Consider the following 71812-nt stretch of genomic DNA (forward strand, 5'->3'; position numbering starts at 1 on the left):
TTAGCTTCAATAGTGAATTGGAAGTAGGAAGGTGACCATCCTAAACACATTTAAGCAGAAGTGCCTGTTAGCAGAAATCGGTAGGAATGGGAACCAGAATGTGCACCAGATCGCAAGTTAAAATCCAGGCATACTCGGAGTGATGTTAACTGGAAGATGGTTGGAATGGCCAAGTGTGTTCAATGGGCTTAATTCCCAATGACTTCGCTGCAAGTGTGAAGTGGATTACCAACCAGCTTTTCAAGTCAAACGTCGTTGGCGGGTGATCAGCATTTACTAGAGTAGCTCGGAGCCCGATTCTTCTCCTGAATTAGCATTACCCTGTGAAGTCCCTGGGACAGGAAGCGGAAGTGGTCGCCCAAGGCCTGCTGCTGAAGCCTTTGGATGGTTGGAGTCGGACGTTGGCAGTTCTGCCTTGTGGATTTGATCTTTCTTTCTTTCTTTCTTTCTTCTCCTTCCCTCCCTCCCTTTCTAGCAAATGTCAGTAGCTTGCAACTTTAGTGCTCTGCAGTTCATATTTCTTGCCCGAGGTCTATCACTAGCATTAATTGTCCCAATAAATTGAGATATAGTGTGCATAATGCAATGTAACAATATGGTTATATTCCACGTGTAGACTTAATTAAGCTATTTGCAGCCTGATGCTGCAAGCCAACGGGTGTGCAAGTGGATTAACAATGTACTGTTCTCCTATCCTCAGGATGGTGCATAATTACTTTACTGGCGGTACATATCAATTTTTGATGATTGCAGAACACATGCTCACTTTACCAACAAGCGCTTTAATAACTCTCCATTGTGTTTTTAAAAACCGTTGTTTGGAAATATTTGGAAGTCTCTGCAAACAATTTTATAGCTTCTTAGCGTGTACTTTAATGGCTCCAGCTTCATTCCCGATGTATATTTTATAAAGTGCAAAGGCTAACGCGTCGTCCGCCTCCCAGGCTGGGGATTTGGAGTTCCCTCCTGCCACTAACCCCTCCACCTCTGTCCCTTGGCCTGCCCTGCAGAGCCATCAGTTCAACTGGCGCAAGCTGGGCTGCTCCAGCTCTCCGATATGACACAAACGATGGCCAGGCAAGAAATGATATTCGGCTCTTCCCACCCCCCACCCCGTCTCTTTTTCTCCCTCCCTCCCTCCCTTCCCCCCGCCCTTTCCACACCTTGAACTGGAATTAATAATTCAATGAGAAGAAGACAAAGAGCTTGCATCCACTCAGAGACTCTGCTGTCTCAGGTCACCTCGTTTTCCAAAGCCAAAAAAATACAATATATAGATATATTAAAAAATCGGCACGGATCTCCATAGTGTGTCCCAGAGCGCAAGGGATTGTGGGTGCCCTAGCTCGGCAGGGTTCCGGTGTCCCAGACCTCGCTTATGAAATTTACCAACAATTCAATTACTAAATTAACAAAACTCGATTACGCCACTGGGAGGAGGAAATATCCGACACCCCCAGAGTAGAGGACGGGCAGCCGAAGATTCTGCCTTGCCCACTGCTGTTTATCTGAGCACCGTACAATATGTGGTTGCATCTCAAAATCGCTGCATTCAGCGCTCTTGACTTGGGCTGCAACGAGCTGGGGCAGTCAAACGTCCTGAATTGAGGCTTGCGGTATCCTCTCCTAGTATCTGTTCATATCTCAACATGAAAGGGCCCTGGTTCAGGGTTATAGAATCTGATTTGCATGCAGAAGATACCAGGTTCAATATCCCGCATCTGCAGATAGGGCTTGGGGGGAAACACCATCAGTGTATTGACTGGGTTAGATAGAATAGATGAGTCAATGGTCAGACTCAGTAGAAGTCAACGTCATGTGTTCCTACAGAAAGTGAGAGAGAACCTGCAGGTCAGAGACTACACTAATATTGGGACCAACGATCTGATTCATTTCAACCTCCTTCCTTGGAGGCTTCTAAGCAGAGGTTGAATGACCATCTGTCATGGAATGGATGCTTCAGCTGAGTGTGGGATGTATTATTTATTATTAGAGCAGTCAAGTACAACGTTTTCCTGTTGCCTAGAATGGACACACAGGGGAATGTGGCTCCAGACAGGGAGGACTTCCTGTCATACCTGCTCTGGAGCTTCCTCCCCCTGTGTGTGACCAGGTAGATGGGCATGACTCTAGCTGACCAGATAAAATGGTTGGCTACACAACCATCTCTCTCTTGAACTCTTACTCTTACTCTTGGACTCTCGGTCTCCTGACTCTTAACCAGTTCATGGCTTAACCTTCACATAGAATGGAGCCCACAAGCAAAAAGCCTGAAACGTAGCTCAGACTTCTTTTCACTGTAACCACAAGATAAAGCCTTTAGTGCTGTGAACTAAATGTGAGTAAATGTGAGCAAAACTTTATAATTACTTTTAAAGAAGACTGTGTTGTTGTGTTGATATTAGTAAGAGGGAAATAAAGGGAAAACTTACCAGGAACAATCCAGACTGGACAATCCAGACTGGATTAATTAATTAAAGGATTCTAAGGAACCATCAACTTGCTTCCAATAAGCTGCAGTGGGAATCTGCTCTGCTGTTTACTCACTAGCGTGAGTGAGGAGGGATAATATCAAAACAATATATCCTCTCCTGCCTTCCTTAACATTCCCACACTAAGAATCCTGCATTTCAGGAGTTTGGACTTGATAACCCTTGGGTCGCTTCCAACTCTATGGTTCCTCCCAAGTCATCTTCCTATGTTTCCGCAGAACAGTTGCAGTAATGCCAAAGCCGTCTTGAGAACCTGCTGGTGAGCTGCAACGGTGCACACAGCTAGGTTGCCTGGACCCCACAGAACTTCTTAGAATGTAAGCTCCTAGGAGCAGGTTTACAACCTATGCCTTTGAAGCGTGGTTGGCTAAGGGCTTGGCCCGAAATCCTTCCTATCCTAGACGTTCAAGTGTACATGTTATGTGTTAATGAAGGTCCAACTCACAAGGGCGGAAGGGCCATTCCACCACTTTGGCTAAGCCGGATCATTAACATAAGGAGAAGAGCTTGCTGGATCAGGCCAGTGGCCCATCTAGTCCAACATCCTTTGCTCACAGCGGCCAACCAGATGCCCGTAGGAAACCCGCAAGCAGGTTTCGAGCACAAGTGTATTGTCTCCTCCTGCGGTTACCGGCTACTGATACTCACTAGATTCATTGTCTTGGTGACTTTTGGGTAATGCTGGGCATGCAGGAGGGCGGAGGCTAATAGTAGACAAGCTCATTGATCAAGGCCCGGGTGAATCAGAAACTTGGGTCCATGATAACAGGGCTGCAGTGGTGAGGGTAATTTTAGACACTGTGTTTAGCTGTTTTACGGGCGCCCCCACTTTAGGTGACAAAGTGCATGACTTCACTTACTTCAAAATATGCTATGTTTCTAAGCACCCACATCAGGAGGAGATTCAGTCAGACCAGGCGCCCTGCGGGTAAAATGGGCGTCGGCCTCCTATTGGCCAACGTGAAATGAATCAAGAGCTGCCTGCTCAATTTACCTTTACAACGCGGAGGTTCTTGAGATAAAATAAAATATTTCGGGTTATTGCTCCCCCCCAAAAAATTAAGGTTTCACTCCCCCCCCACCTCAGAATTTTATTTTTAAAAGAAAGCAGTAAAAAGAGTGCATTTGTTCTTGTACCTGAAGCAGGTGATGTTTATGTAGAGACATCTGAAATGACAGCAGGAGAGGAGGCCAAATCTAATCAAGCCTAATAAACCGTGCGAGTCGAAATGTCATTAAACCTGATCAAGATGAGTCTCTGAATCGCCGAAAAAGGTAAATGCCTTCATTAGGGTGATCTCTGAAGACTGTCGAACATTTCATTAATTTATAATTTATGATTGTTTGACAAATATTGAAAAGTATGTAAATATGAGCGGGGTAATGTCTTTTCTGCGGGAGATGAGGAAATGACCCAAACGGTGGATGTCTGCAAGATTACACACGAGGTCCCATCTATCTGCTCTCAAACTGTGCCTTCGCCTTTCCCCGCGACATATTGTGCGACTGACAAGTGAAATAGTGCAGATAAACCAATGGTTTAAAACGTAATAAAGACAACAGCTATTTGCATTTTTTACATTTTATTACAAAGGTAATTTACTATGACACATTTTCGGGATGTCATCTCTAGAAAACATTGCCAAGCAATTAGAGAAATGTATACAACACCGAGGAGCCCGGGGTGGGGTGGAGAGAAGTCAGATAAAGGAGAATATTATGGATCATCAGAGGTTTTCTTTTCATATCGTAACACTTGGATTGGGGGCGGGGGTTCGAGGAAGGGGACCAGTTCAGCGAGAACAGAGGCCAGACCTTAACACAGAGAGGGCATAATAAAGCAACTTGATTCCATGCGGAAGGAACGTGGAATAACTTTCTGGGTGGTTTAAGAAGCCTGTCTAGATGTCTCCAGGGAACTCTGACGAGGTGGTGGCCAGGTCTCTGGGTCGGGGTGAGCAACCTCCCGCCCAAGGACTCGCTCTGGCGCTGAGCCTATTCTCATGCAGGTGGCAAGGAAGAGAGTGGGGAGGGGAGAGAGAAAGGGGTGACAGAATGAGAGAGGGAAAAGAGGGCGCCTTCTCCACTCCTGGCTTTGGCCCTGCCCACTGCCCACTGCCCTGAAGAGACAGAAAAGGGTCGTGGGCCGGTTGGCAGTATGACTCAGGGACTCCATCACACGAGGAGAGGACCACGAGAGGGTGAGAGCGCAGCTGGAGTAAAAATTTAGAAAGCAGCCGATCTCAACAGCAACTTTTCTGCAAATGGGGCTGCGTCTTCTCCACTCCAAGCTCTTCGCGTGTATCTGTGGCGTTGGCTTCTGGAATTGCTGTTTGTTTTACAGGAACGGTTGCTACCCCCAGGATATGGTGTCTTTACTTCTGTGAAGCCCGAGACTGTGAATGATTACTCGGAAACAAATCCCATTGTATCCAATGAAGCTTCCTCCCAAGGAAGGGTCTATAGGATTACCCTGGAGTTGCTAGCATGTGCCACTCCAATAAGTGTCAAAGGATGAATTCTAGGGGTTCAGTTAAAGCGACCAGCGTTCAGCAACTAAATCTTAATATCCTTCATTTCTACCTCCGCCCACTTCGCATTTCCATTCTTTGCTTAGAATATATAGTAAAATCTCAGCCAGCCTATAAAAAGAGGTTTTATTACAGAATCTGTCCAGGTCTTTTAATCATGCATGATTTAGACAGGCGGGAAATCTTGGAGGCCGCCAGCAGATCTTGTTCCCTACTGAGAGACAGAGTGTCAGAACCCCCTTTCTTCACATCTATTAAATCCCTCTCTCCCTCTCCAAAATTTGTCACAAGTGGAATCCGATTTATTGGGGAGAGGGTGCGGTATGGGCTGCCTTGAACCTCAAATCTGGTCTCAAGAGTTTAAAGTATCAACTACCCTTTCCACCGAGGCTTTATAAACTAAAGGAACTCCTTTGACATGCCTCCAAGTTTATAAGGGCTTACTTCCAGGGAGGCGTGTGCGCATGTTAACACAACTGACGCCGTCTAAATTTAAGCTTTCGGAGAAAGATTACGGAAAATCCCGAGGAAATTGATCTTTCAAATATTTTGTTCAGCAAGAGTTTGGTTTCCTTGCGGCAAATTCAGAAGGAGTTGACCCCTCCGTGCTCCCTCGTTCTAAGGTTTTGTGGCTTTCAGCTAACATGCGAATCCAAACTATATATCCGGAGTAAAATCCCACTGATTTCAGCGGGTCCTGCTTCCCAGTGGAACCTGCTTAGGGTGGCAGGCCTCAGGCTGACCTTAACCCAGTGCCTTCGCCGCTTTCGGCTGCTACGTGTTTAGATATACACCTGAGATGCTAAAACACATAACGTATGGAAAGGACATCCATGGGTTTACAAGCAGCTGTGTCACACAGGTACGCACTACAGGGAGAAATGTTTGACTGAAGCTCTTTTTTTTTTTTTTTTAAAAAAAAAAGGCTATTTGTCGACAAACTCGGGTATCCTTTTGCGTAACGTGTGAAGCGGCTCTTAGGATGGAGATTGATTTTTCTCTCCGGTCTGGTCCTCAGGGAAGATTGCCTTATACATCTTATGTGCAGAGGTCAAGACCCAAGAGCTTTTGACCAGCAAGGAATAAAGGGCATCTTGGGAAATGTGTCTCTCCTTGAAATATCCCTATTCCGCACCACCGCTCCAATTGTTAGTTTGCGTTTATGGATGAGATTAGGGAGGCTGTGAGGTCCTTACTCCTCTTTCTGCAGCATCTCCTCAGCGAGTCTCCCTTTCCCCGCCTCGGTCCGCTTGCAGCGCAGGTCCACCACGTGCAGCCTAAGGTCAAGGGAAGGGCGTTTCCTGGCTGGTCGAGTCTGATGCACCGGCTGCAGGACTTGGAGACTGGACAACTGGGCGGTAATAAAGAAGAAACACTGTGACTCTGGGAGGGGGGAATCTGGACTGTGGACTGGCCAAAGAACTTGGGTAAATCCCAGGAAGAAATCCCCCACTCCTCTTGAACACCGCCCATCCATCCATCCATTTATTCACTCACTCACTCATTCATTCCTGGCCACCGAGCTTGCGCAAGAGAATTTCCCACTGGGCGGCCGGTACCTTCCTCGGCCAGCAGAGTCCAAGTTCGCCCCTTCGAAGTGGCCGGCGCCTTTGGAGGTTTACCGGACGTGTCAGCCCCGCCGGGCCGGCCAATCGCTGGGTAACAAATGGCCATGGTGAAAAGACCACATTGTCCTCTGGGCGCAGCAATCCATAAGTGGCCCCGCTTCTGGCTGAATGGCCGGTGTTTTGATGACTTATAGTATATGCAAAAACAAACTTTCCCGCGGTGGCCTTTTTAAAAGGGGGTGGGGAGAATCCGTCATGCTTTCCTTTCCCAAACAGCCCCGATTATTTTAAAAAGAAAAGGAGGGGGGCGAAAGAACACCCCGAAATGATAAATCGCGTGGCAAAGCTAATGGCTGGAGGGCGCGTTTACCAATTCATAATCATTTATTCTTGGTGATGTATGACCCTTACTCTTAAATCTCAAAAGCTTCTATTTGAAGGTGTAAATAGCTTTTTTTTTCCCCCTTGCAGTAAACCTTCCTGCATTAGCAGTGATTGATCTCCTGTACAATTCGTCCCAGAGTGCTATTTTAGAGGGGGAACACTGGCTTTTGGAGATTAACTGGGGAGTCTGTTACATATTAATGAAGTTCGCAGATATACTAACGTTTTGGTAATTTAGTTATTTGTGTCTATCGCTTTCGCCGTTATTTTCTCTTAGACCCCCGCGGTTGTTATACATCGAATTAAAAAGTGGTCTTTTAGCATCATTTTTTTTTCTTCCAGTGGCAACTAAACGCCATTTAATGGGAAAAACAAATGTTGACATGCCTCTTTGAAGGAAGTGTATTTCCTGGCAAGACATCAAAGTGTTTTAAACTGTATTGGCGGGCGGGGGCGGGAAGCGGGCTGGGCGAGATCTTAGCTTTCTATTAGTCCAAGCCTACGGTAATGTCAGAAAGAAACCGCTTGGTGTTCCTAGAGGGGAGGGGAGGGAAGACGAAAGAGAAAGGTGGAGAGAGGGGAAGCTGGCTGGAGGTTTTTGCTGGATCCACGTATACCTGGGGATTTGAGTCATGTTAGGTCACCACCAGGCAGCGATGGCTGCTCAAATTCTGAAACCGCGAGTGCATGCCCCGAATTAGTGCATAGCAAAGGAAAGCAGTGCATGCAACGCGAGAAAGTTTGCCAATGCAACTGGCACATGTCAGAAACCGGAAGGAGGGATTCCTGGGATGAGAGGGTCAAGGCCGCCCATTTCATTACCAACAGCATTTTGAATCCCCGTTGATTTCAATGGTCATGAAATCTGGTGCCGCGGCTCTGGCTCTGTAATCGGTGAGAGCTAGAAGACGCTGAAGCTGAACCGCCAAGACACCTAGAAGAGGACCGCCGAGACAGGAGGTCTGCAGGAAGGGGAAGGAGAGTTCATGCTAACTCCCAGCAGCTTCTGTTGGATATGTTAAGGATTTGAGCGGAGTTGCTGAGTTTGAAGACCATTTGTTGCGTTCCGGGAATGATGGTCCATTAATAGCCAAGGAATATAGTCCTCAGTCCATCTGAGATCTATAATACATTTGGGTGAGTGGGAGTTAACCCTCCTCACTGCCTATGGTACAGAACATACCTCATTCCTAAGCTTTTGCAGGAAAGTCGATTGAAATGACCGACTTAGGCCTGTTCACACGTGCAAAGTGTGAAGGCATTCATTTTGTTGGGAAATATTTGTCTCACACGACGACATTTGTATAGTTGACGTCAGGGAGGCTCCCTCCCAGCCGAACTTCGGGGTGCCTATTGGAGTCTTTAATAAAGAAAATCCAGCAGGCATTTTAATTGAAGTCTGATTTTATAGTTTTAACCGAGTTTTACATTTTCTGAATTGTAATTCATGCACACTGCTCACAGATGAACGTAGTTAAGCGGTATATAAATCATCTAATGAAACAAAATAAAGAGTCAAAGTGGCAGGACTGATTGCAGCTACGAGTTGAGCATCTCTACCGGTGAATCACCTGTGTTTGTTGCTGTCTAATGTGCGGGATGGCTCTTACCTGACGGGGGCGGTGTCATCTTGCAACAATCATAACCTGAGTTTATCTCAGCTGGAATGTCCAAGCCCTCTCATTTGAGAATGAGGACACGGTCGCAAGGAAGGCTCTGCTTCTGGAAGCTTATCCGTAGAGAATGTTGAGGAGGGGGCTGTAATAAGGACACCATGACTCCCTCTCCCACAAGAAGCTCAACCTCAGAGCACCCTTTTAAGATGGATCACTTAAAAGCGGAGAATGTCCCGTTTGTCTATCGAGAAATAAGAGAAGCATCTTTATATTAAGATTTTTCGGAATACAGACTTTTTTTTGGGGGGGGAAGCAACCAGTCTTCACTCCAAAAAACACATAATTGTTCCTCAGAGATGTTCAGAGAAAAATGTCCAGAGGTGCTGCTTCTTTTTAGATTCTATACATCCAGCCTGTTGTTGCTGTTATGGGATATGCCAACGACCTGTTTTGGCTTAATCCCATTAACTTCCACCTTAGAGAGCGATCTTACGCATGGCTCCTCGAAGGTAAACCCTGCTGTCTTCAATGGCGTTTACTCACGAGTGAGCGTGCTTAGAATGACAGCCTTAAGCAGGTCTTTTCTTATTCGCCTTTGACTATAGCTAATGTCCTCTCCTGATTTCCCACCCCACCCGCCTTGTCCCTCTGCTGTTTTATTGTTGGATTACGATTCTATTTGTATGGACAAATTTTAATTGTGCCCCGCTTCGGAAATCGATATGATTGAAAGGCGAGCTAAAAATAGAACTAAACAAACAAACAAGACAAACATGGCTACGTTAAAGAACCAGAGCAACAGCCACTGCCTGTTGCTGTCTGCTCAGATACCCAAACATAAACAAACAAACCTCGCCACTCCGATAGCGCTCACCCTGTTCAACCTAAGCTTCTGTATGTTTGTTTACTCCTTTCCGCTTGCTTCAAAGGGACTTACTTCCGGGTTAGTGTCCTTTGGGTTAGAGACTCGGAGTACAGTCCTGTCCATGTTTATTCAGAAGAACTAAGGCCCCTTGAATTCCATGGGATTTGCTCTCAAGTAAGTGCGATTAGGATTGCAAACCCAGTGACAAGGGTTGCGCCTGATTTGTGCTTTAAAAACAACAACAAGGTTTCGTGTTACACAGGATTCTTCAGCTACAGTTGATTGGATGATTAAAATAAAAAAGCAAATAAAGTAAATAAAATATATTCTCATTGTTGACCCCCAAGTTGCTTTTTAGAAAGTCAGGCACTTCTTCTTCTTCTTCTTATTATTATTATTATTATTATTATTGCTGTTGTTATTAGTAGTAGTGATAATAGTAGTAGTAATAATAAAATAGCAGTAGTATTCTTACCCACCCTTCATCATAAGATTCCACCGAGGGTGGCAGCAGTGTAAAAGCCCACTATTGTTTGTGGCTGTGTATTCTGCGTATGTGTGCATGTGTGTACATGTACGCCTACATACACACCATATGTATACCCATTCCTCTGAGTCCTCGCCCGTCTCTAAGCAGTTGACTTTAATGCTAAGGTTTTCTTCCTCCTGAAAAATGTGCGGGTCTTTTATTGTTTCTGTAGAACTATAGAAAAGGAACTGAGAGGAAATCCCCCCTCTCCTCAAAAACAAAACAAAACACTAAACAAAAACTCAACTTGACCAAGGGGAAATAGCTGGGGATTATTTGCCTGGGACTTCCAAACAGCCGGTGGAGGTGAATGACCTCCCATCACAACGTAACATATTTGCGTTTACTTTTTGTTTTTTGGTTTTTTCCCGCGGGCAGGGCAATGTATTCCCCCTTGAAGGAAAATGTGGTTTGGACACTTTTTCTTCTTTTATTTAAGAAGAGAGAGAGAGAGAGAATGAGACCTCAAAACGATGTTACAATGAAGAAGAAGAAAAAAAACCGGACAAATTAGGAGCCATTTTCCCTGATCAAAGGCAAGCAAGCGAAAACGAGTCTGGGCATTCAGCGAGCTTGACTTATTCAGACAACTTCTTTGGAGAGCAGGGCCAACAAGCGTGTCTTCCATTGAAAAGGAGCCTCTATTCAGGATGCAGGTGCGAAGTGGTGCGGCGCATCGGGCACATTATGCGGAGGTTGTTGGAGATTAGTGCACAGCCTTAATAACTAAAGCGCTTGATTTACATTGGGAGGCGGGGGGGGGGGGAGGAGAGAGAGAGAACTAAGACTCCTCATCCGTGAAAGCAAAATCATTGAACTCCGGATCATTTCGAGTGCTCCTGATATCCTAATACTTGGCATTGTTCTGTGGAAGAAGAAGAAGAAGAAGAAGAAGAAGAAGAAGAAGAAGAAGAAGAAGAAGAAGAAGAAGAAGAAGAAGAAGAAGAAAGTCTCAGAGCATTCCGGATTGATTCATTTACAGCCAATGAACTCTGCTCCGAACTGGGGCGGGAGGTGACGCGGGAGGTGGTTCTGGGACAGGAAATGAAAGGGAGAGAGGGAGGTTTTCCATTTGAATAAAGAAGCCAACTCCAAAAGATCCCTTCCCTAAAATAAAAAAAGGACTCTCCCCCTCCCCACTATATTTGCATACAGTGCACCAAAGTCCAGCCGGTCTCTCCCCCACCCAGCCCCTACCCCGCCTCTTTCTCCTCCTATTAATATTCCTTCCAAGAACCAAATAACAAACTTTGCCTTTCTTCTTGCAAATGCAATTAGTTGCAAAGACAAACTAGGCGAAGGAGGGAAAGAGAAATCGACCTCTGCCTACGCTGGATCGAGAAGCACGTGGGCTCGATTCAGTCACTCGCTCACGCGCACACACATTATGGAGTGAATCTGGATCTGACCCAGGGAATTCCAAAATCCTTCGTGGAGCGATCCAACTGTCACCGATGAAGTCAGCGTCAAGAGCCCCGCTGCCCTAGGCAGAGGAAGACACAAATCAGTTTGGGATGTGGGGCTTGGACTTTTTAGGTGGTGGGAGAGCAAATGAAATGGAACGACCCAAATCCTCTTGTTGGCAGCCCAAGTCTCGAATTGAAGGGCTTGGGATTTCAGCCTTTGACAGTTCATTTCTATAGCGGTCCCACCGATTTCAGCGGAATTTCTTACCTGCGAGGAACGAGTCCTAAGAATACCTACACATACTGGGTAGGTTTAGGTGACTTACTTCCAAATAAACATGTTGAGAATCGGGTTTAAGTTAAGCTGCACTTGGGTTTCTCCCACACTGAACTAAAAAGGGTTGACACCCACATTACACTAACATCCCACCTTTCTTCCAAGGAGCACGCGGTGGCGTAGATAGTTCTCCCTGCCCTCATTTGATCCCCGCAACAACCCTGTGAGGTAGGCTAGGCTGAGGGACAACGACTGGCCAGGGTCACCTAAAGAACTTCATGGCATGTGAGTGCCTTCCTCCTCTCCTCCAGACTCTTCGTAACCAGACTCGTCAGGAGTTAGAGGGCGGGGCTTCGGTCAGGGGGCGTGACCAGGTGTGACACGTGATGCAGCTCCTTTGATGAAGAGATATAGCAGTGCCTAGAATGGAGACGCCCTGGGAATGCTCTTTAGGCCGCCTTCAACCCAGTCGAGGTAATGCCAGTCGAGTATCTGAAAGCCTTTCAGTGCTTTCCAGCATATACCACCAGAACAACCCTCAGTTTCTTGCATTGGAGAAATAATGACCACTGCTTGAGGTCAGATTTGCTGATATTTTGGTGCGGCCCAAGCCTGCGCACAGTAGAGATGGGTTGAATTGGCTTTATTTCATTCCATGTTTATGCCACCCTTCCTTCAAGGATCTAGAGGAGAGAGGGGCGCACATATTTCTCCATTTGCCTCTTACTGTTTAACAACAACCCTGTGAGTTAGGCTAAGCCGAGAGGAGGTAACCAGCCCAAGATGGTGCAGGGAGCTTCACAACTGGGTATGGGTGGAGAATCTGAACCTGGGTTTTCTTGAGTTGTAGTCCAACAAGCAAAGAAGCTACACTATACTGACGGGAAGAGTGAAGTGGACATAGGATTGCAGCAGCGTCAGTGTGGTGCAATGGTTTACTAGTTTACTCCCAAGTAAACGCCGTTGGACACAGCGGGATTTACGTTTCACTAAAAGTAGTTAGGATCACACTCTTAGAGGAGAGTGTTTAACTACAACTGGGCTTAACAATGAAAAGCATCTGATAACTCTCCTTTTTTAGAACTGCAGTCCTAAATTAATAGGTTTAAATCCTATTTATTTAGCTTGTGGGCAACCTTCAGAGTAGACTTCAGGGGCGATCCTAGCCCCATTTACCTGGGAGCAAGTCCATTTGATTTAACTACTTATGAGTAGACGTGGCTACTTTTGTGCTGTTAATCTGCTAAGGGCCTGTTTCAGAAACTTTATGTTTGAAAGTTGGAACATATAACTAAACACCAGCGATGCTTATTCCACAGCACCTCTTCCATCCTTACGCCAGGATTCCATCCAAAGGAAACATTTTTCTCTTTTTTAAAAAAAAGACAAATAATTAATGTTAGTGGCCATCGCTGATATCCACGTTGGCCACCCATTTGAGAATGTTAAGAGAGGAAGTAATTTCTTATAAACTACCTATCTATTATAATGGAAATATCTACGGCTTCCCTGCCTCCCACCCCTCAATTTAAGTAAGAATCTTATTGGCATTTCCATAAGTTCTCCACGAGTATAAAAGCCATATAATGGGAACAAGGTGAGAAAGCTGTTCAGCCTTGTTTCACCAAGAAAAGGTCGTAAGTCAGGCAATTGGTGTCTGACCTGTCAGGAGAAGGTATAAAGGCTTCTTTCATTCAGTCGCTCACAATTTTCTCAGCTCTCACAAAAGTGTTTTTATTATTCTGTTTTCTTACCTCGTCCCTTAATTAAAAAGCTGAATGATTAGAATAGCACCTGCATAATGTCTGGACCACGGCTGCATACTAATTCGAGAGGCTTTACATCTCGTAATTATAACATAAAATCAGAGATTGAATAAAACAGAAGGATTGTGCCCCTAAAGCCCTGCTAATCCCCTTTAAAAGAGTCTGCTGAAATAATTCAGAACACTTTCCGGAAGTTGGATTACCGACTCCCTTTTTAACTTTGCACAATGAAATGATATTTCACACTTAAAGGAGTGTCTGAATTTTTACAACTGTTTCCCCCCCTCTTAAATTGGACCGTTTCCTGGACGATTAAAAAAATAATCTGAGGTACTCCCTATCCCCAATCAAACGTTGTTGTTTTTCTTTTGTGTGCTTGTGTAACACGCACCCACACCCACACACCACCAACAACATTTTCAAGTTTAGGAAAAATACAAGCAGTTGTAATAGAGACCAGATTTATCAGGATGTTTAGCAGCAAAGCTAAAGCTATTGCTAAGGGAGAGAATAAAATTGTCACGGGCTACCTGGAGATATATTGTTCTAGCCATATCAATAAATAAATATGCTAAAGAGTGCTGTAATATCTTCAAACTCGACACTTGTGAATAGATACGGAGTCAATAAAACAATAGCACTATGTTGCATGGCTACATTTCCCCCCTCTTAAGTAGTTCAGTTGAGATTAATGAGGTTGATTCAGATGAGGTGGGTTGTGGGGTTGTTTTCGACGTTTCAGTGAAGAACAACTTCACCTAAGCCTCGAGGTAGTCAGTTTTAAAGAGGAATAATATAAAGGGTTGGCTTATTATGTGAAAGCATCTGAGAATTCTGCCACCATTCAGTCAGACGAGAGTAAGTGTATTTAAACCGACTAAGCCACACCGGAGGCCAATGAAACAGGTAATAAATGAAGCCCCTCGCTTAACTGGGCTGTGGATCGAGGTCCCCAACACTGCAAAACATACAGAGAGAAAAGGGACAAAAATATTGGGAGAGAATGTAGAAAGTCCTCACGGTTAAATAGAAATCTTTTTTAAAAAATGTATATACGTAACTAAAAAGTGATCAGGTTTCTTTCAAGAAGGGAAGGAGACGTTGGATCATTCAACAATTTTCCAAATTTATGCATTGATCGAGAGGTTTCTTCCACTCCCATGTTTAGGAAACGTCACATGAAATATTTTGAATCCATATCCCCCCCCGAAGAACTTGCTAGAAATTTTGCACGTTCTGCAATCTTCATCGATTTATTTGCTCTTAAGAGGAAGAAAGATGTGCAGAAACAGTTTTGAAAAAGTAAACCTACCTTCTTCAAACTGCATTTTGAATGCTACTGACGTAGCAGTGGCGAAGGGATTCAGCCAAGGTTCAAAGGTTAGTTTGCAAAAGAAGGAACTGCTCTTTCAATATATCATTCAGGATATATCCGTGAAAATAAAACATTTATAATGATGCTGATCATTTTTACATTGTTTTCACACTCTCTCTCTGTGTGTTTTTTTTTAAAAGAACTAATTACCACATACTGTAGCTGCACAATTCTCAAACTTTCTTTAGTTCCTGAACATGCATAGAAAGAAAGGAAACATTTTGCCCCTTTGCAAAGGTTGCAGCAGTTCTTTTGAATAAACAAGTAAGAAGAAGGGAATAAAAAAATTCCGATGATGCATCATTTCTGCATCCTATCTCTATGGAATAGGGATTATATTATATCAAAATTCTTTTCTATCAAAAGAAGACTTACTCTTTGGTTAAGAGGTTGCATGAGGCTCAAAGGAAGAACGTGCTTTAAATAGGTGTGTGCATGCCTCCATGCATTTTCGCCTTCATTTGGAAATCACCATTCTCAGAAGCTAACCTAAAATAATGTGAGTGTAAGCAAATGAACATATGACCCAGATAACATGCTGAGATTTAAGTGAAACTGGGGATATTTCTGGTGCGCATGAGAAAAGTGGGGAGTGAAAGCAGGAGAGGACACTCGATCACCTTTAATTCCCTAATTTTACTCTGGTTTCTATTACTTCTTCCTTTGGTTATGACGCCAACAACAGGACTGATGTACGTGGGAACGCCACGATGCTAAGTTCACGCGACTGTGTGCACCAGTTGTAGCGTGTATCTATCTGACCTTTAATACCCAGTCATCTCATTGGACCCATCCTTTGAGCACATTACATGAAATCCAGCCTAGGCTTGCCTCCCAAATTCTTATGTGTGTGTGCTTAGCGGTCAGTACCACTTAGAAAGTTAAGCGTTAAGGTTTCGAATCTCTCTATTCTCATCGACATAATGGAATACTCTGGCTCTCAGAGTGCCTAGTCAGCATAGACGACATTGCCCCTCGTTTCCATTTGGTGTAGCTAGCTACTGGATGTGAATATACCGGGCTTGAAAATGTGTAAAACACAATCCATCGGAGGTGCCTCTTGTGCAAGCCCCATTGAATTGTATGGGAAGCAGGCAAGACGACGAGAGGGTACTCCTTCACTCCGTAGTGACACGACCATGGCCTGTGACCCATCAACCCCTGGTAGATTTCAAGAGTTGTTTCGAACAAAGATTTCAGGAGAGCAATTCATGGAAGTTATGTTGTATGCCTGCAAACGAACATGGCATTAATTTCTCTGGATCTCCACGTAACACACTATACATACATCGTTTCTTCGAACAGCGCAGAGAACATTTAGCACAAAGTCAACTTAAATCGTGGCTCGCAACCTCTAACCCAAAAGTGTCCATTGTGTTCCTCCTGGCAAAACTTTCATTTCTGAAATATTCCTGGTCCTTTACTCGGAAAGCGGAAATGTCTTTCCAGGAACTGGACCAAGACCCGAGGGCCAGCTTCCGCCTGACATTCCCTGACACTACCTTCGAATCTAACCGTCTCTACACGAGAAGCTGGGCGGCGAGAGCGGATCATCACCACCCCCCGGGTCATATACTTCTAGAGAGAAGCGCGGGCCATTCGTTTTTATGGGCATTCAATTAAAGGAGGTTGCAAAGACCCCGAAGGTCCTTTCTTCTTCTGCCTGCCTCCCCCCCCCCCCAGCCCTTCTCCCTTGTATAGTGTGCCTGGGCGGAAACGGGGCTCGGCCGTCCTGATTCATATTTCTAATCTTCATTTCCTAAAGATACAAATGGCCTTTTGTGAAATGAATGGTCTTTAATTAATGCGTCCGCACAATGCAGGGGCTTGCATGGGGATCGATGCTAGAAAGCAACAGGGGAGGAAGCCATCCGAAATGGATTGTCAGCATTAAAGGAAGAAAAAGGCAGCAGCGTCTATAGAAAGAGCAGGGAAGCCTGCCCACACGTCTCTCCCCATGTTGTCCGAGGGAACCTTCCATGTCTTGCTGACTACAGCCGAGTGTAATGATGATTACAGGGCTTCTGTCTGCGATTAGGGGCCATATAACTCTTGGCTTTAATAGTCACCGACTCTCCAGCGTTGGGTTGGGGTTAGGGGGCGTTGTTTTGTTTAGTTTTTGTCGTCGTGCTTCCTACTCGCCAACCTTGCCGTCTGTAGAACAACCCACATTCCCCTCACTTCCTTGAACTCCTTTCCCACGTTCCACTAACCTGGTCTTCCTCTACCCCACCTTGGTCATATAGTTCGGCTTCTCTGTAGATGCATAGTAACGGGCCGGTTGTGAAGAATGCAAGCAAGGAGTGTGAGGAACACAACTAAGGTGGGATAGAAGCTAGAGAGTAGCACAGGGGGACTTGCTTCCGAACACGCATAGGACAGGGCAGTCAACCAATCGCCCTATCCCAGCTTTACTCAGATCTAAGCACCGTTTGTATAAGCACACCTTCTTTCCCAGCATAAAGGAAGTGCTGCAGACGCTAGCCATCACACACATTGACTTGGGTGTGGGTCTCGCTGATTTTAGTGACCTGTCCTTCTTTAGTGAATGATAGCCCGATCCTATATATAGCTTGCTTGCTCCAACTGATTTCGACGGGACTTACTGTCGAGTGAGCGCGCATAGGATTCCGGTCTTGCACTGATAATATTTCCAAGCAGGAGAAAGGCAAATCAACGACTTGCACAATGCGCATGTGCAGCAAAACGCAGTAGTAGGCATAGACAGCTAGCAGCGTTCGATAGATAGATATATACAGTTGTGGGAAGGCGGAGAAATTTGAGGGGATTCATTATGGACTATTCACATTGAAAAAGGGATTGATTACTATCTGCCAGTGAACTAACTTCTTAAAAACAAGACAATCCCACTCCCGCAGTTCTGGAAATATTTATAAAAACAAAACACTAGTGTAGTAGAAAGCAGATATTATTTTCCTGCGCCAAACCATTTCTTGGGCACCATAGCTTTCCAACCCTAACTTGAGAGAATCGTTTATCATTTTCAAGGGGCATTGTTGAAACCACAACGGATACTTGATTTTCAAAGAATCAGATGGAAGGGGGAGGAGAGAAGAGAGAAAAGTAAAGACGAATTTAATCACAAAGAAGCAAGTTTTATATTTCTCATGGAGGGTTTTATTTTAAAAGTACAAATTATTTCTCCATAAGATTGAGTTTTCAGATAGCAATGATGTTTTCATCCAATATTCTTTTTTTATTTATTTAAAAATCCGTAACATGTCCATAATATTCCAACAACAATAATTGCCATTACATCGCATTAGAAACCGACCCAAATTATACATGGTTGCTGCGTAGAATTGATTTTTCCTTTTGCTGTTTAGTGTACAAGTGATAGGAGGGGATTGTTAAAAAAACACCTTTCAGAAATAGCACGGTAGGGCGAAAAATAAAACATTTTAATTCATCTTTATAAAAAGAAGCACCGAAGCTTCGTAAATATTTAAAGATACAATAACACTACGCAGAATTTGTACAAATATCCTTTTCAAATAAAGAAACATTAAAACCCTGGGGGAAAACTGCATCTATTGGTAGATTGGGAACTGAATTTGGATTATAATGTTCCTTGTAAACGACACATGATTTTGAAATCAGTTTTTTAAAAAATGAGATACCCTTATCTACTGAAGTTCCTGTATTGAATCGTGAGGAATCATCCATTGTGTGTTTCCTTACCCATTCATCCTAGAAGATGTAACCTTAAATTTGGAAAATACCTAGGAGAACGTCTCCCCCCCGCTTTTTTTGACCTATACCATCTATGCAGAAGTAAGTGATTTACATTTACTCCCGGGTAAATGTGTATCTGATTGCAGCCTTACAGCTCAATCCTCGTTTACCCGCAAGTCCCACTGTTTTCAATGGGGCTTACTCCCATGAAAGCGTCATTAGGAGTCATCCTTACTCCGCTATCTTTTCCCACACTCCCTTTTAAGAATGATACCAACTCCACGATTTTTCTCTCCCCATCCACACTCCGTTTTGCTGAAGTCTCAACTTTTGGAGATCTCAAAAACTTTCTCACTATTTTGTGACATTTTTGTTGGCCTAATAAAAGTATTGCCCTAATACTATGGTGTGGGTAGGTGGGAGTTGCGTTGCGTTTCTTCTTTTGTCTATATTTTTCATTCTGATTAAGGCAAGTGCTATTTAAACCTCAATCCTGAATAAATGCCTAAATTTAAGATGAATCTCACTTATTTCAAAGAAGCTTATTACTTCAGAAATTGTTTAGGACCACAGACTAGAGTCCCGCTGGAAACATTTCAAAACTAACCACGATACATAGAAGTCATTATTATTTATTTCACTAGGACTTATTTCACATATGGATTGGAACTGATGATGTACAATTGGTTTAAACGACAAATCCTTCTGCTAACTGAGGTATAGACTGGGTGACTGCGAATTACACTTCCTAAGACAGCCTCCATAATGCAAGGCCCGGTATCTTCCAATAAACAGGCACCAGCTCTTCTTTCCTCAGCCTCTGAGCCAACAAAAACTTACTGGGATCACTGCCAATAGTTTACACTCAGCACTTGGCTGCGACAAAAGAGGGCCCAACAACGATGCTACCATTTCATGGGGACCCAAAACTACCAGTGTGGCAGAAATGCTAAACTGGTGAGCAGTGTATTCTCCAAGCCACTATCTCATTCCCAAAGACATCTATGGACTCTAGAGTTTGGTGTTGTTGTTTTCTCCTCCCAATTGAGAGTACCAAGTTGCGGAGTGAGTGGAATGCTGTTACTTTTCTTTCCACTCGCTGACAATAAAACATTGAGACATATGGAAGCCATCGCTTTGAAGGCGTAACCATTTTAGTGCACTGCAGTAGAGAAACGTGTTTTTTGATAGGTAGTCTCAGCATCAACAGGAGCCGAGCCTGCAATAAAGGCATGTACGAGCTGTTGCATTCTTTATACTGGGATAATGGGATGGTAGCGAGGGTCTGCAGCTACAGACTTGGTGCTCATGGATGGCGTTCGTAGGAAGTTGGGTTTTGTGCAAAGAACAAAGGCTTGGGCAGAATTCCAGCAAATGAGTTCGGAATAGAAGATCCAGTCGGGCAGTTCCTCTGGGGCTGAGAAGTTCGGAAAGCAGAAGGGATCCTCTCTCGCTCTCGTTCTCTACCCCCCTCTCGTTTCCCCCTCCCACCCTCCCCACCCTAGAGCTACACGCCCCCCTCCACCTACAGAGAGACAGACATAGGCAGACAGACGTAGGTAGATGTATGTATCTGATTGTATACTGGGACATTTTCTGTCTCCATCCCAACGTTATCTTTTAAGAAGTTTGGTTCCATCTCTTTAGAAACGGTCCCAGCTAACGGGGCAGAGGGAGTTTGACAGAGGGGAGAACAAATCGCTGACAAAGAACCTTTTTACGTTTCATCAGCGTTGTTAGGGCGACGAGGAGGAATTTCTCAGATAATAACTCCCACTTCAAAGATTTTTCAGCTCAATAGAAATTGGACCATCCTTTTTTATTCAGCCACAAGGGCTAGCACTAAAGACGACTCGACTGTTTGAATTTTTTTTTTTGTTCGGCGTGTTTATTTTTCCCCTATTCACTGGGGTACTTGGATAAAATAAACAAGAAGACAATTACTGGAACATGGACTTCTAACTTTCCCGGGACCGTGGCCCATCGCCCGTGGCCTCAGACTTGGGAGTGTCAACTTCTGTAGCCCTGGAAGGCATTAAACCCTAATTTCTTGGGACATGGTTTTTGCCACACACCTAGGATCTAGTCCTTGTTTGTTTCCGTGAAAGAGTCAAGAAATTCAGAAGATTCCTCAGTCTTTGTTCTGGAAATGGTATCCCTTTCTAGTTCAGTCTCTATCTTCAGCAGTGTGTGTGTGTGTGTGTGTGTGTGGATGTGACTGTGTGTGTTTACAAAGAAGGAAATAGTGTCAAAAAGCAACTTAAAGCCGCAGCATTCAGCAAGGAGCTGGACCCTAAGGAGGATGGAGTCAGACACAGAAATATCGAAATGTTACTTGCAAAGCAAAGATCAGCAAATGTATACATTTATGAATAAGAATATTGACACCAACCACTGTTGGGACCGTACTTGTAGGCTGTCTTAGGGTTAAGGCTTGGGGCGTGGAGACAAGAGTTTTGTGAGCTCACTAGTAAACAAAACTGGTCCACTACTGACTTGCTCCTGAGCAGTCCTATTCTAGCCAGGTGGGCTGCTTTGAACAAAAGTGGGTCCTCTACTATTGAGTCCCAGCCCCAGATTTCCATGGTGCAAAATTTCACTCGGCACTGGTAGCTCTTATAAAACCGCCTCGCCCCCCCCCGCCCCTACTTCTGTTTCTTAATCGCAGAGATCCAAGATGCTGCAACAAAAGCCCTCCTTAGAGAGTAAGCCAGCAAAGCAAGCCAAAGGGGACGAGATGGAGGAAGTCCATCTCTGAGGAAGAGCAGATTGAATGTATTAAGCTAGCATGAAACCAAAGGTCAGTGCAAATGTATCTTAATAGACTGTCTCGAATGGAGTGTGCCTCCTTTTCAAGGGCGCTTGCTATTGCTCTGCTCATTACCATAGCGATCCTAACGTGGCATGTTGATGCACCATAAAGCTCACACTTTCAACCCCCACCCTCCAACCAAAAAAAATAAAATAAAAATCAGAGCCTTTGAACAAGGCCGGGCTTGATTAGACCTTTCTCCTTTTCTTTTCCCTCCTTCAAACCCATTTCCTCGCCTTTAGAAAAGTCGCCATCAAATCCCAAAGGCCGTCTCTGATCATGGCCCAGAAGGAGAGAAACAAAAGTGAACTGGCGGACGGCGATTCAGGCGGCCCCCTTTTTCTTCCTGACATTATTATCCATTCTGATTATGGGCTGGAACAAGGACCCCCATTCGCGTGGGGGTTTTCTTGCCCCGGAAATTCGGAGGGAAAATATGCATACTCCACGTCCATCACGAACACAACATACAAATATGTGTGTGTGTGTGTGTGTGTGTGTGTGTGATGTAGTTTTGGCACTGTTGGGGTGTTTTCTTTTTATATATATATATACATCGGTGAGGATGGGAGAAAGAAACTGAGCCGCGAGGGGATGGGGAGAAAGAGAGAGAATCTGTTAGACCTAAATATTATGTCCTTCATGAAAAGACTGGACGGGCTCCAGACTTCGCTTTTCACTCTTTTTAAGTATGACTTGCCTATTGCTATAGAAATCTTAACTCACCATGAAGATTCACCGTTGCGAAGAAATACTTTCATTGTGAGAGACTGCTTTGATGTCTAAGGCATAAGATGCGGGGCTTTTCAGCTGCCTCTGTCTAGATTACCTTGAGAGCAACGGGATAGACATCTGTAACAAGCAAATGAAAAATTAAAGGTGATTAGCCTACACATCCAAAAACCGCTTCTGCAAAGAAAGAAATCAAGAAGAAAAGGGAGAGGGAGGAGGAGGGCCGAGGGACGGAGCCGGGAGGGGGCAACCCAACTCCAGACAAGGTGGAAGCATCTTTCGCAGATGGCCTCCATCCATCCATCTCTACCTTCTCATTTCCACGACGGCTCCACTAGATCAGAGGGAGTAAACGAGCAGCAGCAGTAGTGGCAACGAATATCTTGTTTTGGTTTTTATCCTGAGAATCGGGACGGGATGGTTATTTCTTTGTTTGCTATGTTTCGTCCATTTAACTCGGCGATCTATTAAGGATCTCTCGCTGAGGCAGTGAGAAGGAATGGGGAACCAAGTCATGCACATTGTTCAAAAGGTAGATAGGTGATAGAGGGATTGATACCCAGATAGGTAGACTTTCTTCTATTTATTTTATTTTTTAAATTTAATGCGAATGCCTGAATGACATCAACCGCCCCATCTTCAGACGTAAGTACCACGGTGTTCACACTTCACTGGGATGTCCCAATGAACTCAGTGGAACTTACTTCCGAGTAAATAAGCATATGGTCCTGCTGCACAAGGAAGATAGAGAGAAAGAAAGAGTTCAGAAATGTGGGAATGTTAAGGAAGGTAGGAGAGGATATATTGTTTTGATATTATCCCTCCTCACTCACGCTCAGAGCACATTCCCTTTGGAGCCACATTCCCCTGTGTGTCCATTCTAGGCAACAGGAAAATGTTGTACTTAACTGCTCTAGTAATAATACCTCCCACAAGAAATAAGAAATTTCTGTTGGTGGTGGTGTGTGCATGGCTAACCCAAAGACTGGGCTGGACGTTTTGCTTCACTCTCCTTCACTGAACTGAAGGAAATGGCTTTGTAGAAGTGTTTTGGCTAAGATCTTAGAGCGCCTACAGACAAATGGGCCTTTCCATAGTTTAAAAATCGATTAGAATGAACCACGCCCCCTCCCTCATTCCTAAATATACTGCCTGTAAATAAGTTTCATTGAAGTATATGGGTCTTACTACAAAGTGATGCGTTTAGGAGCTACAATCAGTAAATGAAATCCATATAATAATATTTCCACAAGCATTCCCCCCCCCCCGTCTGGGGAATTCGCTAGAGACAAGGACTCACATAGGGCTGATAAGAATCATATAGCTTTAAAGACCCCGACATATGTTCAAGATTTTAAAACCATTTTATTTTTACCTTTACAAAAAATAATAATTAATATTTCGAATTGTTATTTTACATAACTACTGTTGTGCGTTTGAAAACCAGACCACCACTGGGTTTACACCACGGGTTCAGAAAAAATCGACACGTCGTGAATCCTTTTGGACAATCCAAGCAACTCAACACAATTACGTCACTCATAACAACTCCCCCCCCCCCTTCTCTCCAATTAACATGGATCTCACCTTCCATCCACTAAGGAATCACAAGAACTCACAATTCAACAGAAATAATGCGAGGGAGGGGGAAGAGAAAAGGAGAATATGTTTATGCATTTAAATCCATTACTAGTGTAAATTAGAATGTACCATAAATCATTAAGCCACCCTTGGGTCTGTTTTATTAGTGACAACTGGGAAGAATATACTGGTGAAAAGGGGGCAGTAAAGAGATCCCCCCCCCGAAAAAAAAACGTCAACTGAACTGGTAAATTAATCAAAGTATTTAATTGATCGATTTGTTGTACAGTTCGGTAACAAATAATATATTTATAGATACTGATGTTCCTTTTTGGGAGAAAAAAAGCACACGCACACAGCCCCCCACCCCCGCCAAGAAACCCAATTAAAATCCAGACACTGGGCTAATAAAACTGTCCAAGAAAAAACACCATCACAAGATACCAGCACCGACGATCGCAGCTGTACAGCTAGAAATCCGTATTAAAACACTTTGGTTCATTGATACAAAAGGATGTTTCCATTCAAATCGAGGCCATTGTAAACGTATGGGAAGGAGTTGGTCCGCGGAGTCTGCCCTGGGAGGGTGTAAAATAAAAAGAAGAGCTCATGGAAAGAGGTGCGGGGAGGGGGAGGTGGCGGGAGGGGGGGTTGCTGTCCTCTGTGCCATAATAAATACAAAACGGGGATGGGGGAGAGAGGGAGGAGGTTTGTCCACCCCCCCCCCATGTATCTTCTCTCCGATAGCCTGTGCAGCATTTCTGATCGAAGGTGACTGACTGGGGGAAGAGGGAAGAGGCTGGGTAGGGGGGAGGGGAGGGGGAGGGGGCTTGCTCCCCAGGCCTGGGATCGATTTCCGCCCCTCCCCCAAGAACCGGGCCTTGCCGACCCGCCGTTCGTCCAGTTTGAGCCAAGGATCCACAGCACCCCGAAAAGAACAATGCAGTTTCGCCGCCGCCGGCGGGCCATCCTACCGTATTGACTTTAATAAGTGGGCCGGGGCTCGCAGTTCGTGTAAGCGGCCTCTCCCGGGTGAGGTGACGGAGAGTTACTGGGTGGAGTCGGGATGCCGCTGGCCCCTGAGCTCTGACACACGTACCATTCGCTCAGGTTGGCTGCCGCCTGGGTGGAGGAAGCCGCTGCGGGAGGCGGTGGCGGTGGCGGCGGCGGCTGAGGGGGCTCCCGGCCGCAGTCCGACGACGGCGACACCAGCGACGGGGTGGACGACTCGTAGCCGGAGCTGGGAGGTGGGGACTTGCAGTGGACTTTCATGTGCTTCCGCAAGGAGCTGGGGTGCGTGTAGGACTTGTCACAGCCTCGCACTTTGCAGTTGTAGGGCTTGTCGCTCGTGTGCACGTGGGAATGCTTCTTCCTGTCGCTGCTGTTGGCGAAGCGGCGCTCGCAGCCCTCGAACTCGCATTTGAAGGGCTTCTCGCCTGCAAGGAAAAGAGGGAATCCAGGGAGACTTTGCGTAAAGGACCAGGGTGGGGAAAGGTGCGGGTGTGCGTGTTTTATTGGGGTGGCGTGTCTGCAGGTCACAGGTTATTGAGCGATGAGCTCTGTGTCGCCCTCGCCCCACCTCGCTTTCCCAGCAGTGGCCGTGGAGCCAAACCCAGCAGAAGCGCCTAGCAGCACTGTATGTGAACAGGATTACAAGGGTGTGAGGAGAGATCTCTAAAGCTGTGGGGTCTTCTGAAATGACAAAGGGGGGAAGCTTCGTGTGTGAGTTTGTGTGTTCATTTCTATCAATGCTTGCCTTCCAGTGGAAGGGTGGAAATGTTCCAGGCCTTGGATGAAGGGCCTGAGGCGAGGAGATGGGACAACGCTTTCTTTTCCCTAGGCTCCTTGCCCATCTCGCTCGCTCCTCTTTTCCGTAACGTGTCCGTATGGACACATATTTCCCATCTCACAAATGCCCCTCCAAGCTCTCTCACCTGACAACCCCTTTACATAACCTAGATTAGGATCTGAAACCCCAGAACCTACGGATTCGTGGCCTTGTGGTGCATAGCTTCTTACTAGTCTCGGGCACTTCCACATAAACAACTCCACATGCTGCAAGGCGCCTTCTTCTTGCGCGCGCACACAGAGTCGCACAAGAGCTCACATTTGACCTTGCCAATAGGCTTTGGAGGAAAGTGGGATTGCAGAGTAGGCTTTGGAGGAAACGATGAGCAAATGTCAGCAGCCTGCTCATTAAAACCATCGTTTAGATATACCACGGTTGAACCAGTGTTGCACAGGTTTAGAAATCTCTCTCTCTCTCTATCGTCTATCTATATCTATATCTATCTATCTCTATCATCTCTTTCACCTCTCTCAAATTCATATGGAAATAACTAAATTAATACATAAGTTAACCTAAAGGCAGTTCTGGTAGTTTCTGGAGAATAATCTACGATAGAGCATCTTTCCACTACATATCCTTGGTATAGATTAATAGAAGGATCTCAGTAGCATTCTGCTCGGAAAGCCAACGCCTTACTGAGTAGGCCAAGATTTCATTTGGCTATCAAGGAAAATCTGCAGAAACTAACAGACAGGGACATATTTAGCAGCGGAGAGAAAGAAAACCAACGACGCAGTCCATAGTGCATTGTCCATGGGAGAACTCATTGATCTGGCTAGATGATATGCATTGGAAACATATTAAACACCATATGCGGGATGAGATATTGGAAAAGTGAGGAGGGGTGAGAGACGGAAGGAAGCCAGATTCCCCAGGAAATCTACTGGAGATAGTCTGTACACCAAATGCTGCATGGGCGATTTTTCACCGATAAAGGAAAACACGTTGAAGCCACGTGCTTTGATGTCTCTACGGGGCACGGATGCCTTATTCTGAAAAACCAACAGACAGAGACGCTTGCGTACGAAAGTCGGGCAAAAATGATATAACGCATATTTGACAGGGATGGGAAATGAAGGTCAGGATACTATGTGTTTCTTAGAGGCAAATGTTGCCAAAATAGCAGGGTAAGTGCATATGTGTGTTAGTGTGTGTTTGTTTGTGTAGCATTTTAAAAACATGAGTTCCTTAAAGAGGCCATGTTGTATATTCAGACTTCAGCACAAAACATTTTTTTTAATTAAAAAAAGCTGTGTCTACTGAATATGCTAAGGCTAAAGCGTTCTTTAAGAAATGTTGGTGGGGAGCTAAGCAACTGCTACTCCCCCCCTACAAAAGCATTCTCTGTCGGTGTAATGATTCAGGGAAATCCGCCGTGCTGGACGGCTAGTTATTGCAAGGAGTAAAATATGGTTCCACATTTTAAAGAATATCGGTGGCAAATACCAATATTGGTCTCAGGCCTGCGAGAAAACGACGTTTTTAGCAGGCTAGGCATGACAAGTGAGGCTCCGTGTGTACCTGCATCGGAAGGTATTTACTCATTTTGCTTTGTTTTGGCGGGGAGAGAAAAGAAAAGGAAGGTCATCTGTATATTTTGACGGCTCTTTAAGTATTTTAATTATAGTTCCTTGTAAAGAAACAGTTTGACCTTCCGCTACTCAGCTGAAATAACAAATCACGAGGATTGGTGTAGCACAGGCAAGCAGTATGTTAGGAGGCCCTGGGGAGAGGCCCCGTCATAAACCCAGCGATCGGGCGGAGAGAGTTATATCGTGGTATAAGACCGGTCTTGTTTCTCGCGAGCAGCAACAAAAAATAAATAAATAAAAATGGCCAGCTTCTTTTACGCCCCCACCTTCCACACCTCGGCACCTTGACAGAGGTAAATAAAAGCCCCGGCCACAAGAAATGATTGCAGAAGGGGGCTCTTCCTTGTCGGCTGCAGCGCATTATCTGTGAATGGTTTCAGGCCTAGGGTTAATGTTAGAGTTCCGCGTTAAAAGGATAGGATTCCCTGCGCGTAAATATGTATCGGTCAAAAGGAAAGTGTGTGTTTGGGGGTGGAGAGATGCGGGGGGTGGAGAGATGCGGGGGGTGGGGAGGAAGAGAGGAAGCGAGGACTGAGGATGGATGGGGGCAAGGGCGCGCGCGCGCGCGCACACACACACTGCAGCGAGTCGACACCGCCATTTTCTACCCACACTTGTAGCTCTCACAGGACTCGCTGTGGAGAGCAGTACGTACAGCTTGGAGATTTTAGCATAATCCTCCCAACTCTGGGACTGGATTAAAGTATTTGCAAAATTCTCGAGGGGGAGGGGAGGCGGGATATTGAGCTTGCCAGCGCCAGCACTATAAATTACAAGTTAAAACATACCTCTCTTACTGCGGCCTAAACACCACCTTGGTCACAATTGTCCCTTGGCCAGTTCTGATGGTAAGGAAGTGATTTTTGCTTTCCTTCTTTTGATACCTGTGCTACGTTATTGTGAATTAAGTTCGTCCTCCCTCCCTCCCTCCCTCTCTCTCATCTCCAGAAACCCATTCCTGTCTGCCCAGGCTCAGGGAAACGCAACGTCATTAATATTTGAGAAGGCAATTATTTTCTCGTTTAAATCTAGAACTGTCTTCATGAATAATTTGCAGGAAGTTCTATTGCCATTTCAGAAACATTTGGGTTTGAGAATTTAGGGCGGGGTGGGTCAATGGAAAACGCTGCATTGTAATAAGGCCTAAAGATTCCACCTCCACCTCTCCCTCTCTCCACCCCAAGCCTAGCCCACCACCACTGCAAAAATAAATTAATTAAGCAGGGAAGTTCAAGCGAAACGACTACATAATGTAGTACATTTTGAATGCTGAACTCCAAGCCCGCACCCTTCCCAGGCACTCAACTGGTTGCACTGATGTAGGTCAAATTTACCAAGAATCCGACCATTTTCTGCTTCATAGACTTCAAAGGAGAAGGCGGCTAAAGGGCAGTAAAAGTTTGTTTACTTAAGAAAAACACTGTAATTAAGGGATGAACTGTGCTCTTCAGTGCTTTCCTACCTAACACGAAGATGCCTTGGTGTCATTCGCATTATTAATATTTTAAATAAAATAAGTAACAAAATATTCTCCATCAAATGCACAGCTTTATTTTAAACGTAGTTTTTGGAGGGGGGGGAGGGGACTAACCTAACCGTACTACAGTTAAGGCTACGACATTTTAGAACTGCAGAAAGAGAGAGAGAGAGAGAGTCGTTGGGTTGTAAGGATATCTTACAATAGGATTATGTCGTTTTCCTGGGAGTTTATAAGGCTGTGGAGTGTGTGTGCAAAAAAACTGCACAGTGGAACGGATTTAATTTTCCAAAAGGGCTTATTTATTATCTTCTGGTGTGTGTGTGTGTGTGTGTGAGTGAGAGAGAGAGAGAGAGAGTCAGATAGGAAGGAGTGGAGTGGAGAAGGCAATAAAAAGCTAAGAAGACCGGCTGCTAAACTAACTCTCTACAACTTCACAGGCTGAATTTGGAAGTCTGAAAACTTTATACCGCTATTTTCATTCATTCACCACAGATGCTTCTGTGAATTCCGAGGTCAAAGAGGGTGTTGGCAAGGTCTTCCCCTTCAAATAACTTTCCTTTCTGTGTTAACTAGAAATTGTTCCTATTTCTGACAAAATATTCCTTCATAATTCTGGCCAATGACCGTTCAAAGGGAACAGGCTAGGTAGACAAAATTAACTCCAAACACACACCACTACTCCCCTCTTTCCTTCCCAGGTTCCAAAAGAGCACCTTCCCATATTTCAATCTCCGTAGCAGTTTAAGAAGGAAAAGGCTCTTACGAAGACTTGGGATGAAACATCGCAGGGTTCCTCGTACAAAACAAAAAGAGGGGACCTTGCAGCTGTGCTTTTCTCACAAGGAAGGCGGCAGAAGCAGCATCCCAGCAGCATCACTCAAAACTGCCTAGACAAGTTGCAACTTCCATTGTTCGCTCCTAATTTGCGAGCTTGCATCAAGATTGGATGCTTTTCCGTCTCTATAGGGCTTTTTAACTCTCCCCTCTCCAGGAAATCCCGATCTAAATCATGGAAGACCCTTCTTGCATACGCACATACACATACACGTCAGCATTATGCATCCACACACGCCTCAATTCTTCAAACGAAAGACAACAATCAAAACAAACTATTGATCCGGTCTTCATTGGCTAGTATTAATTCTATGTAAAATTATAGCGGGCGGGGGTGGGGTGGGGAGATCGCACATGCAGCAGATAGTGGAACAAAACACGAATGAAGAAAGACCTTTCCATACTGACCTGTGTGCGTCCTTTTGTGGATTTTGAGATTTTCCGAGCGAGCGAAGACTTTCCCGCATCCCGGGAAAGGACAAGGGAAAGGTTTCTCCCCCGTGTGGACTCGGATGTGGTTGACCAGTTTGTATTTGGCCTTGAAAGGCTTCCCTTCCCTGGGACACTCTTCCCAGAAGCAAATGTGGTTGGACTGCTCCGGCCCTCCAACGTGCTCCACGGTGACGTGAGTCACCAGCTCGTGCATGGTGCTGAAAGTTTTCGAGCATAATTTTTTGGGAGTCTGGTCCAGTTCGATCCACTTGCAGATGAGCTCCTGCTTGATGGGCTGCCTCATGTAGCGGAAGAAAGCCCCAGGGCCGTGGTGTGGAGCTAAATTCACGTTCAGGTTCATGCCACCGTAGCCGTGGAAGGAGGAAGCAGCAAAAGGATCTGTCCTGGAGACTGGTACTGGCGTGAAAGGTTCAGACCTGGCATACATTTCTCCAGGTAGCCCCAGCCTTATCTGTCCGTTTAGATGGCCACCTGGAGCTGCATGGGGAGGTTGCTCATGGTGGAGTCCAGTAAAAAGCGAGGGAGTTCCGGCTTCTGAGTGGTGGTGGTGGAGGTGGTGGTGGTGGTGAGCATGGTGTCCGGGGTAGCTACCTGTTGTTGAGACAAACATTCCATGGTGAGAACCTGTAGCAGCAGAGTGTTGATAAGGGAGCCCTGGCATGACTGGGGCTGTCAGATCTCTGCGCAGGAAGAATTCCCTACCTGATGAAAGAGCATGACTTGGGTGAGGGACTGCGTAAGGGACTGTTGTTGACTGCGCTGGGCCAAATGCTCCTGCTGGACTGGGTACCACCTCGGCTTGGCCTGTCACAGGATGGTGGGGATGAGGCTGAGGGGCAGGGCTGAGCTTAAGGGCCGCTGAGTGATGAGGAGGATGAGAGTGGTGGCGGTGGTGATGATGATGATGATGGAGAGGATGGTGGTGCTGCCCCATGTGTTCTGACCGGAATGGACTCAGCCCGAGGCGGCTTTCTGCAGCGTACTCCCCAGGGTGCGTGGGAACCATGGAGTGGGGATGCCCGGCGAAGCCTGTCATGCTCTGAGGGGAGTGGTGATGGTGGCGGTGATGACGATGACGAGGAGCCCCTGCCAAGCCTAGTATTTTCAGCGCCGTGTTCCGTTTGGAGAGTGAAGCAGAGTCCATTACTGGGCTCCCCCAAAGCCTCCAAGCTCTCCTGGTTCTACTACAATTCTAAAAAGTCACCTGACGCCGAGGAGGGGGGAGCGAGGGAGAAAGAGGAAGAGGGAAAGAGCGGTGGAAAAACTTTTTTGAAAGTCCCCCCGCCCCACCCGCAAAGAAAAAAAGGTTTTCCCCTCCCTCTCTCTTGGTCTGGACTATTTGGCTTTGTTTTGTTTTTGCTCCCCGCTTCCCCCCCTTCCCCTTTCTTTTCTCCCCCTCCTCTTCCATTATTTTTTTGTGTGTGTGTTTTTCCTCCTTCCTTTTTTTTTTAATGCCTACGTGGAATCCCATACGCTTTGAGAAGCAGCAGCAGGACGCTGGGAGGCTACTGAATAGCGCTTCACAGACTAGGCTCCAACCCAGAGAGCTAAACAATCAGGGCGGTCGCTGATTGGCCGAAGCTGCCTGACCGAAGTCAGCGCTGACAGGTCCCCGCTGAAGTCTGAAAAGATTTAGGAAGGGGTAAAGGGGCGAGGAGGGAGGAAGAGGACTCGGGAAGCAGTGCGCCTGCGCTGCGTTTGTGGCTAATCCCCCCCTCCAAAAGCTCCTTCCCTTTCTCCTCCTCCTCTTCCCCCTTTGCCCCCCTCCCTCTCTAGCCCTAACCAGTGCGCCGAGCTTGTCCGGTGTTTGCATTTACTCCCCGCATTTTGTTTTTATCTGCGTTTAACTGATTAAGGGCCGCTGGAACCGTCTTCCCCAGACGAAACGAGGGGTCCTCCGAGTCGTTTACGCGCTAATGAGCAGTGGTTGCCAAAGGAGGAACAAGGCCTTGAGCAAGCGGCGGCAGCAGCTCCTGGGAGCGCCTGGGAGGCGAGGCTGGCCGGCGGGTGGCTGTTGCTTTCTCCCCACCCCTTCCAAAGACGCTTTGGTTGTCCCCGATCATCTGCTTAGAAGAGCCAGGCGCTTGGAGGTATCCTGGGTGATCTCCTGACTCCTGCATGGCTTGGATCGTGGCTCAAGCCCCTTCTGCTTTCTGTTCTCCTGCTAACCATTTACTTTTACACACACACACACACACACACGTTCTTCTTCCACACCCAGCCCTGTCTCTCTTTCTCACTTAGCCTCGTAATGAGCAGACGATTTAATGGAGAGCTCAGATCGGTGTCTGCTTCGGGGCGGACTGCCTGATTGGCCACCGAGCAGCTCATTGTGGACTAACCAAAGTGCAATTCTCAACACCCTTCCAGTTTCCTTCCTGCAAGAGCAACAACAAAGATGGAGAAGGGGCGGGAGGGGAGGAAGGTAGCACACATCACACAGGGACTTTCACAAAACTTCCGCTCTCGAGGGACAGGGGAGGGGGGGGGGCAAATACGGCTAGGCCAAGCCACCGCAGAAATCAGCAGGGAAGGAGGTAGGGAGGAGAGAGACTGCCCGGAGAAGGTCTGCCGAGACGTAGCAAGCTCTCCTCCGTCCCCTTTCCCTGCCCTCACAATCGCCCAGATTATGAATGAATCCGAAAGACAGGAGACGCGCGGGGCTTTCTGAGACCGCCTCATAAATTCCTTTGCCTACGACCCACCATTGTAGGAAGTAGAGAAGCGCGCAGGTTTGTTACCAAGCCTGTTTTGGGCCAGGAGCAAAAGTCTAGATTTTTTTTAAAAAAAAGCAACACAGCGATGGTGGTGGACCCCAAACCCCGGACCAGGCAAGATGCTTTCGAGGGATCCAATCCTACACACACACAACCTCCACCCTCGCTTCCTAACCTCCAGCCCAACCGCGCCATCAATTTGACTGCTGATTATTTATAGCACAGACAAATCTCCGGGACTCCCGTCCCCAACAGAAATGGGCACAATGTAGAAGAGACAGGCTTTGTATACAGAAGTCGTCCTGGGAAGCGGAGCTGGGCAGCTAGGTATTTAGATTTCTGACACTTGTTGGCGGCCCAGAGAACCAGGCCTTTAAAACAACAACAACAAAGGCTAAAGTTCTGCCACATCTTTCATTTCCTACGATTACACGATATTTATGTAACCCCCCCTTTAAAAGTAATACAAAAAAGTAATACCTAATACCTGCAATTAACTGGCGCATATAACCCAATCCAAATGTTGCAAATCATTTCATCGTGTTGAATCCCTTTGCCTCTCCCTGTCAAACGCAATCGCCCACATTCATTTATAAGGAGCAATTAAAAGATCAAGTCAATTTAAAAAGCAACCTGTAGATTAATAGATAAATCTATCGGACGTTATGATGCTCACATTTGCTCATTGTCAAAAGGAAAATAAACCGATTGCAAGTGTATATCCGTGATGAAAATAAAAGTATAGGGTTTATTATTTTTACCCCCACCAAAAAAAAAAAAAAAAAAAAAAGGCATTGAGAGCCCTTCCAATGAATGCTGGAACCCGATATTACTGAATTCAGGTAATTCTGTTCTCCTCCATTTAGTGGGATAATATCAAAATTCGGCCTTGAACTCTGGACATAAACTCCTAAACGTAAAAGTTACTTTAAGTATACCCACTTTCTGCAGAAGGGCAGCTTTCAATTTTACTTAAAATCCAGTAAGAAACACGGCAATTTTGAGAATGTTTCCCCCCCATTGAACAAGCAGCATTTTTTTACTTTTAAATGACATCCGGCGAAAAGAGCCCTTTATTTTTATTTCATTTTAAAAAACTGAACCATTTGGGCAAAAGTAAAATGCAAAATCGACACATACTTTTAAAAATAATACTGTATTCTTTTCCGCTTTGTGTCCCGTGTTAATAGCTGCACAAGTGATGTCCTGAAACTGAAAGCCGCTCTTAAGTTACTTGTGGTAATGCCCTGAGTATTAGTGAGGTCAGTGTTATTAAAGATGCAATCACAACACTCACTTGAGAGTAATCCCAAATGAATTCAGTGGAAGTTCCGAGGAAACATGCATAGGGTGGGCTTTAACTCATTTCAGATGCAAGACTATGTGATGAATTAAAAGTGGCCCCCCCCAAAGGAAGTCACATATTAAAGGAGAATAACATCATTTCTCGGGATACAGAACTTCAGTTTCAAGAGTAAATATTTCTTTCTCTCATCATCCCAAAATTTACATCCTGTCATACAGTAAATAAACTATCTGATGCCTCACTGAACACTTACAGCTTTTCCACCACTATCCCCTTCCCCCCAAAAAATATTTGAACTTTTTGTTTTTATTTTTTAAAAGCAACGTTTAGCTATACTGTGAAAACAGTTGCCAGTCACTGCATTTTAGAAAAATCACCCCGGAGACGGACCTTAGCAAACATCAAAACAATTTCTTGGGATATTCTAAAGTTGCTAGCTAAATGTTGTTTTTGTATGCTTGGGAACAACAATTCCCGATTCAAGCAATTGCCAGTCAAATTTACGTAAAGCAGAAAATAGGAGCCTGCCTCCTATAAAATATTTTTGAATTGCTAAATCGTGGAATATTGCGTTCAAGATGTACGACATGCATAAATAATTATCTAAGAAGCATCTCATTACACTTTATACCATAGCGGGAGTTATATTCTTGTTTTTGACCATTTTTGCACAGATCACAATACTGAGGATAAAATAAAAGGCAGCTAAATCGGTATTTATTATTGTATGAATGTAACGCGGGCGCACACATTGATGCCCCGAGGACCTGAAAAGTTACACACGCTGTAATTAACTAGCTCTCCTTACGTAACATGTTTATGTAGACAACTTAACCCCCCCAGTAGTTCAAGACGACCTTCCCTTGTCAGTTTCTTTGCCCTAAGCCAAAAATATTTCGTATTTTCCCTTCCTCCTCCCTGACCATCTCCGAAGGAGATCACAGAAAGAAAGAAACGTTATCGGAAGCAGGACTCTGGAAGGCTGTTACTTACAAAGGTACTGAGAGCGTGACTTCCAAATAAAGCTGTTTTCCTCATCCCTCCTTACAACCACTTCACCTCTACACTCTTGACATCCTTCAGTCCTGACAGTCCTCAGTCAAGGGAGAAAACATCTGGAACAGTTTATCAATATATATATGTTACTATCGGTTGGCTTAGGCCATTCTAAAATATTGGCATGGCTTCTTGTCAAACGCTAATGGCTTTATCCGCTCTTACTTAAAACCCTGAGGTTCCTCACAGGGGTTTCCCCCCCTTGTTCCCCCCTCTGCTTGCATGAGTCCAATGGAAAAGAAATGGCCCATGGTGTCTCTCTCATTATATTAGGTGAAGTTAGTGCTCTCACTCCTAGCATTTGTTGTGTACCTTGGGAGACATATCTCTGTGCGTGTGTGTGTGTGTGTGTGTGCGCGCGCGCGCGCGCGCGCGCATAAAGGAGACAGAGCAGACAAGTGAGGGAGGGTGGTGATGCAGATGGAGCTGTACACATGACCAGAAGGCGGGGGAAACAGAACTAGGAGGGCCTGAACAAAGTTGCAGAGGTATCCAGGAGACTTGCATCTGCGATGCAGCTCTTACCTGTCTAATGTGCACTTTTCTTTGTGGTTCCCTCAGTGTGTGTGCGCGTGTGCGCGCGCGCGCACGGTTCATTTAGTAGTTCGTTTTGCCAGCAAAACATGTTCTATATATTGAGTAGATAAAACGACCAGAAGAGCAGAATAGCTCACCCTTCCACAAATAAACAAATCGGGATGGCAGGGACTCCCCGCCTTATATTTTAAAACTGTCATGGCCCTCATGGACGCATTCCACTTCTAATATAAATACTGGAGCTGAGGAACTTGATGACAAGGAGAGCTGCACTTTGCAAGAATAACGCCCAGCCCAGTTGCGTTAGCACGGCCACTAGCCAAAAGCAGAATCTAAACTCCCCAAAGGCAATAAGACTGTTTGGTTACTAGCTCCATTGGACTGCTGCTGCTGCTGCTAATACTACTACTACTACTGCTATTAGCTTCCCACCGGAGGACCGCAGCCGCATAAGGCGTGGAAGAGACAATTAGAAGTCCTTGCACGTTTGTCCACACAAAATGTTTTGCGGATCGCAGTTTCTCCCCCTACTGACTGCCCTGGACAATGCGGCCCAATTGTAAAGTATTGGCAAAATGCCCTTTACTCACAGAGCCCAGTTAAGTCACCTATTGAAACGACTGGGACTATGTAAGCGGGCTTCAATGAGATTGCTGCGGCTTAAGTGTCTTGTGAACTGGTTTGAGGATCCTAACAACTTGAACACCGTGGCCCAGTGGTTTGGGGGGGGGGGGGAATCACAGACTTGCCCTGCCAGACAGTGGGTAGGAGAGAGATGAGGTTTGTTGAAGAAAAACCCTCTTATTACGCACACACAACCACATTGACAGCACCTACTAATAACCATTGAAAAGCTGAACAAATGACAATTGACTTCTTCCGTTTCAGGTTTTGCTTATCATAGCCTAGGAAATAAATGCATACCAGAAAGTAGGCAGCAAAGCAGCCGTTCTGTCCTCTGTCTCCCACTGACACCAGCGACAATTATGTCTGCTTAAGTGTCGGCAGGATTGCCGCCCAATGGCGTGTTCTGTTGCTTCCAGTGACCTCAGCCACCAACTGGAAAAGATGTGGTTAAGATTTCTGCATAAGAGAAACCACAGTATTATTTCTGTAGGTTGGAGATTCAGCAGAAATCTGTTGTGGGAAGGAGATTTACACTTCCCCCCCAAAATACCTTCTCGATCAGTTCCAAGGATCAAAAGCCTAAGAGTCTGAGGTGCTTTTTTCCACTCTAAACCCAGATATAATCACATTTGTAGTTTATATTATCCTATCTTCCTCAAGGAATAGATTACATTTCTGCATAAATACGACACTTGGCGGATTTCTCCAATAAATAAGTAAATACAGAGTGGGGGAGTGTAAGCTTTTTTTTTTTTTTTTTTAAAGCAAATAAATAAATAAACTTCCTAAACTTTAGAGCAATCATCTGGTCTTATACGCTGGGAGTATTTTCTTTACCCCATCTCTTTAACATAGTTTATTAGGCTGTATCTGTTAGCAGAATCTGACCTTTAGCTTTTAGTTAAAACAGCCAGATTCTCTGGGCGATTGAGACCCCCAGAAACTTTTTTCGCGTTTTCTATGTCTGTCTCGCTGAAGGGTCATTGAATCAGTGTAGGGAAGTGGTGACCTTTCCGAAGAAGGTCTTCACTGCTTATGAAGAAGGAAAGTCTTGTGAATAAGGGATTTCTATGCAACTCTACCCCTTCCCACTTCAAAAATCGCCTGTAAACGCAAACCTTCAGGGTGCACTACGGACATTTTCGCCTTATTTCGAATAGCAGCGTAGGAATTCATAGGAAAAGGAACCAGCCCGATAAGAGGCTTCCTTAAGCTGAAATATACGGGTGCAAGACTTGTGTCGTGCACATGATTTCGAGGGAAACAATCCATTTAAAACCCAAGTTATCTGGGGGATTAACTGAGTTGTTGATGGGATGTAAGAGCATAATACAGGGGGAAGCCCGTGTTTCCTGATCACCCATTCAGCATTTAGGCAGCCGGGAGACTTAAGAGAAGGGAAGGAATTCACCAAAATCAAGAAGAGCCACGTGGAAGGATTGGCGAAGAATCGCCGCAAGATAATGATGAGAATTAAACGTGAACCCTCCCTTATATTCAGGAAGGTATTGGCTCAGAAAATATGACGGAAAATACTGACGGAAAATAAAGGAGAAATTCTGTATCTCCCCCCCCCCCTTTTATTATGCCCTGCCTTTTATTGCTGAAAACTAATGTCTAATTGGGCTAAGCTGCAGGAAAGGATGAGAAAGCAGGTAATAGGTAGAAGGTAATGACCAGTTGTGAAGATGGGATGGCTTCAAATCCTCTTCCTTCCACCAGTTCAGAACTTGAATTACTGAAGATCAACCCAATCAAATGTTTATTTCAAATGGAATACTTAATCTAGTGCCTCAGATTAAGGTATTCCTGTCAGATAAGATGTCAATCAATGCCCTACTTAACTCCTCGCATGGTGGAAGTTGGGTAGCCACCACATTGTGGAAAGCTGGTATACCGGGTAACGATGATACATATCATGTAGACCCCATCGCCAAGATCAAAGCTTTCTTCTTTAATAGGATCCAATACATGTCAAACCTCATTCCAATCAAATCGCCCGTAAATTAATGCAAGATGAATATGTCATAGAATAATGTGACAATGCAATCACAGAGGGTCAGGGGTTGTTGTTTCAATGAGAGAGTTGTCAAATATTAATTCTAGAACCTCCAAATGAATAGGCAGAGAGCAGGATTAAGCACTTGCTGGTGGGACCTTGTGTGGCTGATTTGTGTTCATGCAAGCAAGTTAAACACTAGAGGGGAGGAATCATATATTGTCTTTGGGCTTTTTTTTTAAAGAAAGTCATATTTTAACTTACTTGACTGTCCCAGAAGGTTTCTGTAAAGTCGTTTTCTTTTCCTCATTACAAGGGGACCCTTGTGCCTTATTTTCTAACTTGGTTCCTGTTCAGGAGAGAAAAGTGGCAATATTTTTTAAAGTGTCTAGTTTATATGCAAGTGATAAATAATTGAAGAATGGCGTGAAATCTTTTTCTTTTTTTTTAATACCCCCATCCCGAATAAAAACCTCAAATTGTTTTGGAATTCAAGTCTTTGTGTCGCCAAAATATGGCAGAAGTAAAGAAGGGGGGAGGGGGAGAGATGGAAGAGGTGGAATATATTTACAATAAAACATTTCAAAACTTCGTGCATATATTACAGAACAACCCTAGGGCTGATTTAGAGGAAGAGATAGGACAGGAGATTTCCAGAATTCTGCTTTGATCTGACACATACCTCCTGGCTGAGCACTGAGAAGTGTTACCACCGACGACGCTGCATTGTTTATGGACTTTTCAGAGCTAATATTAAACTTTTCAGCGCTAATACCGTCGTGTTTGTTTGCAAGGCTCTTCCAACCAAAGATGGGATGCTTTAAAGCTGCCGCTTTTGCACCGTCCAACTCTTGCTTTCAAAGGAGAACCAATGGCCTGGCTGTGCCAAGAGAGGAGCTCTCAGTGCCGATACTAAGACTTAAGAGGAGACTTCAAAAAGCAATAGATTCAGCCCTTGACTTAGTGCTAGTGGTCAATGTGAACAGTAAGGTAGGAATAATAGGAAGGAGTGACGATAACCCTTGTGCCAATTGCAGAGGAAGTAAATGACCAAGTCTAAATATTGTTGCAGGAGCTCTTTCTGGATATATATTCCTGAAAGGGAGATAGGAAGGAGAGGAATATATACTTTATATAATTCCATAAGAACCAAATAATGCAAATATGTGAGCTCAAAGAGGGATTTCGTATAGCTTGTAGTTGTTGTTTTTATAAACAAACTATGTTAGAAAGATTTCCAATGGGAGTGAAATAAATAAATAAATACTCTTAAAATGCTCAATGAAGTTATTGAATCAAGGAGGGGCTTTATATGGGATATCCAAACTTGACACTTTTGAATCATTGTAAATTATTATGATGCTATTAATTATTTTTTTTATTCTGGAATACGTTTTAATTTTAAAAAATAAACAGATGTGTGGGGGGGGGGGCAGAGGCCAGATTTCCTCAAATACTATCAAGGTGGAGTGCAACGTCTCCGCACATCATATACAATTTGGGGTTATTATTAACACCGAAGTAGTGTTCTGACCTGAAGAGGGGGAAAGATAGGATTTCCCGTTTCTTTTTGGCTCGAAAAAAGGAGAGGAAATAGGTGCAAGGTCCATGAATGGGGAAAAACCCCCGGCATTATATACCTTAACCTCACTTATTAATACTTATTTTTTCCTAGTTCAAAGTTTGACACGCACTTCTCCCGAAATTTCAAAAGGGTTTAAGTTAGGGGGCACCATAAACAGCGTCTGTTTACAGCCCGAACTCTGTCTTATGTATTCCATTCCAGAAGTGCATGAGATTATTTTATTGTGTGAGATGCACTTCTGAGATGAGATGGAACAAGCCTGTGTATGTGTGCGTAGGGGTTTGTGCGCGCGCGTGTGTAGTATTTACATCCAGAAAGGCTGGACTTCTGCTGCAGGTCGGCTAGTCAACAGCCTCTATTTCCATACTAAAAACAATTTGGCAGCACTCAAATCATGGCCGGTAACCCGACTCTCCATGCAGCCAGCCATTCTAATAAACTTCCAGCAAATCTTTTACAGATCCAGCTGACTCTTTGGAATATCATGCGGAATTTGGGGGTTCTTCTTATGAACTATTTCCATCCTCAAACGGCCTAGTTAAGGCAAGGGAAGCTGCAATGAATCCACCTCCCCAACGCATATTGTTTTAAAAGCATAACATATATTTTTCAACGCTCTGAGACTGAGCATACAAGGCTCAAGGTAATCCTAAATGTCTATTACTCTTATAGAGCAACTAAGAAGACACTTGGACAGATCTTGCTTTTCAAGAGCTAGACAAACTGTTTGCGGAGAGCATTAGAGCAACTCTATTCTTGGACGGAGGTTAGGAAATCAGGTTGAGCTAGTCGTTCGAAACGGAAGGGCGAACCAATGTGCACAGAGGCGGGCGCGCGCGGGCGCGCGGGCGCGCGACTACACACTCGAGTCATTGTCCCGGATACGGTGGGCCCGGCACATGTTCCCGGTCGCAGGTCAGAGGTCAAGCTCCAGGGGTGTTTCCAAAGCCGGCCACTTCAAGAACTCAAGCCTTCAACACTTATCCAAACTGATTAACTACATGATCAACAGTAGCCAAGGAAATGCAACGGGCTTCACAGGTCTCGCCAATGCGAGAAATAGCCAGACCAGGATAGAGTGTGTGTGTGTGTGTGTGTGTGTGTGTGTGTGAGAGAGAGAGAGAGAGAGAGAGAGAGAGAGAGAGAGAGAGAGAGAGAATATGGTGGGGGAGATGTGACTTTCGTGGAAATCCTTCTCGATTCCCTTTAAGACTTGGATAGCCTAAAGCTCTGTCGCCCTCCTCCTTCTGATCCAGATTTTACAGATATTCTCTTTAAAGAATAAAATAAAAATGCAGCAAAATAAATCAGCGAAAGGGTTTGTGGTGGTTGTTATTTTTTTTAAAAAAAACATGCAGGTTGGTAGACATTTTTGCACGAATTAAAAAAAAGAAACAAGGAGTTAAATGATGCTGGAGTGGGGTGTTTGTGTGTAAGGGAGGTGGGAGTGTCACCCGATTACGGAGAGCTCCTGATCGAGATGGGAATGGAAGGTCCATTGTGAAAAGCTTACGAAGTCTTGGCTACTAGACCTTTAGCCACAGACATGGTTAACTCCTTCCTAACTGCGCAGGAGAGAGTGCCTGAAACAGAGAAACTGGCGCCGAGTTCTCAAGGGGGAGCAAGACCTGGGCTGACCAATCCCCGCCTCTCGGTTCCTCCCTGCACCTCGAGCCCAAAGCAGCGACTCAACTTCCACGGTTGGGAGGCTGGAGCAGAGGTGGACCGAGATAACCGCACTTCTCTAACGCTCGGCACCCTAGGGCATTGTCTGCTTAGGATACACACTCTGATGTTCCCCGCCCCCTGTTCCCTCTCTTCCGAGGCAACCGCATCTCTTTCGTTGCCCTATCTTTTCCCCGTCTGCCCTCCTGTAGTGGGCGTTCAGATATAGGGCGCTTGTCCCAGCGGCACCATGGGAAGCACCTTGATCACAAACGCCCCGATCCACTGGCGGTGTGGACCTTCGGGTCGGGGAAGGGAAAGCCCTGCCCGCCTTTGGCGGTGGGGCCAGGTGCAGCTTTACCTCCCAGCAGTCTCCCGTGGAGGAAAGTCTCTGCCCACGTGCCTGAAAAGGTGCCAAACCACATCCGCAGAGTGTGTGCGAAGAGAGGGGGGGCTCCTAAGGTTCATTCATGCACATAACAAGCCTCTTGAAGGTGAAAGGTTGCTCCAGCGCTTGGCCTGACTGTGGCAGAAGGGAAGCCGCATTTCCTAGCCCGCCCCGCGTCTCCTACCCCTTGATCACCACTTCAGTCACTTACCCCACTCCACCTGTTGAAGCAGAGATCCCCTCATTTCTGCATAGCATGTCAGAACTGACCAAAAAAAGAGAAGAAAGTCGAAAGACAGAGGGAGAGGAGAGGAGAGGCTGGGGGGTGGGTGGGATAGAGGGGGTAGGGTGGGCAGCGGTTGGATCAAACAAAATCAAAACACCTCTTGGGCGACTTCATCGAGGCGGTCATCCTTCATTTCTTCTTTTCTTGCTTTCTGGGAGCAGCTGGGGATTGTATGGAGAGGCAGAAATGAGCCTTCAGGATGATATTTTAATGGCTTATATGTCACGTTGGTGCATGTGGCTTTGAACTGGAGCAGCTTTCGTTTCCTGCAGAGAGCATGCCGCAAATCCCACTTGATAACTTCTGCAGCCCACAACACTTGCACACAGAGCGCGCGCAGACACACACACACACACACACACACACACACACAAATGGACTTTATATCTGAACATGTTCCCAACAGCAAACAAACAAACAAACTTTGGACTGTACCCTTCCACGGTTGTTGACTCTTGAGATGGGGTTAAGTGTTGCTCTGCATTTTGGAGAGGCGAATCTATTCCCTTTTGCTAACTTCAAGTATGTGTAGATTATTCTCTCTGGAACCAAACGTTCCTGAGATTCTTGCCCGTCGCTCTGGGATTAGGCATACTAGAGTGAAAGGGCGAAAGAGCAAGATCTCATTACATATACCAAGTCGAACACATGAAAACTCTTTATATTCCTTATCAAGGGAAGATGCTTCAGACCTGTTGCTTTAGGACCTTAGATGTGTGCTTGTATGTATGTGTGTATGTGTTTGTATGCGTCTGTGTACACACACACACACACACACAACATTGTGTGTGTGCGTGCGTACGTTTGTGTGTGCAAGTCTTCTTTCATGCAAACAGCATTACCTGCGCTATCGGTCAGAAACTATGAAGCCGTGCTAATAGAACTGCCCCGAATATCCTCCTTTATGCATTGAACCTACTCGGAAATTTGATATAATTTGGTATTACACTGCCGAATGGCAGTAAAAAGGTGGTTTTTGTTTTACTTAAACCAAACAGTGTGCCCCTCCCACATTTCACTGAAATATACAGCTCTGAAATAGGAAATATTTTTCGTGCACTTTTATCTGCCAAGGGAATTGATTCCTAACTCCTTTAACAGAAAACAGGATAAATCAGGTTGGGGAAAAGTCATAGCGAAGTCACATAAAGGCTGGACAAAGGTTCAAAACCCGAAGGGCTTTGATTTCTAGTTAACATTTATTAACATCCCTCTCCCTCTCCGTCTAACACACAGGCTCACATTTTCTGTATTGGGGTTGGGGATGGTCCAGGTTAAAATATCATTATTATGGTGTTGTTGTTTTTTAAACCAAAACTAAAAACACTGTTCTCAGCAAAACGCACCCTTTCTCAAAACTGCACGGGCATCACAGGGAATAACATACCCAAGTTGCTTTGCTTAATTGATTGAGTCACAAAGATTGTCTCTTTTTAAGTAACCATACTTCTACATCTCGACAATCATTTTAATATATAGTCAATGGGTCTTTGTAACAGGAACAAAGAGGAACTATCCGTAGTTTTTCAATAGACTTGAGTTGGGTAAAGGCAGGTTAATCGAGGGGTTGCATCTAGAAAACAAGCAAGTGTTGTATGTTTGCACTGAATCCAAATGTCTGCATTTTCCTAACTAAATCAAAGGGAGTGTTATTTCTTTTTCTGCTCACTCATCTGAAGGTAAGTAAATTTTCTCTGGCGATCACAAGCTTGGTCAGCAACAAAGGCGCCGCCTGCTTTTTCCACCGTCCTGGTGTGGCAAGTTGAGGAATTTCAATAAATGTGACAAGGGTGACTGATTTGTGAACTAGAAAAGGTTTGAGCGTCAGAAAATTTATATTGCTCCTATCTAGTGAGGATTTCAAATACATTATAAAACCCCAGGATCCAAAAGCTCCATGCAGCATAGAAGAGACAAAAGCAACTTTGGGGGGAAAAATACAGTCCTTTTTTTTTTTACCTGAATGAAAGAGGTCGCGTAAAAAAGAAAGAAAGAAAAACAAGAAACAAAGTGCAGGGAGATACAATAACAACACTACACTACACACACACACATACACACACACACACACAAACAAACAAACAAACAAACACACAGGCAGAAAGTTAAGCGCTCTCACCCACCTGCCTTTTGATGGGTGCTAAAAAATAATTCAGAAAAAAAACAAAGTGATGGAACGTTACAGCCGTTTCCCCACAGAAATCACGCCTGCTGTTTTAAAGCAAAATCTAATGTAACCAACACATGCGTTTTGGAGAGCATCTGAAAGAAAACAAGGAGGAAGCCCAAATGGAAAAGGAGCAAGTCACAAAAGGACTTCCCCTGGGCAACTCCTTCAAAAGTTGGGTTGTTCAAAGATCTCTATCTCCAGGAACCAAGCATCACCATCACAAGAAAGAAGGAAAAGATAGGCACAGGAATAACATCTACATCTTTCTCTATCTCCATAAAGCAGCTATAGAAAAGAGAGCTTTGGAATATTGCCGAGCCGAAATATATATCTATTTCTATATATTATATATGTTTACGTATATAAAAAGTTGCTACTCCTGTACAAGCCTGTTTGTCAAAAGCGATGTCAATGCGCTTCACAATACCTGGGATTGATGAGCTGAGCTGGCCAATCAGGAGAGAAGGAAGGTTTTGCGCACCCTTAGTTGGAGAGGAAGGAGGGAGTTGCAAGCGAAAGTGGGAACCGCCAGGCACCAATGATCAGCGACGTCGGTCTTTACGTAGCTCCTCCTCCTTCTCCCATTCATCAAGGGGGGGACGGTGTCGTCTTTTCAATTCATTTATCTGCAGGAATGATTGCCGCTATCAGTCTCGCGTTCACCGCCCGGCTGAGGAGGTGAAAGTTTCTCCCCAGGAAGATAAACCGCAAAAGACAATATTGTGCATGATTTGCGCCGTTTTTTTTTTTTTTAACAAAGCAGGGGGAAAAAAGGAAAGTGAAGGGGGAAAAAAGCCCAAGGAGGGGGAAAAGAGACGGAAGGGGGAAAAGAGTGCAAGAACTGGAAGAGAAGAGAAAATTGCTCGCTAGTCCGCTACATTCCTCTAGCCTCTTTTTTTAAATTAAAAAAAAAAACCCAGAACTGAAGGAAGTTTAATTTTTGCTTTGCTCCCCCCTCCCCCGTCTGAGCCTGTTTCCTCCTCTCTCTTCACCATTGTTATTCGCGAGCGGAGTCTTCTGAATCTTTTCCCTCCTCCCCATTGAACCCCCCTGAAAAAGTGCAGTCCGAGAGGCGAGAGAGGGGGCGATCGGTTTTTCTGTGCGCGCGCCGATGTCTTTTTTATTCTTATTCTCCAATTTTTGCAGCTTCTAGATTTCTTCCGCGGGCTCTGCCCACCCCTAAGCCCTCACCCACCCTCTCGTTTTGTGTGTGTGCGTGTGTGTGTTTTGGGTGCGCGGATGCCGAAGGGGGAGTTCCTGATGTGGTCGCTTTAGTGGTGAACGTCGCGCGGACTTTTGCAAGAGAAAGAGAGAGAGAGGCTGCTTGGATTGGCGGCGGCGGCGGCTCTCTTCCTCGTCGGCTGATCCGGCAGTTTGTTGGCTGCTGCTGCTGCTGTTGTTGCTGCTACTGCTGCTTACCCCCACTTCTTCCACGTCCTTTCCCCCCCTTTCCTCCTTAATTTATATTTTCTTAAATCTTATTTCATTTTTGCATCACTTTTCCTCGGCGGTTGCTGCCGCAGCTGCCTGAGAGCCGGGAGAAGATGTTGCTGGATGCCGGACCGCAGTACCCCGCCATCGGAGTGACGACCTTCGGCTCCTCTCGCCACCACGCCACGGGCGACGTGACGGAGCGCGAGGTGGGACTGGGCATCAACCCTTTCGCCGACGCCGGGATGGGCGCCTTCAAGCTCAACCCCAGCAGCCACGAGCTGGCCTCGGCCGGCCAGACCGCCTTCACTTCGCAGGCCCCTGGCTACGCGGCCGCAGCGGCGCTGGGGCATCACCACCACCACCCGGGCCACGTCGGCTCGTACTCCAGCGCGGCCGCCTTCAACTCCACGCGGGACTTTCTCTTCCGCAACCGGGGCTTCGGCGAGGCGGCGGCGGCGGCCAGCGCCCAGCACAGCCTCTTCGCCTCGGCGGCCGGCAGCTTCGGCGGACCGCACGGGCACGGCGAGGCAGCGGGCCACCTCCTCTTCCCGGGCCTCCACGAGCAAGCCACCGGCCACGCGTCGCCCAACGTGGTCAACGGGCAGATGCGCCTGGGCTTCTCCGGAGACATGTACGGCCGGCCGGAGCAGTACGGCCAGGTGACGAGCCCGCGCTCCGAACATTACGCTTCGCCGCAGCTGCACGGCTACGGCCACATGAATATGAACATGGCAGCCCACCACGGGCCGGGGGCCTTCTTCCGCTACATGCGCCAGCCCATCAAGCAGGAGCTCATCTGCAAGTGGATCGAGCCCGAGCAGTTGGCCAACCCCAAAAAGTCCTGCAACAAAACTTTCAGCACCATGCACGAGCTGGTGACTCACGTCACCGTGGAGCACGTCGGCGGGCCCGAGCAGTCCAACCACATTTGCTTCTGGGAAGAGTGTCCCAGGGAAGGGAAGCCTTTCAAGGCCAAATACAAACTGGTCAACCACATCCGAGTCCACACGGGGGAGAAACCTTTCCCGTGCCCTTTCCCGGGATGCGGGAAAGTCTTCGCTCGCTCGGAAAATCTCAAGATCCACAAAAGGACGCACACAGGTACGTCTCCAAACCAACCGACCGGGCCGAGCCGCGCGTTGCCTGTTGAAGCGAACTCTCGCGCTTTCCAAGAAGGAGCCAGCTCAAAACAAATCAAAGGGGGGAGGGGGAGGGAGGGGGATTAGGGAAGAAATATAAGGGTGGGGGCTCCTTTCTTAAACAAATCCACACCAAGAGCCGGGTTCAGTTCAGCTGGTGAATTAATTGGCAGTATAAACCAAACATTGCTTTTCTTTTTATTTGTTTTTTTTTAAGTGGGGAAAAATCAAATGTACGGTAGGGCTCTAAATGTTTCAGGAAAAAAAGGGGAGATTAGGGTGTGAGGTGGAGGGGAAAAGATGGCAGCGATCTGAATTGTTAAAATTTATTGGTTTTAATTAATTGGTAGTCGAGGGCACTGACTGTCTTACAGTGAGAAATCCTGCTAAATATATGGCTACCTAACCTCAGCTTTCCTTGCTATCTATTTCTCACCCTCTGTAAATATTTAATTATGTGGGGCTATTGTAAGTAATCTGAGCTGTACGAGTTTATGTATTATTACAAGGAAACGTGGGGGTTGGGAGCGCTGAAATCACTCGCAAATCACCAGCTCCCTGTTCTAATATTTCTTGTGTTGTCTTTTCCTTCTCCCTCTCCTTTTGGAAAAAGAAATCCCACAACCTGTCGTGTGTTTATCTATTTTTATTTTTTTTTAATCTAAAGCTGGCGCTATTGTGATTTGAACTGTTTAATCAGAAGTGTGCAATGCACTGCAAGTTTAATAACTAATACTACTGTGCAGCCGTGGAAGGTTATGTGTACACTACGTAATAAATAAGGAAAGGAAGGGAAGGTAAACAAACCCCAAATTTAGCCATAAAAGTGGCAACAAACCTTCCCCTCCTTCCAAAACTGTGTGCAAATGTACTCCTTTGCCAGGCGTTCATTTTCTGGTGAGATGCCACAGTTCGCTGTTTAAAAAAAAGATAAATAAAATGGGGAAAGAAAACAGGCTTTGATTTAATTTACTCTTGTTCACTAAAGTGGGGGTTAGAATTGGCTGTAGGTGTTGCTCCATACTATAAAAATCTAGGTGCCAGATTTCCAATTAGGTCGACTTTGTTTGTTTTTGTAATAGGTGAAAAACCCTTTAAGTGTGAATTCGAGGGCTGTGACAGGCGCTTCGCCAACAGCAGCGATCGCAAAAAGCATATGCACGTCCACACTTCAGACAAACCTTATCTCTGCAAAATGTGCGATAAGTCCTACACGCACCCGAGCTCCCTCCGAAAACACATGAAGGTAAATGCTAGACGCAGTTTCCTCCCGCCCGCCCCCCCAAGCTTCTCTTTTCATTGGGATCTGCTTGGGCCGGGTGGCCTTCGCCTCTCTCCTTCCACCATCGACTTTGCACACCGCTATTTACTGGAGGAGGGGGGAGGGAAATAAACATTTATTCCTTATAAACAGTAGTTTATACAGTAGTGACGCGACGTTCCGGACAGGAAACTGGGAAACTAGCCCGTATTGTTCTGTCACTCTGGAAAGGTTTATTAAAGGAGAAGTGATTACGTTGCTTAAAGGCGTGGAAAGTCTTCGTTTCTGGAGACCCGGGATTCCAGTCCTTTACGCTGTAAATTGTCTCACAATGGATCCCGGTTTGGGCTAGCCTGGGGTTGTGCATTGCTTCAGGGGGAGAATTTAAAGAAAAAGACTCGATGGGGAGTCTGAAGGGACACAGGCAGGCATAGAAACTCTGGGTTTCTTGTTCAAGCCTCCGCTAGGATATCGTTCTTCTTTTGTGTATCCCAGGGCCGTATTTATCTTGCATGGCAGTTCCCTGAAATTAGCTGAGAACAGGCGATCTCGGTGTATAGTTAAGTTAAGAGCTCGGCGTTTCTATGAGATCAGCCAACATCCTGATTAGCGAAGCAGTATTTCAAACTTCACGCTTCCCCCGCGCCGCCACCCTCCCCCCACCGTGGCATTTAGAGTTCAATCTATGAGCTCAGCTCCGTGATTTAGCATGTTGGGCAAGTAAACGGGCCAGATGCATACGTGCATATTGTTTGCATGGGTATAACAATATTTATATATTTATCTAGCCAGGGGTGGGTGGTTGTGTGTGCACCCAGCGATACACGTATATCTATGTGTGAATCCACACACACTTCAAGGATTTCCCTTTGTTATTCATTTCTGTTTTCTAGGTCCACGAATCGTCCTCCCAGGGGTCTCAGCCTTCTCCCGCTGCCAGTTCAGGCTATGAATCTTCAACCCCCCCAACAATCGTCTCTCCATCCACAGAAAACCAGACCACAAGCTCCTTATCCCCTTCATCTTCAGCAGTCCACCACACGTCCAGCCACAGCACGCTCACGTCAAATTTTAACGAATGGTACGTTTAAACAAACGAACAAACAAATGCAAATCCAACCTATTTAAAAGACTCCAAAAATTAATGAACACTTTGAAAATCGATCTTTTTGTGCGTTTTGATTTTTTTTAAAATGCTGCCCATAGACCCAGGACCGAATCAAATCAAGAATTCTCTCTCTCTCTCTCTCTCTTTCTTTCTCTCTCTCTTTCTATCTATCTCCCTCTCTTCTTCAATTTCTGTTGTTTTGTTTTGGTTTTGTCGTGTTTGGGGCAAAGGCTTGGAAAGCAAATGGTTTTTTTTCTAGAGTGCGTGAGAAGAGCAGGGTTATTGGGCCATCTTGCCGATGTGCAGGGCTTTTTAATGGAACCACTGACTGGAGTTCTTCAACTGCATGTCTCTTTGGGCAGCGCCTTGTTTTCTGTAAATACAGAAATACTAGCTTACAATGTACTGTTTGATTTTGTAAATAGTTATACCACAAGTTGAATAAGGGGATACGTGGAATTGTGGTCTTTGCATATATATGTGGGGGGAGGGGAATAGGGGAGGGGGATAGGGGAGGAGGTTGAAAAGTGGGGGGGAAGGAGGGAGGAGGTAGCAAATCATCTATTTGTACTGAATGGCAAGGATGTTCTAGTAAATGTGTACCAAAATGTGAATTACTTTGTATTATTACAGTCTAAACGTCGACCTAACAGAATATTATTGGTATTAATGTGCTTTTTCTTTTGTATAAAGTGCAAACATTTCGTCCCAAAGTCCAGTCTAAGTAGTGCAGTAAAATGTTGTTACACGTCCTGTCAAGAAATTCGTATAGTGCAAGCCTGGATCTGCGTGTCAAACTGTTACATTTGTTTATGTAAAGTGGTATTAAAAAAAAAAAGCTATAAACTATAACCTGTCCATTGCTTTTGGCAAATACAACCACATACTGTATATACTTCCTAATTTCCATATTTATCCGCATGTAAAGGTCCGGTTATACATGTTACAGATATTCAATATTTATGGCTAGAAGAATTGGTATGTACAATTTAGTTTACAGAACTGTTTGGTAACATTTCGTACCTTATTAAAGATTCTGAAATCCCATAATCCGTGGTAGGAATCCTTATTGACTAAGCCTGCTGCTCTGCTGCAACTTAGCTAGTTTTCAGGACAGTATACAGACTGGACCAAGAATCCTGCCCCATGACTTCCACTCCTCGTCCTACTACCATTATGTCATCACTAGACCAGCAACTTTGATATTAATGTGATAAATTGATGTGCCCCTGCTGGCATTTAGGGTAGGATGTAATTAGTATTTATAGAAAACGCTATGAAACAAAAGTTTTTGGCTGCAATATAATTTCAATGACCATTGCTGACTCCTAATAATAACAATAACAACAACTACAGCAGAGTAGCAATAGATTGCATACGACCATGCAAATCTTGTCAGGGGGAAGAAAAAAGGATGAGGTGTTGCCACAATATCGTAAAATGGATTTGCTACAGTCAGTAATTGCAAAAATAATTCATATGTTTAAATTTGAGAAGCTTTTAGGTATCATTTAATCTGAGTCATTTGAAATCACAAGCAAAGTCATTTTTTATTCTTGCAAGGTCTTCTGCGATCCTCACCTCCTACCCCCAAAGCCACACCATTATATTATATTCCTCTGTTTAGATGCTCCGTTCTGTGTTTGCAGTTGGTCTATTTTTTTACTATAATTTTGCCAGAGTTGTTCCTTACAACAGCAGCAAAATAAAACAAACCCAGAGAGGGTGGGAGGGAGTTTATGTAGTTTGATTATCTCTTTTATTTCCCCCCATTTACTTAAGAAATTCGTTCCATTGGCTGGCGGTGATACAGTAAATTTGTAAATGAGAAGACAATATATATTAAAAAAAATCTAAATTACTTGTGCTTAATGACTGTGGCAGAACGCCTTTTTCTCTAAATCAGATTGTCTTTCTTGCAGTTTAGTTTGATAGATTTGCAAGCTGTGGTGCTTCCGTTAACTTAGCGACGCTTGTAGGAACCGCTAGGCTTTGTTCCTTGGTGTAGGTTGCATGATCGCCCCATTAAGCAGACAACATATCAACAGACAACACAGATCATGAGCTCTCTGTGTTTGGGATATTATGTCATAGAGTGAATTGCACCTGCTGACCTCTCTTGTAGGCCAAGATGGCATTTTAACAGCTTCTTTTAAAATATAGATATATAGATATTTAGAAGTTCAGCGAGTCAGCCGCAGCATCAACGGCGATGAGGATTTGGGGATAGTGAAGCTGGTTTGGATCCCCAAGTTATATCAGTTCTTAATACGCATGTCTACTAGCTACTCACTGTATATATTGTCCTGGTATTTATTTATTATTTTGTGCAGGATTTTTGTAAACAGAGTCATGGGGGAAGGAGAAGTTTGTGTTTTGGTGTTTTGCTGGAATGTTTTACTTAAATCTACATAGGCCTCTCTGGACCCTTAGGAAGCAGGATCTGGGCCGCGGAGGTGTGCTGCGATGTCTTATAGATCTTTTCAGTCGGAAAGAAACAGTTAAGAAATGGGAAAGCCTGTTTTGTGTTTTGTGTTTTTTTTAAACTTCACTTCCTAGAAAATGTTATTCTAATGAGAAGCTCATTTATCAGCTCTTCCAGTGCAAAGAGCGCCACCTTGCAGGGCCTACAGATACTGAAAGAAGTTCGAGAAAACCATAGAGGCTGAGGCACAAACCCGGAGGAACTGCGGCCGAAAGACACGCTGGGTATTCATTTAACCCTAAAGAAATGCAATGATAAAGTTTAGTCGTCTCCAGACCGTTAGCCTTAGCGGGAAAGTAGCAGTTTCAGCGATTTAGTATGCGACCCTAAATGGAAAAGGAAAGAAGATATAGGGCAATATACAATATTATCTTCCCTTACCCGCCCACCACCAGCATGATTGAAAGGAATCATCGGTTCATTTTTACAAAATCTAGAAGAATCTTAAAAGATAAATGCCATAGCTTCTTTGGGTGTAGATTTTATTATTCTTCTCCAGTGGTAGTTTGTTTTAGAAATGTGTTTTATCTGAATGGATTGCTTGGCTACCAATACCGAGTATTCTGTCATTTTCAAATCAGACGATTTTGAACATCATTAAAACTAAGTTCTATCTATGCTTGAACTTGTATTGTAACACTCCCCCCGTCAAAAAAAACCCCCATAGTAACCCCACGACCTATAAAATAACATGTTTCTTGGAATAACCAGTCAGCCACACATATTTGGTTACACAACTCAGCGATGGGCGCTAGAATGTTTTAAAAGTTTAATACATTTAATTACAATATTGCATCTGTCTGGTTTTGAACAGATAAATAGACACGCACTATTTATATGTATGTGTGTGTTTATACACGCGCGCGCACACACACACTCGCACACACACTCACATATATATATGGAGAGAGATCGTGGCTTCTTGTAAGAATGCTTAATTAACTCTTTTACTGAATAAATCAATACCTGGCGAAGATCATTTTTTTAAAAAAAAAAAATACTTGACAAGAATGCTATTAAGAAGAGAGGTTGCATTAAATGGCCTTTTAAACTCCAACCCAGTCTCTCATTGTGCGGGTACTTTTAATGTCTGCTTCGTGAGATGTATATTTCATACTTTTCTTCATGGGCTATTAGGTATGGAAAGACGTGAACGCTGGCTGAGAAATATGAATTGTTAGAGTCTATTTAGCAGAAACTCCAGACAATGGAGAAGCGGGCTTGTGGGGCATGGAGAGCCGCGCGTTTGGATTATTGAGGCAGCAGCCTGTAGCTCAGATGATGTTGTTTTATTCCCAGACTCCGCGTCATCTTCCAAAGGATGTAAGATTTCTGCACGCCAATGCGGAACCTTTGAAGACCACCCAGAAACACTGTCCAAAATGTGTGGATATGATTATGTTCGTGCGGGTTTTATAGGCACACACACAAACCGCAGGTAGACTTCACTGGCTGCAATCCTGTGTACATTTACTTGGGAGTAACACCCATTTAACTTAGTATAATTTACAGACGAGTAAACACGCAATAGAAAAGATCATACTTTTATCATGCTTGCAGGCAAAAGCTGTCTGCAACCTGAAGTTTTCATAAATATTTACGTTTTAAACTATTTTTTCCCAATGCTATCAATCACCCTCCCATACTTTCTGTAAATAGAAAATAGGAGCCCGTACTTGCGAGATAGGGGATGTAATCAGAAGTAGACTTTGAAGTAAAAACCACTGATGTCAATACGATTAACTTCTGAGTATACATGGTTCTGTTAAATCTTAAAATTAAGCTTTTTAAGAACGAGCTACATTCGGAATAAAGGGTAGTGCAAGATCACGTGGAATTTCGACAGTAGTAGAGTGGCCAATCTGTTGCATGCTTTACAACAGGAATAATTTTCTTTACAAACGTAAAACATAAACTACAATTCTCTCTTGTTGTTGTTTAAAAAATAAATTTGCTTTGCTCGAGAGCATATTTATACCCCAATCCTAAATAATGCAGACTCTTGGTTTCCGCCTGACATTCCACTGAAACGATCAGAAAACGAAATTCCATTTTGAATTATTGATTTTTCAAGGAAATCTAACTGAAATTCCCATTTATTTCCCTGTAAAATTCAATTGAATCTACTTCCAAGTAACTGTTTAGGATAGGAGACTAAGGGCAGGAGAGGGAAGAGGCAAATGCGAGGGAAAGCTGGCCTACAATGTGAGCTCTCCAAGGGAGGCGGGATGGGAAAGCAGGGATGGAATAGTTCTAAATAATAAACTTGACGCATGATTTTCTTTGAAGTATGACAACCCCCCGAAAATCTATATGGGAAGATCTATATTTCTGGCAGAGGAGTGGTAGCTGGCATCTTTTTGTCGAAAAAGGGAATACAGTTGTATTTAAAGGAACTGAGCGCAAGAAATGGACCGGCACTTTTACGCTGTTTCTACTTCATATACCTCCGCATAGCTACATTATCCATCTATACCCTCATTAGTGCCCTGTTCGGTGTATTTATTTACTTGGGTGTGTTTATGTAGCCTTTATGTGCACATTGATAGACCTAACCTGCTCGAATGATGTAAGAGTAAAAAGATATTGAGCCATTCACCAGTTACAAAGAGTTAAAGAGAGTCAGATAACATTTTGGAGAAGAAAGCAAAATAAGGCTATGAAGGTTTTGATGGCGAGTTGTGGACAAAGGGTGTTTGCAGAAATTAGATTTTTTTTTTAATTTTAAAGTAGGCAGAGGACAATTTATATATCACTCAGAAATCCTGACAAACCCACTTTTTTTTACACCTGCTGAGATTCCTTTACATGGGTTTTCGACAGGGCCTCCTAGTTATGGTTTCCCCTGTTTATATAAAACTTTTGTTTGGGAGCTAAAAATATACCAGATACATACATACCTGTTATATAATGTGCATCTAATGGACAACTAGATGGCTTAGCTGTAAATTTCATGCATACTGGTTCAAATCACATATCCCTGCTTGTTTTGCATTTGGTAACTTCGCATTTTAATTAATTTTTATTTGGCTTTCCTCCCACATTGCCTTTGATGCTTTTTTTGTGTGGTCTTACCGTAGTACACTCTCCCCCTCCCCCTCTTTACTCTGTCTATACACACACACACACACACACACACACACACTCCTCACTCTTAGACGTTTGCTAGTTACTCCACTTGTTAAGTGTGTGTACATGTATGATTATAAAGAGACCAATATAATAAAATAAAAAAATGCTTACTTCTCTATTCATTTTAGAAAATAAATAGGATGTGCGCACGCACACACACACATTATGCTTCTTGTGTATAATTGTAATATGCCCATTTCTTAATTTTATTGTGTATATCTAAATCTATCTTTTCAATCTGTTTCCTACACAGTACATAACACAGTACATAAGCACTAGATGGTCAGGATATAAATCTTTGTACAAAATAATAAACAAATAATAAACAATTCCAAAATAACAAGTCAATTCAATCTTTAAACCCACCCTTCCCCTTCTAGGTTCTGTAAGTCAGGCCTGCTTCATCCTCGATTAACAAGAAACAGGATCATGTGAAACCAGAGGGCTATTTTTACCGTGCAGCTGGAAGCTGTCATCAATTGGTAACATTTATTTCAGCCTTAGAATGATAGTACAAAATAGCATGAAGTTTCCAGATGACACCCCTATTGGAGGCAGTGTTTTTGAAGAATAATAAATCAAATTAACTACCCAATCATGCTGGCTTCTCCAAGATAATGTGTGTGTGTGTGTGTGTACACACGTTATCCTGGGAGAGTCTCTATTTATATATGTGTAGTGTGTGATAATCTTGCTTGCTAGGACACGATCCAGCAAAATAAAGCACTTTGAAGTCACATTTATTTCAGTGGGAGTATGAAGCATGGGCTTATGCCCCTTCCCTTGCAAGCAATGTGCTTAATATTGCTATGCATAACAATTATTTAAATATGGATTATACAAGACAGACGTATTCAAAGATATACCTGTGCTTGTTTTTGTTTGCGAATGTTCTTCTACGACCCATTTTGTTTGACAATACTTTTAATGATATTTATTATGTGTCACCCAATTCGGTTATTTCTCATGTGCGTGCGTTTTAAACCGTTGCAATTAAAAAAGGTAAAGGGCAACGACAGAGAAATAGGGAGGGAAAAATAAATAAACAAATAAATAAATTGCATTAAACACACACATACACACATCCCCCGCCACACAAAAAAAACAAACAAACCCACTGTAAGGCCACGTGGTTTCTTTTCGATGCTGCCTTTTTCACGAAAAGCGAATCTGGGAATTTGGAGATAGGTAACGTATTCTGCTTTGCTTTTTGTTAAGGAGAGTTCCTGGAAAACAAGAAAAGACCACGTTTTTAGAAGCTTCGCTGTGCTTTCTGGCTACATCGGGGCTGCCAGCGGTCTCTAAAAGAGTTTTCCAATGCCACACATGAAACAGGCTGCTCTCTTTAAGAACACACAACGCTTGGCGTTAGATGTAGACTCGACGCGCATGCGCCTTCCTCAAGCTCGGGCACAGCTTCCACGTGCTGTTGCATATTTATAACTCTCAGCACTTCCTAAACTGTCTAGAGAAGGTAACCACACAGAGCCTAAATCATCGGGAAACCGTTGGCGAGGCTCCCAAAATAGTTTGGTAGGGGAATATGCACATGTTTGTTTTCAGACATCTATGGTTTAAGCAAGATCGTAATACAACAAGGCACAGAAGGTTCATAAACCTTGACAGATAAACAACAAACATTGTGACACCCCCCCCAACCCGGAAAAAAACCCGAGAGGCTCTATAAGGCGACGGCAGCAATAGCAGCAGCAGCAACAAGACCATTCTCAAGGAGTATTCTGTGATCGCAGCCACTCCATGAAAAATCATTTCACATCGGTTGAACCAGGAAGCCCTAGAGTTGCCACGCAGTACTGTTTCTGAAAGAAAACTTTATTTTTCACTCTCCTCACGACCCCATATATCCACATCACATAATGTTATCAAATGCATTTTATTCCACGGTTAGGTGGGCCCAACCACGCCTCTCGAATAGATCTTTCCTTAGGCCCCAGCGGTGGCTTTTTCGCTACAGAGTGAGACCCTAACGCTTAGCTCTGGCTTGTCTGTCAAATATTCTCCAGTCTGTCCCTCCTCCCTTTCTCCCAAGCCTCTACACGTCGGACGAGCACAACCTATCGCGTTGAATGAATCCTTTAGCTGGACTCCTCGGCACTAATAATTTTCAGATGAGATGTCTTCCTAGGCCAAAAGGTTTCTCTGGTCCTAGGTGCTGACCAGAGCACATTCTCTCCGCCATTCCATCTACACCGGGTGGGCGTAATTTACTTCTAGATCTTGTGGAATTAAAAGATAAACAGCGTGAAACATGACTGGAACCTCGGACCTGGAAGTGCAGTGATTTCAGTTGGTCTAACTTTCTAGGTAAATGTGTCATTTACAACTATTTAACGTGTGTGTGTTTAAAATGAGAAGAGAGCCACCCTAACAGGCCAAGAGGGAGAAAAGCTGCATAAATAAAAGATGACTTTCTTTTTAAAAGAAGCTATTGTTTTCCAGCCCATTGTCATAATGAGGAAATCACGCACCAGGTACGCAGCAGTGACTGCTCGAGCTATGTTTAGCCAGCCTTACAACTCGGTCAAAGCTCTTGGATTTCACCCCTCAGCGTGCCATTAAAGTCTGTAAGAGGGCACTGACTTAATGCTTAGCGGTACTTAAGCCTCTCTGAGTTATAGGTGGGACTAAAGGCGTGTAAAATAGATGGCACCTCATACAAGGCAGGGGAACCTCACTCGGAGTCAGCTTTGTCTCTCTCTCCCCCCCTCCAATATAGACACACACACACACACACACACACACGAAATCACCAATTGTCGATGACAATTTCTTCTCACCCAGTTCACCTCAAGGTGACATCAGGTTCAGACTAGAGACTCATTTTCAAAGTTAGTGGCTGGGCTATTATGGGTGGAGTAAAAAGGCTACAGGAATAGCCTTTGACCACATCTCATTTGTGGACACTCTCTCTTCCTCCTCCCATATTTCTTGCCCCCTCCTCCCGTAATAAAGGATCTGCCATTATCAAGATTATTTCGCTTTAAAAACAGCAACAAAATAAACAAATCTCTTCGGCGTTCCATTTCAGACCCCTGACATCTAAGCACTGTATGTGACAAGTAAATATCTCTGAGCCTGCAAATAGGAATAAAGACTTAAATCTACTGTCTCGACTCCAATATCATTTACAACCATTTGTTTACACCAGGTTGGAATTTAAAACTAGAGCCTTTTTAAAAAAATAAAATAAAATGTAGACTTCAACGACCGCAAATGTTTGTCGCAGTCCTACAACCCTGCGCCCACAGAGCATATTTTAGGCAGGATAACGTAAGAGATTTTGGTGACTTTTAAAAAGAGGATTGAAGCATAGAGAACCACACGCGCACACACCTTGATCACGTGTCCAGTCAATGTCTGTGTAAACAGATGGATTCGTTTTGTTCAAAACGTGGGTGGAGAAACCTCCGCCCCCACAACTGTTGATCATCTTCCTTTTTATCTTCCTTATTTAAGATCACTGCATTCTAAAAACACGGTTGCAAGGTTGCTTTGTTTATGCACACTAAATTAGCCTATTAATCTATACTTCATAGATCCAGTTAAACCCCGGTTTCTTCTTCCAAAATAAAGATGTTTAGATATTTTTTTTCGGGGGGGGGGGATATTAAAATGCTAGGGTAACAGAGAATAAAATGCAGAAACACAGAACAAGATCCATAGTTTGATGTTTAGACCCTTCCCATTCAAACTATCTAGCCTATTTTAGTACAGTATCTCTTTCATTCTTTTGGCCAATAATTAACAAGCACCCCTCCAAAAAAAAAACCACCCCCTACACTAGCCTGGAGCTTTGTTTGAAAGCTGTTTTGTTTACAAAATAATATTTATTGTCAGGAGATTTCCCCCTCCCGCCACATCTCTTACCTCCGGAGCGTTTACACTTTTCGCTTAGCTGGAGGGAATGTGGAACTGAGATTTGGCCCTGGATATAATCTCCCCGTCTCTTTCCCTCTCCCTCTCTCTCCCTCTCCCTCTTTCTGTATAGATCTGGCACGGCTTTGCTCTCTTAACTCCCAGATCTTTGTTTCGGTGGTGGCGGCCAGAAAGAGCAAGAGAGCGCTGTGCTCTCAACTTCCCTCTGGCTTCCTTTAAAAACAACAACACACAAGTCCTCTTCCAACTTTTCCTCCAGTTATTCACTTTTCAACCCTACTGACAGCATTTGCCGAAAATCTACACTCCAGCTTTGGTAAGTGATGCGTTGCTCCATTGCAAAATGGCACTGCTCGGATAGCCTCTGCGCGCGCGTGTGTGTGACGTGTGGAAGAGAGAGAGAGAGAAAGAGTGAGAGAGAGAGTGTATGTTTTGTTTTGTTTGCGAGCAGCGTTGCCCAAGTACTTTCACATCAAACAGGACAGAGTTAAACTATTGTGGCGTTTGAAATCGCAACAGGAACAAGCATGATCACTATCTGTTGGCTCGGACAGACTTTATGGCACGAAAACTGAATCTGCCCAGCAACTTTTTGTTGCTGGTATTGTTTTTGCTGGAGCTACTTTGAGGAGATCGAGGCCATGACATTTACATATTTTTTTTATACCAGGGCGTAATAACAAAGCTGTCACGGGGCTCTGAGATAATTCCTTTAGTATTTAAGGGCAATTTAATATTATTATTAATGTTCTTAATATTAATCACACTAGCACACTAGTATTATTGGAAATAATGCACCTAAATATCCTTTTGCAATTTAAATGATATCTGCATAGAGCGTTTTCTAGCCTCCTCCAAATACACGTTTTCACGTGAACTTAAACTATTCTTATGAATGGCTTCTTAATGCGCCCATTCTATTAAATTGTAACTCGGAGTGACTGGAACTCACAGGTATTTAGAAAAGGTTTAATTTGAATTCCTCCTTAGTCCCCCCCCCTTCCCTTCCCTTCCCTTCCCTTCCCTTCCCTTTTTTTTTTTTTTAAGGAAAGGAAAGTGAACATAACTGCTGTGTAGAGTTGACCTTTCGTTGACACGACTTGGTAGGAGACAGTTTGCAAATGAGGACTGGATAAATTAGATACTAAAGTTAGCGGGGTTTAGATGGTACCCGGTGATAAATCCACTGGAATTAGCCAGAGAAGTAGTTAGCCCTCGAGGTCTGAAAGTTTAACAAAGTTCAAGGGAGTCTGAACGGCATCTCGAGAGAGCCCTGGAAATTACAATGGAAGAGAAGATGATTCCCTCGGGTGAAAAAGCACAGGCAGTAGCACTAGCGGCGGCGGCAGCAACAACAACAACAGCACCTTCAAGTTCATTGCACTTTCCGCTTCTCGAAAGCTTTGGCTTTGGTTGTTCTCACTTTTCTGTAGTAGTTATAACAATAGCGTGGGCGCAGTGATTTCAGTTCTTAGAAAACCCAGCGCCGAGCAAGCGTGTGAAACAGTATGCTAACAGTTGTGCTAACAAGTGGTGTTACTTTCTTAACGCTGGAAGTGTGAACGTATTGCATTCCTCAAAAACAGCGTCCTTAAAAAAAAAGTGGGTCTAAATAAAGAACTTCGCGGTTTATAAAATTGCACACCGAGTTTACTCGTGGATTCAAATGGATCTCTACCACAGGGAGAGGGAGGGACTTTGGCTTCCGGAACAAAGCAAAAGCTGCACAAACAAACAAACAAACAAACATAACAATAAAAGCCATTACTCTTCTTGCCCGCTCTCCCCTCCATTCTTCTTACTGTGTTTACACAGTTTAAAGGAGCTGGAGATCATCTCGCCCTTGAATGCTTGTTCGTGTTATTAAACTTTATATATTATAAGACCCTCATATCTTTGGGTAGGTCTTAGTATGTGCTTTGTTTTTTTTATAGCATTGGTGTTATATTAAAATCAAGCTGTTTGATTTGATACGGTAATACGAGACTTCCCACTGTCTGAAGGGCGAAGACGAGGTTCAATGCTAGAAAATGTCAATATAACTGCAGAGGACCGCCCCCCCTTCCCTTCGCACACCTGCCCCCGGCTCTGTTAACTTGTCAAAGGTTACTTAGTGAAGTCGTGCCACGTACTGACAACTTTTGCAATGGACTAATGTCTGTAAGGCTACAATCCTATCGATACACACTTACCTGAGAGGAAGCCCCATTGAATACATTGGGACTTAATTCTGAGTATCACACAGCAATGCACTGTAAGTTGCTTTCGGTAGGAATGTTCCCCTCCCCCTCCGATCAACATTTGGTGTGTGTGTGTGTGTGTGTAGACATTTAACGGTTTTCTTGCCCACCTAATAGACTTTCACCTAGCACCCTAGAATGGCAGATTCCACGAAGTCCACGTTTTTAACCATTTTAACTAGCTAAAGTCTTCCTGCGCCAGGCACACGTCAACGAAACTCACTTTTATGCAATTTTGAACAAGATCTCGTGCCAAACTTACTGTTTCTTGGAAACAGAAATAAATGATGTTGACTAGGTAAGAAGCAGCGGGCGATTTTGCATTCTCTAAGCTGGCAAATTGTCTATTGTTAGACAAATTCTGGGGTGACTGGTGTAGAAGTGAACAGCCCCCTCCACCAAATGAATTATCAACGAGATTCTGCTTCGGTTAAGTCCTTACCCTGGTCGGAAAGAGATTTCAGCTGTACATAGATAGATCTCAATATACCCCCCCCAAAAAAAATAGGTCTTGGAGCCCATTCTTCCACACGCTTTTGGGGGAGACATTGCCAGTTAACCAAGAGTGCTGGGGAGCAAAGCCCTTTCATAATAAATGCAATGATCAAGGAATGACTTTAGGCTAGAGGGATGGTGGATGTCTGACAGAGAAGTGGAATCGCACTCAGGTCACATTCTTTGTAGTCAGGTTTTGGTAAAGTACCTGGCTTTCCATATGATATATACAGTGCAATATATATGTCCATAAAACAGCAGATACGCATCTGTTATTGCCCCCAGTCTTAGACTATGCTGACAAGGTCATGGCAATCTATGTGGAAGAACGGCATTTCGATGCTAAGTACATTAACGTAGTGCATTAGAGTGAAATCAAGGGGACTCGCGTCCAAGGAAGTGTACTTAAGAGAGGAGTATAAGATGTAGGAGTCTTAGTTGCAGCAGGTTTCCTTTAGTGGATGAAGCGCCCTCCCCGTCAAATATAAAGCAGGTCTGGCCCTGGAGGCGCTATCTTGAACACTCGTTTTGGCATATTGTCTAGCGTATAAGTAAATGCGGAGTAAAAGGACAGAGGTATTGGAAACATATATTAAGTTTGGCGAAAGAGTAAGCCTCAAATCACAAACTGCAACCTTTCTTGATTTAGTTCTGACCGCCCAACCTTAGTTAGCGCAGCTACCTGGGTGTAAATCGATCTGAAGTGCATAGGAATGGCTACTCGATCCTAAACAGTATCTAAAGAAGCGTGATTGACCTCATTGGGGCACAGGTACCGATAAGTGCTTTTCGGACAGCAGCTGCGATCCCATAGCTAGATCACATCACCTGAAAGTATTCCAGTCCAAACTGAAGTCCACGAGACTGGAGTTCTCATTGAAGTCAGCTGAGAATGAGGCTCACGCGAAAGGTCTTTCCGGTGGATAGTGCCCAGCGTGTTTAGGATTCGGGTATAAACTGGTTCAAATCCAAGTATTGCAATGTATTTGCATTGGGAACAAGCTCAGATATCTGATTACATTGTTGATATTACAGAAATCTACCAATCCATGTTCAGGAGGGAGAGGTGCCAATATCGCTGTGCGCGCGTTCAGACCTCCACACACCCCACTACTTTCTTTCAGGTCGGATTTGAACTCTCTGAAATCAGTTCAAATATATATTTAACATAAACGGGGTTTCTATAAACACAGTTTGGTCGGAATACAGTTTGGCTTGCTGGGGGAAACATCACCTTAGGATGCTGTGCGTGTATATAGAGCACTTGTGTAGATATACCACATGTGTATAAATTCGCCACCAACAGCCATAACCCGGGGAGAAGATGGAAACAAACTGGGGGTGGGTGGGTGGAATCAAAATAGAAAAATAATGGCAGGTTTAAAAATTGTCTTAGCAGAACAGCTCATCTAAAAGCGGAGTGGGTGGGTGTCGTCTGACAATATCCTGAAAACAGGCATATGTTGAAAATAAATTAGAATTGCTATCAGTTCTATTTCAATCCACTTTTTATTGCAAGGCACCACATAAAAGCAGTTTGTAAACACTGTCTATACTATCTTCATCCTGCAGTCTGTCATTTTTAGACGGTTCTTTGTATCTGCAGAACATTTAGTTAATTAATCATGCTTGCGTTTTTCTTTTCTTGTCTGGAATCCACAGTTTAAGGAATGCGAAATGGTTCAGCGTAGCGCACGCTTTTAGACGACTGTTTACTGTCTACCGCTGTTATCTCTACTTTAGCATGCCGGCTGCAAGAGAGAACTACGACATACCTATATGTCTGGGCTAATGTAAAAAGGATAATTTTAGGAATGGGAAAATGAAAGATGGCCCATTCATGGAAAAAGGGCAACTCTTCTCCCCATAGCTAATGCCAGATTTTCTACAGACTACTCCAAGAATAAAGTATCACCTAAGTCCCATGGATTTCAGCATGATTTTCTTTCATATAACAAGGAAACCAAGATCGGTGTGCAAAGTTTTTATTTTATTTTATTTGGTAGACTCTTTAGCATCTTTCTGTTTCTTAGCCACCCCTGGGTTCTTTTTTTCGTTACTAAAGCCAGCTTGTTGGGGGGAGTCACTATGACGAGCCCCTCTTCCTCTTTAGCCTAGTGTTTGTGAATGAATTCCATTGTGTCTTTCTTAAAACGAAAATAAGTTGCTGTATGACGTAACTGTTTTGATGTAAAGTTTATGTAATCAGGAGGTGCAGAGGAGTCAACAGAACGTATTCTAAATTTGCACCTTTCTCATATAATTAGTTTTCTCCCTCTAAAGGGAGTTTAACCCCCCCCCCAAATATCTTTAATTGTTGAACGTTCCTGGTTGCAAGTCATTGCAGCCAGAAAGGTTAGATGTATGATGGTGTGTTTTCAGAGACTTGAAAGGGGTTTCCCAATCCATGCACTCCATATTAAGTGGCTTGTGGATTGGGCTCACCACTAGCAGCAAGAGACAGAAAATGTTTTCAAGGTATTAACTTGCTAATAGCCATGAGGTGTGATCGCTAGGCTGTATTCATCTATCTTTCCTCTGAATCATTTGAGAGATTCCTGTTGTTTTATTGGGAACAGGATCAGACCTTAAACTGAAAGTGGGAAGGCAGTAAAATGATTGCACAGGTGCAGGGCTGCTTTTGATTATTATTAATTTTTTTATTGAGGACTTATTGTACCTGGTGGCACCAATTATTTTCTTGCAGTCACTAGCAAACATTTCATTTTAAAAATAAACATATTTGACTCCCCAAAAGACTGAGAAAGTAGAAAGTAAACACCTCCAACGCCAGAATTCATCAATTCTTTATCTACCTTTAAGGTAGAACCTTAACTAAATAAACACAACTGATTTCACTGTTTGAAAAACAATCATATATATATGTTTAGTCAGAAGCAAGTTCCACTGTGTTCAGTGGGATTTACTCACTTGTGAGCATGTTTAGGATTGTAGCCTTAGGGTTTTATAGGCCTGAAGGAGATCCTTAATAAGTACCGTAAGTGTTAACATAATAAAAACGCCATCAAAATAATACCTGCATAATGACTAATATTTCTGTTAATTGCTTTAAAAATAATTTCTGACACTGTACTACAGAATCAAAAACAGGCTAATATCATTCCACTACTATTATCTAATATTCAAAATACATGAAATAATTTTAATTCACTTACCCCCTTTTAAATGATAACTTTATAAGAGGGTGTCAAACACCCCCCCAAAGAATTATGCATACCATAATTTTATGATTAAAATCTTCATGCAGAAAGATTTCTTTTGAGTAGGATATCTCCTATATCACAAATTCAAATACTGCAATTCATATGAAAATGCATTCCAAAATGTTATATGGGGCTTTAATCTATCATACCAGGCCAAATCATTCCTTGTTACTGAAAAATAAATCTCATTGACATAAACTGTATTCTCTTATATCAGAATTGCAATTATATTTAACCATTGAGATATTAGAACTCATATTAAAAGTCATACACACCATCATAAAGTTGCTTAATAGGAGATAAAGAGACCCTGGAATGAAAATATAAAAACAGAACCAAAATCCTAGCCTCAGAAAACACTGAAAATCTATCTGGCAACCATATGGAGTGTTTCACTCTCTTCCACACATCCTTTTGATTATCTTATCAATAAAGCCAGAACTTCCCCTACTTGTTTATTTAGATATATATCATTATCAACAGATTTTTTTAAAAAATAAATAACCTCAAATTCATATTTGTGCATTTAAAATACACCTGTGGGCCACTAAGAAAACAAATACTTGGCATCAAGTATTTTTCTGAACAATTGACTCATATTCTGTAACAACTATGCCTTATCAGATAAGGAATATGATCCAACACAGAGTTAGGTCTTAGTTAAATATTCTTAAATCTGTGTTGGATTGTGACCAGAAAGAATAAGTACCTTAAAAAAACAACACCCCACCATCACTGCTACCATCATAATGCTATATACTAATAAAATGTATTATATCATGGGGAATGAAATTGATGCCTTAGGAAAGCAATGCCAGAAAGCAAACGGAATAAACTCTGTTCTTTATACCTGTGAATTTACTTGGCATTTCCTTATGTACTAGATGTATGTCTCTTTCTTTTTCTTCTTTTAAGTAAACAGCACAAAACACTAGCAATAGGCTAATGTCAAACATTAACAAGCAAACCAATGTCAAATGCACACTTTATTTTGTAAATTACAGTAGTTATAAACAAGCAACAGTGATGTAGATGCTTCTAAGTTAACATGCCCAATATCAGGTCCCTTTGGGCAAAGATATGTTGTCATGAGCTATTTTCTTTGGTTATCTATTGATACATCATTTTAAAATATGTTATCCGTGAATAGTTCTTATTCAGATTGGGTTCTACAGTTATATGCATATAGTATTTTTGCCTGACAATACTGTATAAACATAAGGTGTTACACTGTATGTGCCAAAAATTCTTATTCTGTGATTAACAAAAAAGAAAACAACTGTATGTGTGTAATTTTTGAGTTCTGTATAAATGCACTGTATATTTTATATTATCGACTCAGTATTTGAGGGTCTTTTCATGTGTGTGTGTAGAATGTGGGATTTGTTTTCTTGTATTTTTGCAAAAAAAAAACCCCTGTGCAGTGAAGTGAGAAAATGTGTTATTATTAAGGGACAGTGGGATACACACGTAGGAGAAAATTAAAGCCAGGTAGCAAGTGAAATTCCCACTATGATCTATGAGGGCTAGTATCTTTCCTTTTTTTTTTTATTCAGAAGAAAAAGGATATCAGAGAGGAATGCCAACTCTAAACCCGACAGCAAATCCTATGCAGAATATTCGAGAGAAAGTGGGGAGAGGACAAACTAGTTTATAATGCAGCCTTATTGCATGTATTTTCATGGAAGAGAAATGATCCATTTGTTTTTGCCTTTATCAGATTCAAAGCAAGCAGTTTGAATTCCCCCCAATATGTGTACTAAGTGCATAAAGTATTTTGAATAAATGCCATGCAGCTCTTTGGTAGCTTGCAATTACTGTAGCACTGGGACTGTGCTTTGTGTGTGACTATAAATCCTGCAAGCTAGCACTGTTATTTCTAACACACCATGCTGGATTTTATATAAGTCTGTAGGTTTTGTTCCAAGGAAAACAAAATAATGAAAGAATATAAATATTAGATACCATTGCTCCAGTGTATGGTGCTGTAAATCTCTGAAGGTTTACAAAGAGGCACTGACAACATGTTGTGCAGCTGCATGTAACACCATTTAATGGTCTGATTTGATGAACTAGTTTCTCAGCACCTCATTGACAATCACTGATCGTACACAAACAAGTTTTGGAATGTCCCATAGAGCTTTTCTAACACCCTTATTATTTGTTCACCCTAAAATAAATTCAAAAGCCCCAATCCTTTGCTGCTCTTAACTCAGAGAACAATATTTTATGTGACTTCAAGGGGAGTTGTGTCTAAGAGGATGCTGTCTGTAGCACCTCTGTGCAATGTCTCCACTATTACCCCCCCAACAATTTAAAGGACAAGTTGACAGTACTCTTGGACTGTGTGAAAATAAGACACATTTCTACCAGGGCTAGCCATAAAACAAGACGTCTCCAACTCCCATAGCTCAACAGGTAATTTAGGCCACCTTGTCATAGGGCCAGTAAGAGCTGTTTCAATGCAATGCATTGTATATGCAATGCATTTGTGATAAGCAGACCATTGTACACTGAAAACATCAGGGCACTGGAATAGTATTACAGTATTACTATACAATCATATTAGATTGGCTCCAGTGTGGTTAAAAGGTTACAGCCATCCTCACTTTCAGCAAAGCCACTGCAGAAGTCCAAAGGCTTGCAGCTTATTTCTCTCACCCTATTATCATATTTTGTGCAGTTGTGTGACCTTAGCGGACGCACCCCAATTGGACTCTATGGCAGAAAGTATAGAAATGCAAATTAAAAATAATCATCATTATTTATAGGCCCAAAAACAGGCAGTTTTTCAATTCTACCAAAACTGAGTTTCAGAGAAACAAATGATGGGGAAACGTGCATGGATGAGGGAAAGAGAACAACTCTGTAAGTGTCCCGTGGTAGCTCAGCTGACCAAGAATCACCTGAACCACTTTTACTGGAGCAAATAGTGGACACAAATGTGCTAGAAAGCTATGAGCCAGCACAGCTCCAGAGAGGTGAAACAACAGCATTATAGATATAGACCAAGTAGGGAACTTTGAAATGTAATAATAAGCACATACAAACATGATATATACATAACACACACACACACGTTTGCTTTTCCAGCATTAAGTTTGAACTCCTTCATTAAATTCTGATTCTCAAATTAGGCACAGGCAGTGAACTTTTTGATTGAACTGCATATGGCAACTTAGTATACTTCAATGAGGTTAATTCAACTTAAATAAAAAAAAATACATCATCTTTATTGTCTTGTGGATCACACTTTTATTTGGCTCTGTAACCTACCCTGTTCCCATGAACTCAGGGTGGTGCTGTAATTCTGAAGATGAAAAATGGAACAGAAATGTGTTGAAGCGGGTATTCTAATTTGCCCTGTACATGTTTATCAAATATCTTTTGTATGCACAGAATTCCACTTGTGCCTCTTCCTCTAACATGAGAGAGAATCTGCTTTATCATAAGGCAATAGTCGTGTGATGGAAAGTTTGTTCATAGATGTCCATAGGAGGAGGATAGCAGCAAGGCTTTTTATGATGGTACTCATAAGAAAGATCTATAAACACCACAAGAATGCAAGCACCTGAATTTGTGCTTAATTTTACATTGATTTCTTGGTTTTTTTAAAAAAATATTTGTATACTATGCTACTTATAGTAATAAATTATTTGTATACATTAGATTACATTCAGTATGACTAATTTCTCTTAAATTCTCAAAGTTCTCTTGTATAATTTGTGAATTGTACCATTGGGCTCTGAACAACCACAATGATTACATGAAATTTCTGATATGGAGAAACATCATAGACATTAACATAGCCACAACTAATACGGTTTAACAATCAAATAGCTAGATTTTCTGCTAGTTGCATATGTTAAAATTGTAATGAAATATGGAGTTCTCTGTGTGCACAGTAAATGTATGGCTTGGCTCCTTATATGTTATATTTATTAAAGAAAACAAGTGATAACACTGCAATATTTAGAAAGGTATGTAGGAAGAAAATAATAGTTTCTATCTTTTGAAACAGCACCTTCTGAGAACATATGTGGGTTTAAAAACAGTTGAAAATTGAACATAAAAAAATCTCAAAGTATCGATGTGTGCTTAAATAGTACCATAAAAGGAATGGTTTGTTTTCAGTACCCAGAAATTGCACTTGTTTTACTGGAATAAAGTCAAATGAATGCTTGTATCTAAATTTGGATGAATGAATGGGTAGATAGAGCCACCAACAGGAGGGTACAGGGTGTATACATGTACCAGTCCTGAGCTAGCAGGGGCCTCAGACTCATAGCTTGAAGAAGAAGGAGATTATTAGTTGGACATTCTGAAGAAAGTTAGAGCACAAAACAGAGCGGCAGCTCTAAGGTTCACCACTTGGCAGGCAGCACCATTGCTAATGAGATTTAATCACTGTTTCTAAGCAATCAGAGGAACAAATGCTGACTGCTCTCACCCTGGGATGTGGGAGGTGCCCACTCCCAGAGCAGCAGCAAAAGCATGAGAGGCTCACGGTTGCCAGCCTGATGCTGGAGGATCCTGGGGTTAATGTTTGTTTAAGCACTTACTGTCATGTCCAGATTATTTTATTTACTCCCTAAGTGTGCTGCCTATACAAAATGAAACACAATCTACTGGCTTTGATATGTTTTACTCAAAAGTAACCCCTTGAAAGAGTTACAGATAGGTAGCCGTGTTGGTCTGCCATGGTCAAAACAAAATAAAAAAAAATTCCTTCCAGTAGCACCTTAAAGACCAACTGAGTTAGTTCTAGGTATGAGCTTTCGTGTGCATGCACACTCCTTGAAAGAGATCAGGCTTCTTTCCTACAAAGAAAAAAGGGCAATGTTGGACCCCTCCTCCCAGTTTTCCATGTGTCCCACTCAGCCACCATGGGTTCAGTTGTCATCACTGGGCTGTTATTTATTAATATGAGCACCCATTTTTTTTTTTAATGAACCAGAAAACAACTTACAGCTGCAGCAAGTTAAAATTCCTATACACCGTACACAAATAAAGATGTAAAAATCACTTTGCTGTCCTTGATAAAAAGTATATCAAGGAAACCAAAATGATTTTCATATCGGTTTTGCTGAGAGTTGTGAAATTGCATATATTAGTTGCTTGTTGTATCTTGATTTAACTCCCAGGAGCTCAAGACTATGTCTCCCTCTTCCCCCTTTTATCTTCATAACAGTTCTTGGAGGTAGGCTAGGCTGAGAGTTGGTATTTCAGACATCAGAGCTGTGAAATCACACACACTTAGAGGTGTGTAGGTTGTTGTTGTTTGCTTGTTATTAATCAGGGTTGGCAAACATTTTTGGTTTTGTTTTCATTTTGGCATTTTGCTGTAAATATCAGGACTATGAAGTGCTGCAGTTACTGTAAAACAAAGGGGCAGCTATGAATCACATTATATACTTGTATCATGCATTTCCACTCAGGAGTGCAAGGTTATGTACATTATCTCTCCTCCCCATCCCACTTTTATCTTTGTAATAGGATCCAAATAATAATAATAATAATAATAATAATAATAATAATAATAATGGCCTTGAGAGGTAGGCTAGCATTTTCAAATTTTGTTGGTGCCCTGTGTGAAACCAACATTTGGTGCCCCACCACCTTCCATTCTAAGTCATTGTTGTAGCACCCTCCTGTAGTGCCCTCTCAGCTCAGCGCCCTGTGTGGGTGAACTGGCCATGCTCCCCTAAATCCACCTCTGAGACTAGGATAAATTAATACAGTGGTACCTCAGGTTACATATGCTTCAGGTTACATACACTTCAGGTTACAGACTCCACTAACCCAGAAATAGTGCTTCAGGTTAAGAACTTTGTTTCAGGATGAGAACAGAAATTGTGCTCTGGTGGTGCGGCAGCAGCAGGAGGCCCCATTCGCTAAAGTGGTGCTTCAGGTTAAGAACAGTTTCAGGTTAAGTACGGACCTCCGGAACGAATTAAGTACTTACGGTAACCTGAGGTACCACTGTATATGTACATAAGCAATAGTTCTTGCCAATGTAAACATAAACAATGTACTGGGCCCAGGAAATCCTGCTGGTACCTTTGGATAGACAAATCGAAGCTATTTGTGTATAGAGGATCATGTAGCCCTCTTATAAAATTATGCAAAAAAGGTATATGTGTTTGAGAGAAGGCAGACTTTCAAAGCATCTCACAAGTGTGCAAATGACCAAATGATTACACATAGACATGCTGAGGCTGCACATATATGAGAACAGTCTAAAGATTACCCCAACCTCACCAGTAAGAAAGTGCTGGCCACAGCAGGCCTGTTAAGATTGTATGACTGCGGACTCTTAAGCTTGTCTGGGTTTTTCTTATGCATGTAAGCCTGAACTGTTTTTGTATCGTTTCAAAATCTACCAAATATCATATGCTGACAAGAGTCTTAAGGGAACAAATAGGATAAGAGGGAGCATTTTCTTCATTTTAGGGCGCTACTTGTCATTGAAAGTGTTTTATGATTCTTATCTCAATCATTGTTCAACAACTTTGCACAGTAAATTATATTATTATTCCTAGATTTAGGACTTGGAGAACTGTGGCTGAAAAACAGTGGCATTTTCCATGCAAACGAATTGATTAAAGGTGCAATCCAAGACTCCCCCTTACACTGTGGGGGTTTGGCTTGAGTGGAGGTATCCCTCTGCCTGCTTCTGCTAGCTCAGCTGGCCTCCTGCTACTTGCAAAGTATGTGGGTGGCGTGCGAGTGCAAAAATTGTTGTAGCCCAGAAGAAGGCACTGAAAAGTGTTGTTCCAAGGCAGGCTTAGCAACTTCAGGATTCGCTGGATCCCAAGCCACTCTGGCAAGAATAGCATCTGATCCAAGGAGAACCAGTATGCCAGTCTGTGAGATAACAAGCCTCATATAACCCACTTGCTGAAGTCTAATTAATGCATGAAGGGGTTAATGCTATAAAGCAAGCTGTCCTGTTAGCAATATGGCTTCCTATCACTTTGGGAAATAGGGTGTGAGGAGGTTTGAGCTGGTTGTTGCAGCTCAGCCACATAGCTCTCACCAGCCACTCTTGTATATCAATAATTTAGGAACTTTTACCACTTCGTACCTAAGCTAATTTTTATTGCCTGTGCAACTTTTCTGACTGATTTATGGGAAAGCACATGAACCTGACCTTCAAAGAGCTTGCAAGTAAACCATTTTTTAACTTACCAAATGTGTGGTCATTTCCTATGTTGGGGGAA

General features: G+C 43.6%; 2 protein-coding genes across 14 annotated transcripts; one reads left to right on the forward strand and one right to left on the reverse strand.

Annotated features, from left to right (window-relative positions):
* Positions 1–20371: 20371 nt before the first annotated feature.
* On the reverse strand, positions 20372–44570 carry ZIC4 (Zic family member 4). 13 transcript variants are annotated; one of them, XM_081862525.1, is made up of 7 exons: positions 44128–44570; positions 42440–42598; positions 42102–42165; positions 38345–38429; positions 29794–30429; positions 24730–25066; positions 22179–24208 (listed from the first exon to the last, which is right to left on the reverse strand). In XM_081862525.1, the coding sequence occupies exons 4-7, from the start codon at positions 38388–38390 to the stop codon at positions 24064–24066; spliced, it is 1164 nt and encodes a 387-aa protein (XP_081718651.1). In that variant the 5' UTR covers positions 38391–38429; positions 42102–42165; positions 42440–42598; positions 44128–44570; the 3' UTR covers positions 22179–24063. The 13 variants fall into 13 exon arrangements, 12 of the variants coding, with proteins under 12 accessions (XP_081718655.1, XP_081718658.1, XP_081718651.1 ...); XM_081862534.1 differs by lacking the exon at positions 42440–42598 and having other exon boundaries at positions 42102–42270; XM_081862526.1 differs by lacking the exon at positions 44128–44570 and having other exon boundaries at positions 42440–44059.
* Positions 44571–44795: 225 nt separating this feature from the next.
* ZIC1 (Zic family member 1) lies at positions 44796–50166 on the forward strand. The gene is made up of 3 exons (XM_081862664.1): positions 44796–46709; positions 47830–47993; positions 48902–50166. The coding sequence occupies exons 1-3, from the start codon at positions 45719–45721 to the stop codon at positions 49097–49099; spliced, it is 1353 nt and encodes a 450-aa protein (XP_081718790.1). The 5' UTR covers positions 44796–45718; the 3' UTR covers positions 49100–50166.
* Positions 50167–71812: the final 21646 nt, after the last annotated feature.

This window comes from Podarcis erhardii, assembly GCF_964252035.2.
Source record: "Podarcis erhardii genome assembly, chromosome: 5".
Taxonomy (NCBI): domain Eukaryota; kingdom Metazoa; phylum Chordata; class Lepidosauria; order Squamata; family Lacertidae; genus Podarcis; species Podarcis erhardii.

Excerpts from the sequence above, each read along its gene's own strand:
- ZIC4 (XM_081862524.1), bottom strand. The coding sequence starts at position 30,982 with ATGGACTCTGCTTCACTCTCCAAACGGAACACGGCGCTGAAAATACTA. Across the intron at positions 25,067-29,793 it reads CCACAAAAGGACGCACACAG|GCGAGAAGCCCTTCAAATGC; the intron begins GTCAGTATGGAA and ends TTTTCCTTGCAG. Across the intron at positions 24,209-24,729 it reads GCAGCCAACCTGAGCGAATG|GGCAGACTCCGCGGACCAAC; the intron begins GTACGTGTGTCA and ends ACACCCTCCCAG.
- ZIC1 (XM_081862664.1), top strand. The coding sequence starts at position 45,719 with ATGTTGCTGGATGCCGGACCGCAGTACCCCGCCATCGGAGTGACGACC. Across the intron at positions 46,710-47,829 it reads CCACAAAAGGACGCACACAG|GTGAAAAACCCTTTAAGTGT; the intron begins GTACGTCTCCAA and ends TTTTTGTAATAG. Across the intron at positions 47,994-48,901 it reads CCCTCCGAAAACACATGAAG|GTCCACGAATCGTCCTCCCA; the intron begins GTAAATGCTAGA and ends TCTGTTTTCTAG.